This window comes from Vigna angularis, chromosome 3, assembly GCF_016808095.1.
Source record: "Vigna angularis cultivar LongXiaoDou No.4 chromosome 3, ASM1680809v1, whole genome shotgun sequence".
NCBI lineage: Eukaryota > Viridiplantae > Streptophyta > Magnoliopsida > Fabales > Fabaceae > Vigna > Vigna angularis.
This window is the reverse complement of record NC_068972.1, coordinates 11,894,975-11,967,063: the sequence shown is the minus strand read 5'-3', so window position 1 is coordinate 11,967,063 and position 72,089 is coordinate 11,894,975. Positions and strand designations below refer to the sequence as shown.

Genomic DNA, 72,089 nt, shown 5'->3' with positions numbered 1-72,089 from the left:
AAACCTATATAACTGATGTAATAAAAGGCATGGAGTAGTGAAGGACACACTAACTAGAGGATTTTTCTGTATTGTTTCAGATGAGGCAGAGTATCATCGCAAGCTTAAAAGGCTTTTCCAAAGTCCCACTGAAATAATTGAAGTGTTAAAGGTTCTGATTTTCAACAAGGATGCTCCTCAGCCTCTGTTTCATGGCGCTACCAAGACCACGGTTCGTTATTTCTTGTTTAGGTTATACTTGATTTAAAATAAACGTACGTCAAGGCACATTTTAAATTTTTAAGACATAAAATAAAGAAAAAAAGGTACTTTTTATAACTCTTCTATCTTCCATTCATTTAAAACAAGTGGAAAATTTGTCCATCAGAAAGAAAGAAAATGATTGTGACATTTTTGCTTAAGTCAATATTGTGCTCTCTAAGTTATAATAGGATCAAAGAAGGGTAATTTGGACCACCATAATCAGGCTGAAATGCATAAAATCGTACAAACTATAGAAAGGGACACAACTATCTCTTAAGATGGAGACCAAAATTATATAAATATATATATATATATAAGTATCAAAATTTATATGAAATGTTTTTTTTTCAAATGATCTAACTTATTGACAATATATTTACATGAAATATATTAAATACTTTAAAAAAACACTTAATTAATTAGAAGTCCCTAATAAATTTTGGACATTTTTAATGAAGTCTTATTTGATTTTTTATTTGCCAATTAAATATTCACATTTTTTTTCTATTTCTTAATTGAATTATTACTGTTTAATTTGTTTGTTAATTTGTTGAGGTAACTGTTATTTTGTCCTAGTCATTTTGATTTCTTAACTCCAGCTTTAAGAAAAAAAATATAAAATTATATAGTTAATATAAAATGATATTGTTAATGTAAAACTTTTAATGTTTTTTTATTGTTTTCATAATAAAATATATTACCAATAACGATCACATTAATGATGGAGACTCTTACAATCCTTTGATAACGTAGATAATGATATAGAGATTGATTATGTGGATAATGGACAGAGCATGTCTTATTATTCCATATTATAGTTCCTAATGATGATTCATTTTTTGCTTGGTAGGTGGAGATGACTGTGCTAAAAAAGAAGAACGTGTACCTGTTTATTTCTTCCCTAGACATCACGGAAGAAGAGATTTCAGTACTGCGACCTGTTTATGATTCGATTAAAACTAAGGAGAATTATAAGATTGTGTGGATTCCTATTGTGGAGGCATGGACCGAGCAGCTGCGCAAGAAATTTGAGGTTTTGAAAAGCAAGATGCCATGGTACGTGGTGCAGTACTCTGGAATCATAGCAGGATACAAGTACATTAAGGAGGAATGGCACTTCAAAAAGAATCCTATGGTTGTGGTGTTAAGCCCTCAAGGGAAGGTGCAACACTCCAACGCATTCCATTTGATTCAGTCTCATGGAACCAGGGCTTTCCCGTTTACAACTTTCAGTGAACAACAAATAAACAACGAAATCAATTGGGTTGGCTCTGTAGTAGGAAACATTCATCCCATCATAAACGGCTGGGTAAAATATATTCATTTCTCACAAAAGTACAAGATTTTATCATAATTCAACAGTATTTGTTTAAACTGTGATGTGATGTACGATACTTGTATGAACAGGTGGAAGGGCAGAAGTACATTTTGTTCTATGGAGGGAAGGACAAAGAATGGATCCAACAGTTCAGTAAGTACGCGAGTGCCCTTGCAAACGATGTGGCTGTAAAGGAGGCAAAGATTTCCATAGAGTTGTTTTGTGTGGAAAAGGAAGACAAAAGCCTGGCGAAGCGGTTTTGGAGTGGCATAGAGAGTTTGTTTGTGACTAAAGTTCAAAAGCCAGTTGATGCAGTGACCCAAGAAGTTCAAAAGATGCTTTCCTACAAGAATGAAAGCGGTTGGGCTCTCCTCAGTAAAGGGCCATCTGTGGTGACGAGTGGCCATGGAATCGTAGTCTTGAAGACAGTAGCGGAGTTTGAGAAATGGAAAGAAGGCATAAAAAAGGACTTTGGGTTATCCTTCAAAGAGTACCATGCGAAGATTGCGGCCACCACTCACCGTTGCTCACACCTTGAGATTCCTAATGTTGCAGGAAAGTTACCAGAGACCATCAAGTGGCCAGATTGTCCTAGGGTTATGGAGATTTTCATCAGCTATAAGTGCTGCCACAATGAGAATACCGCCAATGCCATAAAATAGATTCAATGGGACTGCCTTGTTTTGTCAACGTGAGAGAGAGAGTGTGTGTATGAATACCTGATCCGTCCATCCTTTAGGATCACGTCCTACTTTCTTTATTAAAATAAAGATCTCTCTCTGTATCAAGATAAAAAAAAAGTGTCTTAAAGTTATGCTTTCTATGGAGCTTAATCATATCTTGCATTCAATTAAGTCTCCTATATTGTATTGCTGTGTGTAATACAAATTTCCTGTCATTATTTTCATGATATTCTTGGAACACGTTATATTCTTTTCATACAAATAATTTTTATATGTGCAAAAGAAAAAAAAAAAAAAGAGAAAAAACAACCCAAGATAACATGAAATGAACATAAAAAATTTATATGTCAAAATATCGTTATTCATTTTCGTGTGTGATGACTTCATTTACTAAATTACTTACTTTAACACCACTTTTTACTTTTTTTTCATAAAATAATAATACTATAATACACTTTTACATTTATTTAACACATATTACAAGAGTAAAATAGTAAAAAAATATAAACTTTTGTATTGTTTAAAAAAAAGTAAATAAATATAGTGTCAAATAAAGATAAAATATTTAAGTATGTCAAAAAAAATTTAGTCTTTTTTACAAGTGTTTAGGGTTTAAGAATTTTTCTTGGGCGTATATAACTCTCATTATTATTTTATTCTTATAATACGTTGTGAAATAAATATAATAAATCTCAAAATATCATTACCCTATGTTCTACTTTTTACTTTTCTTTTATAAATATAATTTTTTATAACTATTTTACCTCTGTATTAATTGTCAGATAATTGTTAAATGGTATGAAATAATTTTTTTCTTTTCTTTTTTTTTCATTCCTGCACTTGACTATCTAGCACTTTTTCTATATTTTGTTTGAGCTTGTTTAATATTGGATCTGCTATGTTTAACGTCTTTATTTTGGGTCCAGCTATTAAGTCAACTAACTAAAGATGGTGGACTCCTTCCTTTTTCAACTGTTCACCAACACTAGAGTGTTTTACGACTAAACAAACATCATGAATAATAAATGTTTAACTTTTCTTGTTTTATTGAATTGGCAACCATGACTTGCTATTGAGCTTTAAGGTATGTATGTTATATTTAGTAAGACATCGGTCAACTTTTGTATAAGAATTGTTGATTTTAAGCTTTGTTTAGAAATATAATGGTAGTGATGTATTATTAAATAAAACGAATTCTTACTATTATCATTAATATGTTTATTTTTTAAGCAAAAGTCTTTAGTTTAAAATGAAACACCAATTTTTTTTAGCCTATCCATCGTTCAATTAATCATAACGTCTCTCTATTAGTTATTTAGCTAACACGTATGTAATTAAGATAAATTTAGGAACAAGTTTTTATCAAAATATAAACATTAATATGGGAGGATATATATATTTTTATTTAAATACTAAATATTTAAAATTTTATTGAGATTTATTTTAAAGAGTTGTTTTTTATATTAAAAATGTTATTGTGGAAAATAATGAAATTACCATATACTAAGTTGTATATTTTATTAATTAGATATCTTTTTATTATTATTATAATATCTTAATTATTTATATAAATTTTAAGAGAAAAAATATAAAATATAATTAAATAATTTATACTTCTGCATATGAAGTATATGTTTCTTCTATTTTTTATTTATACGAAGGCGCATTACTTAAATTTGGGATAAAATAAAATTTTCTTGATATGTTAAGTCAAAGAACTTATAACTCAATGTTATTTCTTCAGTAAAAAAAATTGAATTAATGTTATTGAATAAAATTTATAATGAGATATACCAGTAATTTAGTATACTCTGTAGCTTTTTTTTTCTAAAATGAATTTAAAATGAGGTAATTATCACTGTAAGAAAATAATTGAATGTAAGTAATTTTAGAAACAAAAAAAATAATTAGACACTATATTCATTAATTTAGATACTATTTTATAAATTAAATGTTATTAGTATTTAAAATGGTCTTTATAAATAAAAGATTATAATTTATTTATGAATTATAATCTAAATTGATCTCTAATATTAATTATCATAATTTTATTTAACAAAAAAATGAGTGTTAAATTAATTAGAAATCAATTTAAAATCAAGAATAATAAAGAGTTAAAATCTTTAAAATTATTAATTATTTTAATCTCTAAAATTATTTATTATTTAATGATTTTTTTTAGTTAAATTTTACATTCATAAGGTTTCACTCTCATATGAGTCTGCATGTCTTTGTGACTTTTTCTCTAAAACTTCAGTGACTCTGGAACATTGTCTTTGTACCGCTGATAATGCTCAACTTACAGGTAACTTTAGGGTTTCCATCACTCACCATCATCACTTCCATTGTCTCTTGTCAAATTGATTGTGTTAAGAATCCAAATGTGAGTTTAAGTCCCACGTTGGATAGAAATGAGAAAGTAGAGCATTATATAAAGATAAAAGACTCATTAATCTATTATATTAAGGTTTTGGACAGAGAATGATGTCAATCTCTTATATGGTTGGACTCGTATTTCATTTGGTATTGTGTCTCCTAAGTAAATCTACTCCTTGATAGACCCACCATGTCTTCACTCGTGTCCTCCTTGCCCATGTTCTTCTCCAAATTGATTTTATTCATTTTGTTATCAAAACCCTAATTTAAGTATTGGTATATATTAATGCTTAATAAGTCACAAATAGAGTGAAGTAATAGAAATATGAATTAGATTTGAGAGAGTGTCAGAAAATCAAATGTGATTTTAAGTTTCACATCACAAATACAGTGAAGTAATAGAAATATGGATTGAATTTGAGAGTATTGAAAAATCAAATGTGTTTTTAAGTTTCACGTAAAGTAACGTGAAAAAATGAATTCCATATAATATATATATATATATATATATATATATATATATATATATATATATGAAAGATTCATAAACTTGTTTGTCTTACACGTTTAAGTTGGACTAATTGTATTGTTTATTTAGTTAACTTTCTCTCTATAAAATATCAAAACTAATGGATAGTTTTAGTGAGTGACTCATACAAATATAATATAAATTTTTTATATTAAAAATATTTTTGACAAGAGACACCATAAATTTATTTTATAAAATTTTGAGTTAGAAACAGTGTAAATCCATTAAGTAGATTGGATTCAGATTTTGTGTTGATCATCCAATGAACCCCTCTCTAAAGTCACATAAGTTTGAGTATTAGGCCCAGCTTTTTGATGGAATAATTCCTAATCGCTATGTTTTGTTTGGAGCAAATAGAATAAAAAAGAAAACACTTTTGTATGAAATTGGGAAAATATTAACTTAGTTTGGTCAAAGAAAAGAAAAGTCCCCCATGTTGCATCGTATTTCTAGAGATAGAGGGATTTCATCCTAAACACGATGTTTTTTTGTAATCAATTTATCTTTAGTTGAATGATCTAAAAATGTGTAGTGGTAGTAAATGGTGTCTAGCAAGAAGCCAGTATGTAATCCCTAACAAAAATAAGAAAGCTGAGTTAGTGAAATATGGTTAATATATGTATTGATTTAAAGGATTGCTTTTACAACTATCCAACAATTAGATGTGCAGTAATGAAAAAAGCATCATGTCAGGAAGGTTTCACTCTTGATGGTTTCCCATCTGAGTTACTAGTGATTTTCTTTTGTTTGAAATATTAAACATGTAAGAACTTTGTTTTTATACTTTGTCTTTTTATAAAAACTAATAAAATAAATAAATAATTAAATAAATAATTGGGTAAGAGCTGCTGAGTGGGATGTCTGTTTAGTCACAGAGAAACACTGTTTCATCATAGACTAAACAGAGAATCTGAGAGGCACCAAATCATGAGGTGAACTACAGAGAAAAGTCAAGAAGCCACTGAAGAGGAGAAGTGGAAGATGCAGTGAAGATAAAGCTTCAAGAGGTAGCTTCTAGAGGTAGGCCACTAAGTCTAAGATTTGAGGTTGTTATTTATTGTTTGGGATGTTAATATTATGAGCGGAAAAGAGGACGTTTCTTTTAACACTTTTTCATCACATATACACTTCCCTGCATCACTACTCCATTGCTCATTTCATATCACACAGAACACTGGGATACAAATTAATTCCAGGAAAACACAGTTCAAAACACATTTCATTGATACAACTCTTAACATAATTCACTTACAGAACTTATCACACACGCTTAGTTTCAACCGTTACCTCCCACCATACACCAAACATGAAACCCACCACCGTGGACATCACCAACTCACTGTTCCGAATCGCCACAGCTGCCACCCCCTCACTGTTACCTCTCTGCCACCTCAATCATCAACCATTATTCATATCTATGCATCGCCATAACCATCCTTGCACCCACGGCTACTGCCAACAACCACTGTATCGGCCATTCATCCAAACCTGCAAATGAACAAACCAGCACAACCTTCCTCCATCACCACCTCCCTCACAAAGCAACATTGCCGTCATCAACCTCTAACCATTTCTTCTAATCATCTCAACGCCTTCATCTTCTTCCTCACCAAATATTGCTCACGCACATAGCAACCCACCGTGCAATCAATAACGGCAGAAAAAGGGACTGGGTCGTTTTCAGAGTTAGGACTCGATCGGTGAGGAGATGGGAGGGCTTGGCGCTTTGCGCATCCGCTCGCAACGCCCGTCGTCGGTGGCGACGACGCCAGTCCTCTCGTGCCAGTAGCAGCGGCGGCGAGGAGCCGGAGAAGAAGGTGGAGGAGGATCGCCGCTTTCGAAGGGAGAGAAGGTGGATCTGAAACCGTGACCAGCGGCGGTCGGGGTGGCGTTGCCGGCGAAGTTTCGGACCAGGTTGAAGGTCCTCTCGCGGTGGTCGGTCTGGCAGAAGCGGCTTGCGTAGTGGAGGAAGATCCTTGCTTTGGGTGGTCGTCTTCGAAGCGAGAAAGAAAAGGGGAGAGCTTCCCGCGCGCGAAGAGGAGAAAGGGAGCTTGGAGCGACGACCGGTGAGGGACTTGGCAGTGGCACGGCCGAACTGACGACGGACTAACGGTGACCCGCGGTGGCCGGTCTAGCAGAGGCGGCAGCGTGCGGAGATGACTCCCTCGGGTTTTTCTTGGCTGGGAGAAGATAGACGTGATTGTGTTTGTGTGAAATGGAAGAATGAAGAGAAGGGAAATGAACCCCTAATGTGCTGAAGAGATTTTGGGCCAAGAAATAAAATATTAAAACTAAAAAGAATTTTATCTGCACCTCCGATTTCATGTTTCACACCCCCTTTTTGTTTGAACTTAAGCCCACTCTGTGCAAACAGAATAAAATAAAATAATAATAATAAAAAAAAAAGGTAAGGGAAAAGAAATGGGCTTAAGCATACTATTTCTGGATGCGTCTATAATTTCATCTTTACACCCCAGCCAGTATAAAAAGGTTTTAGCCCAAACTAAGGAGCCTCAATTTTACTCTGCACCGCTAGCTGTACCTCTTCACCCATATTCATATTGAACTATTTTATTGCTTTAATTATTTATAATTAGTTTTATTTTTTTTGTTTTATTTTTATTTTTATTTGTTGATTTTGTTTATTTCCTGCATTTTAAGTAAAATAGGATAAATCACAAAAATACAAAATATTCAAAATATCAAAATATCAAATCATAAATCAATGATTTTGAGGTAGAACTACGTAAGCCTTGATTCTCTACTGGAAATAGAGATACGTAGGAGCAAGGCAGTGCCTTGTCAGGTTCTTTCCTCCCAAAAATCTAAATGTTTCATCAACACCCAAATTATGATCTCTGTAGTACACGTGATGTACTAGTGTTCGTCTATAGCCTATAACATTTCCGTATCTGATGGATCGTGTGTTTTGATTTGCTCATTATGTGTTCACTTGATGTTTTATTCATGCTAGTATACTATTTGATTGAATTATTCTATGTTGTTTTAAAGGATGTCTGTATGCATCATCATGTGAGTAATAAAGTGTGGTTCTACAAGTAAAGTTAATAGACGTAATTCCATGAATCTCTAGTGAGGTCATGGTGGTGAATGTTATTGGACGTAATTCCATGATCTTCAAGGAGAGGATACATGGTGGTGCCCTTATTGTGTATGGAATGATTGCATGGTAGCTCAGTCTTAGGGGTTATCCTGAAGCTCCAATGGTCAGTCATTCTCAAGTAGAGAGGATTGAACCATGTGGTGAGGAGTAGCAGGAGGTCCTAGTCTTGGAGGCTTCCAGTATGCTCCAAGGTGAGTGATAACGGATTAACCTCGTGAGTGTGGTAGGGCGGGGAGCCCAAGTTTCATAAGCCACCACGAGTGCATGACCCGCCATAGCTCGGCAATCATTCCAGTCCGGACGAGTCAAGTATCAAGTGTATCAAGTTAAGGGAAAAGAGTAACAAGTTATGTGTATAGTGTGATTCATCAGTATGTATTTGCATGTGGTGTGTGCTTGGGATAATATGATCTTGTATATCCAGTTACTCTTATAATATGTGTATGTGTTTTAACTGGGAATGTGTTTATTTGGCGATGATCATCCACTTGGATGTGAGCAGATGGCGAAGAGGTTCGTTTGGAGGCAGCATTGGAGAGAGTTAGCTGTGCCGCTTAGTCGTTTTAGATATTATATTGGTTATTGGTAAGTTGAAATACTCTTCTACGTTAAGTTTAAAAATTCTGTAACTAAATAAGGATGAATGTAATCCGTAATATCCTTAACTACTTTCACATATTATGCATTGATGACGTCTTATTTTATATGCATGACGTATATAATTTGGGACGTTACAAAACATAATTACATATGCTTGCTAGAAAAATAGTTTTTTGCTATTATAAGTGTCCCAGGCACCCTGATCGTCAATTTATGTTGCTTTGTGGTCCGATGTTTAGGTCAAATTTCTTCTCTTCCTTCCTTCAATTAAGAGAAAAGGTATTTTAAATAAAATAGATAATTGAAATATTGGTTACAAAATTAATGATAAATAATTAATAATTTTATTTTTAAATTAAAAAAATTCTAAAATGTATTTTAAATAATTTTTTATGATTTTAAGTTTTTCATCATTGTTAAATTATAATAAAATATGATATATTTTGTATTGTCAAAATATAAAAAAATATTGTAAAATAAGATTAAATTTTATAGCGATTTTCAACTGATATTAATTTTTTTATTTTCTACCAACAAACTTAACATTTATCACAAACTACTTTTAATATATGAAATCTTGACAATTATTTTTAATTGTTAAAATTTTTATTTGTGATAGCAATTCTAATATTTACAAATATAATAAGTTTTGTAATGATTAGAAATGAGAACGTCGGATGTTTAAAAAATATTTAAAAATATAAATAAATTAATTTTAACTTAATAAAATATAAATTATATTTTTATTTTTGTTTTTTGCTAACAGTGATTATCGCATATATATATATATATATATATATATATATATATATATATATATATATATATATATATATATATATATATATATATATATATAATATGATATATGATTATAAACAAATATTAAAATATGTATACTCGTTATACACGAATAATAAATATACGTGAAAATTAATTGAAAATTTTGGTTTTCTTTTTTTTCTCTGTTAATTAATTACTTACTAGTAAAACATAAATGAAAGAGGTGGAAGAAAATAGTGTGCATAATACAATTGGTGTACATGTATTATCGGACTACCTATGTACTAGCATAGAAAAGATATTTTTGTTTATACCAAGAAAATATTTAAATAAAAAAAAGTAAGAAGAGATTATGTAAATAGTATATGAATGCTAAAAGTGTACGTTTTTTAAATGATTTCAACCTAAGAAGTTAAGTGTATAATTATCTATTATTAAAATTTAAATGAATTCAGTCCTTCTGAATTAATATGTATAAATATAATCAATTAAACCACGATTTCTACTACTTTAAAAAAATAATATAATAAAATGACATTGACAGTGACAAGAAAAGATTATTTCTATTAGTGCGCTAATCTAATAATTTTGCGTGTACACTAATTATATGATGAGTAACCCACGTACTATTATACAAAAGAAGTGTTCCTATCTAAACTTGATAATTTTTTTTATTAAGTTGAAATAGTGTCATCCTAGATATTGTATGCAGCTCGAAGGTTTACTTTTAAATATTTAGTACAATGGTATATCTAAATTCAGATTTAAATTTATTATTAAGTTAAAGTACTCTATTGCTGTATAATTTCAGTAATTTAAGAAAAAAAAATGTAAATTTAGTTAAGTTATGCTTGATACAATTTTATTTTCTTGAGATATATTCGGTTAAAACAGAAAGAAAGAAAAAATTATATTATTTTCTATTTTCAAGCTTTTTAAAGTTAACATATATTAAATAAAAAAAATTCAATTTTACTTAAATTTAATGTAATCAACATAAATTTATTTTTATTGATAAATTTATTTTTATTGATAAAAAATACGAAAGTTTGCGACTTATACATATTAATCTTATAATTTGATAATGTTTTTATTTTATTTTCAGAAGTTATTTTAAGTATCATGGTGTTGCAAGACAATTACAAAACCATGATCCTTGAAATAGAAAAGTTAGTGAGATACTCGGCTTAAGAAGTTAGTAAGAGTTTACAATAATATTTTAGATTATGTTGTTCAAAGAGAAAGTTTGGTGAATAAATTTGTATAAAATTAAAAAAAATAGCTGAATTTATAACTTCCTTTCTCAGCAAAACGAAAATTCCTTTCCTGTTTTATCACTTTTAAAGACTTTTTTTATTAAAATAGAACTAGCTTAGCTGCTCTTTTTTAAGATGTGAATAAATTATAAGAGTTGAGCAAACCCAAACCTAGTAACTTGAAAATAACTTTTTCTATTGAGGCTCAGAGCTGCCTGCATGGGGTCACTGTCACCCACCCACATGCACGAGAAAATCCCAAAAATTTGAACAACTCATGAACTTTGAAAAACAGCGCAATAAAATAAAATGTCATTGCAAAGTTTAGGTGTTGTTCTATTTAACAACGACAATCCATAATTATAAATTATTATAAATTGAAAATAATGTGAATATTTTTATGCGAACGTCTCCTCCCTTTAGTACCGAATATATTAAATAAACTCTGTAATATTAAAACAAAACTAGTTTAACAAAAGTGGTTAAACAATGGTTACAAATACCTCAGTTTTTTATGTGTCGAAGCTACTAAAAAATTATTAGAAATGGAAAACTAATGTAAGGGAAGCAAAAATCTATACCTACCACCTTTATGCACATCATGTGCTGATAAAGTTTAGACGTTCATGTGTAAGAGCACAATGAAGTTGACACATGCACATCCCCTTTTGATCGATTTTGCAACACAAAAAAACAATTCTCTCACCCACAGATAGAAACAGTGATGAACCGAACACGATGATTCAACGTAACAAGACATCATAACCAAACATCCAAACTATGAAGACGTTGTGTTGAATGATCGATGTATACGACAGCTAAACATGGCCTAAAAATGATTAAAAAAATATTGAACGAAAGAAAAGGTGAAATTCTGCCACACCGCATACAGTTAGCTACCCAATAATACAATATTTCTACATATATATTCCTTTTCTTTTCTTTTCTTTTCTTTTCTTTCATCAACTTCTATGAAGCATGCACGATTGTTTACCTATTTTTAAACATGGGATAAAGCTTAACTAACAAAAATACAGAATATGCATGATCAACAGGTACACAACTAATTTTACAATAATAGGAGACAGAAAAAAACAATATAAGGTGAATTAGAGCTAAATATTCCATGAAGACCCGTAGGCAGAGATTGAACCATCCCTCAACAAACATTCAGCACAACCATTCCGTTACCTTAACATATACTGATTCTGATAAGTGACATTAACATAAATTTACATTCCTTGCAACAAACATTTTAGTCTTTTAACAAAATAGGGACACAAATGAAACACCTTTTAAGGAAAAACAACGAATGGTGGATATTAGTGAGTAAACCTTAAATGTTATCATGAGTAAAAGTGCAATGTTCAATGTTTAACAATTTTTTTTTTTAAATAATTGCTATACGAATAGTACCATATAGTTCTTAGACAAACATAAGTAAATGTTATTTAAAAACATTAACAAAAGAAATTATAAAGGCGATTTTTTTAAAAAATATTAGTATATATGGTGAATTGTAACACCTATAAAATCAAGTTAAAAATTTTATTTTAATGATCTCAATATATTTAAGTAGTATTGTGTAAAATACCTGAATATATGTTACATTGCAAAACCTTAAACCTTATAATCGACAAATTTTAGATAAATAATTTATTTAAACAATAATATATTGTGTGTGCTCCATGCTAATAAAATGGCATGGGTCCATAATCTAGTTCGAAGGGGAAAAAATTCAAGGTCATTGAATAGGTTATATTTCTGATATTTTTCTTACACAATTATTATGGAATGCATCCATATAAAGGTACGTGTATTATCCACTAAATCTTCAAATTAGTCATTAAGATTGAATAAACTATCAATTTTTCTATAGAATAAAGTATCACTTTAATTATTAAAATTATAAGGTAACCCATAAAACTTTAAAAATATTATATAAATTTGGACAATTAAAAGTACTCACATTTAGTATTGACATATATTAGTCACTAACCTTATAGTCGCTAAATTTAATACGTTAAAATTGTGGTAGTCTTCAACAAAAGTAATAACAAGGACTAACGTGACTAACAAATCTTAATTTTAAAAAAATATATATATGACATTTCTCTAATTCTATGGACCACTGTATTAGTGTCTCATTATTTCTTGAACTAAAATATTAAATATAAGCTTTATTTTATTTTTATTAATAGTGTATAAAAACCTTTTTAAAATAAAAAATATTGTGTTAATATTTTATTTTACGAAAAAAAAATGTTATTTAGTTTACTTTTTCTACTTTATTCTGTAAAGTTAATTCACATGAAAATAAAATTAAGTGAGTGATGCTTTACAAAAGAAAAAATGTGAACACTTTTCATAGAAAAACACTCGAACTTCTAATTAATTACTGTTAAATCATATTTTTAAAATATCAATATTTGTTTTAAAAATTGCAAATGGTTCATGTTGGCATTTGCATCATGAAAATTTGTTTCGTTACAGTGCTTGGTATAAAATTATGAGTTTTAGAGAATAATTTTGAAATCTTAGGAACTGAATACCGTATAATTCACATCATGATGATGAAATTAGTAGTCTCTAATCTAATTGAAAAAGACTAGCCACCAAAATTGATCATGTCTTCACTTTATAAATAGAGAAGGAGTCTGGTTAATCATCACCACAACTCTCCTTCTTTTAATCTTCCCATCTCTCAGACTTTGTCATAATTCCTGAAAGAGAGCTGTGACCATAATGGCCACCAAGCATTCACTCAAGTCTCTCTTTCACCGAAGTTCAGAGAGTGATCACAACCCGTTAAACATGTCCGATGAGCAGATACTGGAGCAAATTTACTCAACCCATGTCCACAGTCACACCAAGTTCGATGTCGACTCTCTTTTCGTTCTTGTCGAGAACACCCTTAGGCGTTCAACTCTCATTGTTGACAACGTTGTTCAGGTTTACATACATATTTCTACTTCTGGTGCCCTATTTCCCTCCGTCTTTCTTTTTCTCGATTTCCTTCATAACTTTTATGTCATTGTGATGACTTTTACAGGGATCCAAATCAAGCCTGGAGCAGCTAGAAGACAAGATCCCCCAAGCCAACTTCAATTCACCACTCTGCACCCTCAAGCAAATTTCTTCCGAGGTCATTCATTAACTTAATTTTGTCACGTAAAGATTAATCAGGATTATGAACACGTGACATGGTTGGATCTGTCTGATAATTTTTGTGTCTAATATAGTCCAGCAAAGTAACATGTTGAATGATGACAGATGTCATGCAAGCCTGCCGGAGAGGAAATTGCTCACAAAACTACAATGGCGATACTTGTGAAGCTTGCAAACTATGAGTGGGATGCAAAAGCGGTGCTCACACTGGCAGCTTTTGCAATGGAATATGGCGAGTTCTGGTTGCTAGCTCAGCATCAACCAACAGACCCTATTGCAAAATCTGTGGCTTTTCTCAGGAGAGTCCCGGAGCTCACAAGACCTGCAGCACTGCAAAAGCATCGCCAAGCCATTATAGAGCTCAACAATCTGGTGAAGACAACGCTGCTAGTGATTGAGCTAATCTTTGAGTTGGAGAAACTTACAACGTTCGACACAAAGGATGTGCCTGCTTTGTTGCCCGCAATAGAACAAATTCCTGTTGATGTCTACTGGGCCATCATCACCATCGTGGCTATTGAGACTCAGATTGATTACCTCACTACCGAAACGTAAGTAACTTCAGTTGTTATCTTTGTGCTTTACGTAAATATATATCAAAATTTCCTATGTGTTTGTTGTTTTATGAGTATAAGTTATTATTAAACACATTTTAAAACCTGATTGATATTCCATTAATTGCTTGATTTTAGAGGGAACAAGCAGGATCTCTCCCACTATGGTCAAAAGATCAACATCATACTCAGCAAACTTAGGAAGCAAATCATGCTTTGCAGACAACAGATTGGTCGGTAACTTAACTGGATATAACCTTTTATCTTTTATAGCAAGCAAAAACTTGACAAATTGAATTTTTGCATTTAAAACTAAAAGTGTTATCTTTTATATAACATTTTTTGTTTTTTCTATTTCAGAGGAGGCAGAGTATCATCACAGGCTCAGGAAATTTTTTCAGACGCCTACTGAAATAATGGAGGTGTTTAAGTTTCTGGTTTTTTCGAAGGATGCCCCACACCAACTGTTTGATGGTGCCACAAAGACCACGGTTTGTCACTCTTTGAAACAAATTTCTAGATAGTTTGGGCAATCATTTACCACTCAATAATAACTGCAAAAGTTATGATTTTTAAACATCGTACCGATTTAATTTTTTTAACTTTTAATCCACAATTGGCAGTTTCACTTTCATAATTGTGACTCGGATCTCTCTCTCTCTTCTCATCAATAGCTTATACTCCATTTGGCTTAAATATAAAATACACTTGTTTTTTTTTTCCATAGAATATATAGAAAATTTGTTGAATATTATATTTTTGTGTTATATTACCTGATGTTGGACAGGGTAAGTTATAATTCAAGCGTTAGCATAAAACTTTGGTAAAGACAAATATATTTAAACTAATATTTTATTGAGTAAAAAGAATAAATGATTGCTTTTATAATAACTATTTTAAATATATAAACTATATTATAATTAAAATCTATAGTAAAGAATTTAAAGTACATAAAAAAGTTTCAACTTATAGTATTTTTTAAAATATTGAGATGTAGTTTTAGAGATTAACATGAAAGGTAATAGATTGAAATGATGGCCACAAAATCAAATGGTAATAATAATAGACAAAGGGGATTGCCTTTATCAGCCTATGGTCCTTATAGGAAAATTAAATCACTCCTGTACAAAATATATTACAAAAAAAAAAATCATCTGATGACACTAAATCTAAAATAAATTTAATGGTGTGCAAAATCATTTTTGCACATGATGTCCGTTTTTATTGATTCATCGTTATTGATTTTGATTATTGTTTGTTTGGGCAGGTTGAAATAACTGAGCTGAAGAAGAAGAATGTGTACTTGTTGATCTCCACTCTAGAGATCACGGATGAAGAGATTTCAGTACTACGACCAGTGTATGAATATATTAAAACAAATGATCAATATAAGATTGTGTGGATTCCCATCGTAGAGGAATGGACCGAAAAGTTACACAAGAGATTTGAGGTTTTGAAAAGCAAGATGCCGTGGTACGTGGTGCAGCACTTCGGAGTAATAGCAGGGTACAAGTACATTAAGGAGGAATGGCACTTCAAAAAGAAACCTATGGTTGTGGTGTTGAATCCTCAGGGAAAAGTGCAACATGCAAACGCTTTCCATCTCATTCATGTTTATGGAATGAAGGCCTTTCCCTTTACTATTGCTGATCAAGAGAGAATTGATAGAGAAATTCACTGGATTGGTTCGGTGGTAGGGGATACTCACCCTCACGTAAGCACCTGGGTAAGCAAATTTCGCAAATGGATATGCAAATGCTCCTCTTGTTAGTTTTTTGAGCAATCAATCAGGTTTTTGAATATTTTTCCCTTTATTGATATCTCAAGCATTGGTATTGTTTAAGAGCTTAATTGGAAGGTTGTGGTGTGACTTCTTTCTAAGATGCAGATCAGAGAGCAGAAGTACATTCTCATATACGGAGGAAGCGACAAAGAATGGATCCAACAGTTCACAAAATACGCAACTAACTTTGCAAATGACGGCGCTCTAAAGGAGGCAAATATTCAAATAGAGTTGTTCTGTGTGGAAAAGGAAGATAAAAACTTTCTGAGGAGGTTTTGGAGTGGCATAGAGAGCTTGTTTGTGACGAAGGCTCACAACACAGTCGATGCAGTGACTCAAGAAGTGCAAAGGATGCTTTCTTACAAGAATGAAACTGGGTGGGCTGTCCTCTGCAAAGGGTCATCTGTGCTGATGAGTGGTCATGGAAGCACAGTGTTGAAGACAGTGTCTGAGTTTGACAAATGGAAAGAGGCTATGCTGAAAAAAGGGTTTGAGCCTTCCTTCAAAGAGCACCATGAAAGGATTGTGCGCACCACACATCGCTGCGTGCACCTTGAAATTCCTAATATTGCAGGAAAGATGCCAGAGACCATAAAATGTCCCGAGTGTGGCAGGACAATGGAGATTTTCATCAGCTATAAATGCTGCCACACTGATTCTACTTCAATTGCCATACACTAGAATTCAACGCCAACTGCTTCTTTTATGTTATGAATGAGACAGTGTAGTCTTCGGTTATGGGACTAAGTTTTTCTGCTCAAATAAATTTTTCTTTCAATAGAAGGACTTCTGTGTGACCTTAAAAATAAGGTGTGTAATTCGGTACTCTTAATCTTCAATAGTTTTACAATGACAGGGTGATTCCTTTGCATTGCACGATCTGTTGCCAGTGTACTATTTATCTTTACAAATATATAATCAATTGTTTTTTTTCTTCTAAGTCTTTTTTATTGATTTTGATTCTTTTAATTTTCAAAATTGTTTAAAATGACTTTTGGTTCTGTTTAACAATGGATTGAGACGAATTCTGTCGTCTCATGTGAAGTTATGCAATTAATCATTCTAAAGTGCCAGCTTAGATAAAAAAATTATTCACTAAAATTGTGGATTTACCCAATTTCCTAAGGATCAACTAAGGTCCGCAGTACTCCAGCATAAGGTTTCTAAAATATGGGAACAAAGAATCATACTTAAGTGGAAACACATTTACAATCTATAATGAAATTGTGAAATGAATCACACTTTTGAAATAAATTTACCATGACAACTCATTAAAATAAAACAATATTACCTGAAAAAAAAAATCATGTCTCAGGATTCTTACATTATTGGTACTGCTATAAATATAAATTAATATTTTAATAAGTAAACATGTATTAGATGCCCACATTTTGGTAAAATCACTATTAATTTAAATTTTGAGTTAACTTTTCCAAGTACTTTTATTGTATTTCTCAAAATGAAGCTTATATAAAGTAATACAAAATTTAATCTAAGCCACAAAGCAACAAAAACAATTAGAAGGTTTTTTTTCACTTTGAATAAATTTATAACAATAAAAAATAAGAGAAATTCAATTTAATCATATATATTAAAAACACATAGCCCAATTCGTGACTCGTTTTTTTTATTGGTCCTCAAACACTTCTCATATCAGTAATTATTAACTCGACTCATAAACGAACAATAATAAGAGTAAAAAGGTTGTATTTCGATCCAAACAACACGTATTTTTCCTATTTTTTCTCCTACATATGAGTTTAAAATCTTTATTAGGTAGGAGGTAATATGAATACTCCCAGGTCAATCATGAACGAGCACAACCATAAAGAAGTCTTCTAATATTAAGTTATGATCGTTTAATGACATGTAATAACTAACTTTTAAATGATTTTTAAACTTCATACGAATCCAAAACAAGAATTTTTAGTATTTTTTTTCTTGAAATAAAGTTTCCAAAGAGTGGGTAAAGAAAATTTCAATAGAAATAATAACTATAGTTGTCAAAACCAAAAATCACAAGTAAATAATCAATATACATTACTCACTAGAACATCATTTCTTATTATTATTGTAACATCACTACTAACATGTATATATAGTAAAGATTGAGATAATGACAACTCTTTCTTTATTCTATGAGTGATAATGCATACAAATCTATGTTAGTCACATTCTCATAGTTTTTTATGTTTTCATTTATGTTTGATTTAATTATAGTTTTGATTAGTTCAAACAAATTTGAAAATGAGTTCTCAATATATGAAATGTCAAAATTGGACTAGAATTACTCATTTTGTGTTTTTCAGATTTGGTAAAACTATTAAAAAAAGACGTTTGAAAGTGCATTTTTAGATGTCATTTGACTCATTTAATGTCGAAATTTACCATTTCCAACATCAATTGATCGGAATTTACCATTTTTGACATTTGAAAATGTCAATTTTTGACTATATCATTTTTTCCTTTCAACATTGTTCAGCATCAATTTTTAGTATTTTGATAGTATAATTTCATCAATTTAAGTAATTATTTAACAAATATTTACCTTTAAATCAAACTAAAAATTGATTATATTTATAACAAGTTATATATATAAAATAACAAACTTAGTTTATTGTTATTTTATATATATATATATATATATATATATATATATATATATATATATATATATATATATATATATTAAGTTGAAAATAAATATATTAAATTATTAAATATGTTACATAGATTTATTTTTAGTTTATCTATTATTATTATTATTTATATATATTTTAGACTTAATTTATATTTCTTTTATTATAAATACAATATTATATATATTTATTATTAAAAAAAAATAAAAATTTAATTTATATTTTATTAAGTTAAATTTGATTAAAATTAAAATTAATTTATATTTTATTAATATAAATTTAATTTAATTAAATTTTAATTTATATTTAATTTAATTTATGTTCTATTTATAATTTTATTTAGATTTTGTTTTAAAAATTTATAAAATATTTTCTTTTAAATATCTATCATATTTACAAGTTTAAAGATATTCACATATATTTTTTAAACAAATATTTGTGATGTGTTTTTTAAAATATATTTTAAAACAAATATGAGTAAATTTACATATATTTTTAAATAAATATCTGTAACTTTTAAAATACTAATTTATATTTTGTAATCAGATATTTGTCATGACAACTAATATAGATAAATAATTTTTGTGAGAGCTCTAAACACTGTCCGTATTTTACAGAATCCATAATAAAATATCCCACTCAATCAATCAACCTTATAAAAGCCCCCTCTCCTCATCAATTTTTTCTTTGCTTCTCTCGAGCAAAGTAAAATAGCTAACAGTATGAGTGAACGACTACAGCAAGACTACCTCGTTTCGGAGGAGATCGGCCGGGGAAGATTCGGTACCGTTTACCGATGCTCGTCGGCGGACTCCGGCAAGTCCTACGCCGTTAAATCCATCGACAAGGTAGCCATAAGTGCCGGCGGAGACTCCCTGGACTCCCGATGCCTCTTTACCGAGGCCAAGATCGTTCAGCTGCTCTCCCCTCACCCTCACATCGTCACTCTTCACAGCCTCTACGAAGACGAAACGCACCTCCACATGGTTCTCGACCTCTGTTACGAACCCACGTTTCATCACCAGGTCATGCCGGAACGCGAAGCTGCTTCAGTGATGTGGCAGCTCATGAAAGGCGTGGCCCACTGCCACCGTCTCGGCGTGACCCACCGAGACATAAAGCCCGACAACATTCTTTTCGACGAGGAGAATCGGCTGAAGCTAGCCGATTTCGGCTCGGCCGAGACTTTCAAAGAGGGCGAGTCCATGAGCGGGGTGGTGGGGACACCGCATTACGTGGCGCCGGAGGTCCTCGCCGGAAGGGATTATAACGAGAAAGTTGACGTGTGGAGTTGTGGCGTGGTTTTGTATCAAATGTTGGCGGGGTTTTTGCCTTTTGGAGGTGATTCCCCTGTGGAGATTTTTGAGGCTGTTCTGCGCTCCAGTTTGAGATTCCCAACCCGGGTTTTCTCTTCTGTTTCACCTGCCGCCAAAGATCTCCTTCGTAGAATGTTGTGCAGAGAAGTTTCTAGAAGGTTCTCTGCTGAACAAGTTCTGAGTAAGATATGGCTTTCAAAGAATATGGTTTATTACAGAAATTACAGTTTAAAGGATTGCTAATTTAGGATTTAATTTTTAATTGTTGTTTTTGAAATTTTGCATGAACAGGACACGGGTGGTTTAGCATTATTGAACAGAGTAACTGATCTTTGGCTCTGTACATGTGTGGACTGTGTCTCATGACTTTTAGAAGAGCTGAGATAGATTTTTTGTATTCTCTCTTTGCTCCATTTTCCTTTTAATGTATGTTATGAAACAAGTTGCCTAATTTGGCCAAGTGAAAAGACATTGATATGTACCTATATAACTTGTATATTTCCCTTTCATCAATCAAAAGAGTGTATCATTCAATATTTCATATTGTTGAATATGTAAGGTTTAATGATTCTCATAATTTTTATTTATATTAGATTTTTTTAAACATGTCTCTTTTCTATTCTTTTTCTTGACTGGATTTTTAAAAGTGATTCATAGACATATTTCAATAACTCACACTACAACCTTTGAAAAACAAAACAAACAATAAGATCAGAAAAATCTCGCTAAAATCCTCTCTAATTTCGAACACTCTGAATGTTAAATTCGTTGCGAACCTTCTCTAACCTGGTTCTCAATCTCGTTTCGATAAACTCTAATTCCTTGATCCTTTAAATTCAATTCTTAAAAATTCTTTTTTCTTTATGTTTTTAATTAAACATATTTCACGTAACATCAATTAATGATTTCACCCTACAGTGACAGTTCAATTTAATTTTAACCAATTAATCCAGTTTAACAACAAGGATCAGTTACACTAATTTTATGCTTTCAGGAACCTAATTAAAAAAAATACTTACTTTAGAAAACAAACTATCAATTAAACCAATGTGTAAATATAACTCCCATAGTTGGAATTCTGTTGCCAGTTGTTTGTTTTCTTCTTTGTAAAGCTTGATGATATTTTGATATCTAACAAAATGATACAACTGGTTAATATTTATTATTATTATTTTTAATTATAAAAGTTTACTTCTTTTAATAATCTTTTTAAAAACAAGAAAATGATTGTTTAAATCTCAAAAGGCTTGTGGTCAACTGTTTGTGTAAATGTCATTTTGGTTTTCCAAGTAGAGTATAGTAATTAATTTTTTACATTACCCATGACTGCAACTAATTCTACTTGAATCTATTGTCAATTTTTTTGTATGATTGGTTAAGATAATCGTATCAGTTAAAGATTCCATTTAAAAAATAAATAAAACATTACACAGATAGGTTATAATAATACATAAGTTACAATAAATATAAAAATTTTAATTGAGTTTTTAATATTTATCAAAAACAGAATAAATTTATATTTTATTTTATTTTAACTAAAGGATATATATGACTCTTAAGTGCTTTTGTGAGGACCTGAAAATAGGTGGCAAGAGCTGATAGGTACTCTGGATTAATGAAGCCAGGCTCTTAAAACCCATTAAGCTTAAAAAGCAAATTTTCCAGCAGCTGGTTCATTAGCTCAGCCCTTATCTCTCTCTAGACCACTTGTTCTTCATTTTCTCCTCCTTCTCTCTACTACTCCTTCTCATTCAGCCGTTGCATGTCCGATTAGGTGGTGCCTAGATACTCCTGACGCCGAGAGCTTCAAGTATCACCGATTACTTTCTCGTTTCAGTTGGTGAGTGTTCTTCTCTTTCCCTCTGGTTTCTAGGGCTGTGAACATGCAAGTATTCTACTTTGCATGTGATTAGTGGTTCTTCCTTCACTTTCTATCTCAAATTAGGTTTTGAGAACCGTTCTTGATCACTGAATGGTGAATCGTAGGGTCCTGTTGAGTCATTTTCACAGTGCAAGGTACTGTAGAGACGCGTGTGTGAGCTGTGCTGTTCAACTTTAAGGTAAGGGGAGCTGGACATTCTTTGATTTTATTGTATGGTGTGCATGTGTGATGAAATCTGTAATATTCTGCTGTTTGGATTATATGTTAAGTTTTGAGGGTATGAAATGGTACGTATTGTTCATATGTTATGAAACTGTGTTGTGATGTTTGGAATTGATTTGGATGGGTTTGGAATGGTTATAATTGATCAATTGGAAGTGAGTGAAGTGTGAAGTCTGTATAACCTTGGTTGGATAGGAAATTTGGAGCTTATATAGTTCTTAGGTCACTTTGAGAAGAAGTGGGATAGTGAATTTGAGAGTTAAGGGTCTAGGGCTCTTGTAGTCTGTTGGGACAATATAGGGAGGTTATTTGTGACTTGTTAGAATCATCAAACTGATCAAAACAGGTGCAAAATGGTTGAATCGAATTTGGATCCCTAAGTGGTGGAAATTGGCGTTTTAGAGTTGAATTTGAGTTGTAATTACTTTAGAATGGTAGTAGGAAGGTTTTAGATCATCTAGACAAGTTTAATTAAGTATAAAATATAAATTAGAGGTGTTAGAAGTTGGGAAAAATGATTAGAAATGGTAAGGGCTGTGTGAGTTGCATAATTTACCAAAACTTACGTTCTGCAGATTATGCAGACTCGCTAAGCGAATGTTTTCGCATAGCGAGTCCTCGTATAGAGAGGTGCTCTCTGTTTGATCATTCGCACAGCGAGTTGGTGCGTTGTGCGAATGGCTAGAAAGGGTTGCTCTCTGTTTGGTGATTCGCATAGCGAATCCGGGCGCCGTGCGACTGGGGTTGCCTGAGAAAAGGCTAAATTAATTCGAATAACGAATTTGGGGCGCTATGCGAGGGTTTAGGGTGTGATAATATGTATTAAAATTTTTAGTTTAGCATAGCGCACAAACTTGGTGCGCTATGCGAATTTTAGATGTCCCTTTGTCAGGAAAATTCGCCCAGCGCATCAAGGGTGGTGCGCTATGCGAATTTTAGCTGAAAAACACTTCCCCGTCAGGGAAATTCGCTCAGCGCACCAGGGGTGATGCGCTGTGCGAATTATGTGTGGCAGATTGAGTGTTTTCGGTGTTTTTGATGTTTTGGGAGTTTCGGATGTCCGTTTTGGACGTTCTTTAGTTCGTTCTGGGGGTTTTTGACCCTTCCGGAGCCATTGGAGAGGGCCTCCAAGCTGTTTGAATCACTTAAGTATTGATAATTAAAAGTCCTAAAGAAATTTGTGTTAATAAGTGATGGTTTTGTGAAAGTATGTAATGTATGAGTTGTTTTTATGACATGGTTGATGTTGTATGATGGTGTATGGGTTTGGTATGAGACAATATAGTAAGAATGCACGTGAATGACTATGAAATTTTATGTTTGATGAATCAAAGTGGTTTATGAGGTACATTATTGATCTAAGAGGAATATCATGTGATTTAAAGTGGTCGGATTGAATATGAAATTAAGATCTCTCGGTGGGAACAGTTAGTGTATTGAATGAATGTGAGAGGCTTCCATATGGGGGGTTATCCCTAACACTCCAACGGTCTTTCATTCTCACTTAGAGAGGATTGACGCGTGTGGTGGGAGTAGTGGGAGGTCCTAGGGTAGGCGCTATCACTGAAGGTCTATTCCGCGGTAACGGACTAGCCTTGTGTATGGTCGGGTGGAACCCCTCGGCAATGGCTTTGCAAAGCAGTAGGGGCCATCACAAGTGCACAACCCGCCCCAGCTCTACATACATTTTATGTCCGGACGTGTCTAGGAGTCTTAACATGATAGGATGCTGTCTTGATGAGTTTTATGAAATAAATGCTTATGTTTATGATGACTAAGGTGTTTATGTGTGTATGGATATTCTGGGAAATGCTAGATTGATTGAAAATGAATTGTATGATTGTTTGAGACCTAGCTCACCCTTGCATTTGTATGTGTTGCATGTGTTTGCTTTCCCCCTTGCGATGATCATCCAATCCTTTGGATGTGAGCAGTAGGTGATGATGTACCTTTGGAGCAAGCTTTGGAAGTTGAGGAAGACCCAACCCCTAGTGCTTAGGATTTCTACTAGCTCTTAATTTAAATAGCTATTGAAAGACTTCTAGCCTTCATTTTATCATGATTTGTATTTTGGAGAATTATGAACTTGTACTTAAGTTTTAAAACTTCCCAACCAGACTTGGATAACTGTACTCCTTAATCCTATCTATTGTGTACTCTTAACTGCTTTCTATTATTATAATCGATGCATTCTACATATATACATTGCTATATATTTTGGATGTCACATTTATGGTATCAGAGCAGTTTGTCCTTAGGATGACCTGTGAGTTGAGGGCTTGTCTTGCCTTCTCTGTGAAGAATTGAATCTAAATGGTATGATTTACCATTTTCTCCAAGTCTATATAGTAGAGTGTGTATCTAACTAGAAGTTTTGAGAACAAAAAACGTCTTGATAAGAGTAATGAGGGTGCACACTCATGACTTTTACCAGAGATGATTTTCCTTTCTTAATTCTGAAAGTTTAAAATAAATAAATAAATAAATAATAAATAAAAAAATTAAAAAAAAATAAAATATAAGGGTGGCGATTCTAGTATCGTTGTCAATAGTAATCCTTGTCTTGTTATTGCCTTTATGATAGTGTATTGTGCTCTATAGTGATAGAGGAATGCAGATTCAAGGACAACTTGAGTTGTATACCTTTATTAGAATTGGTTTAAGCCTTTGAGACAAATTCTTACCTTGAAGATAAGGAGTTAGAAGACCAGAATCTTGGTTTCACAAGACAAGTGAAGATATTGGAATTTTGAAGTAATGTTCTTGGGTGAAGAAAAAGTTCTCAAGGATAGAGTCAAAAGATCAACTATTGTACGTTTCACAAGAAGAGTTGAGTTCAAAGGCTAGAATAAGAGGAACATTGGGTAAGCATAGGTGTAGTAAGTTTAAGAAATCAATTTGGTTCAGTACATCAGTAAGGTCAGAGGACAAAAGAAAGGAAAGTATTGGTGATCAATGGAGTAGCATTGAGTGAAATCGGTATCATGGGTCGGTGTATCATCGATGGTTGAGATCTGAATAAGAAAAGGGGTGGATGGTTTGAAGTTTAAGTTAAGAAAGGAATAGGAATTCTAAAGTGGACCAAGGGGAATAAATATCAAGAAGAGAAGTAGAAGAAGAAGAGTTTGAGAAACAGTCGTTAAGGCATAGAGTAGAGTTACGAAAGAAATAGTTGAAGGCAGAATTGCCAAGTTGAGAGAGAGCATGAGGTCTTTGAAGAAGAATGAAGTATTGTAGGATCTTAAGTTAAGTGAATAATTGGAAGGAGGTAGTAAAGTTTTCTCAGCAAGTGGACAATTTAGAGTCAAGTTTAGAATGATGTTTCAAGATCAGTGGTTCGTATAGAAGAAAGGTTTGATCATTAGCTGAGATGAGAGATTTCAAGTGTTGAAGGAAGGAGTACATCAGAATGTCAGTTCGGTAGGAAAGTATAAGGTTAGAGAATTAAGAGCATAGTGGATGAGAAAATGAGAAGAAAAGGTATTATGACATATGGCAAAGGGTGGTCACAATATAAGTTGTGAAAGAGGGTATCGCGAATGATCAGAGTTATGAAGTTGCATGTTGTAATAAAGTCAGTTTTCATCGAATGTGGTTTTATGGTGATGTTCAGTGACCGGTTGAGTTCGATCGAGATAGAAGTAGATGTTGAATAATGGGTTGCAAAAGGCAGTGAGTTGGTAAGTTCAGATAAGGTCAGAGGATTGGTGTTGTTGGTTAAGGGTATCTTGAGATTTAGAGGATTCAAGATAGGGTCTGTATTTCTGAAGATTCTGAGTGAAGAGGGAAATTCTTGAAGAAGAAGGTTTTAAGTTAATTTGGTCGAAATGAGTGCATGAAGAATTCTAAGTGATGTGGCATTTGTGGAGTTAACCTAAGTGCTTGGGTTTGAAGTCTATATGGAGTGGTTTCTTGGCAAGGACGGAAAGCGAAGGTGGTGCATTAAGTATAGTTGAACGAAAGATGGAAGCAAGTGTTATGTGAATCCAAGATGTTTGATAATTGTAAGGGAAGAAGAGATGGTGTTGTTCTTTCATAAAATTGAGGTGTGATCATAAGGGGGGTTTGATTGTTCCAATTCGATTTTGGGTGGTTATGGTCTTCAAAAGAAGCATGGTTTTGAGAAAGAGAACAAATGAGTATGTATTAGACGTGGTTCAAGTTATATATGAGAAGAGGAAGGGTTGTAGAAGTCAGATGATTCTAGTAAGGATAAGTGGAGAAGAGAAGATAGATCTTTTGGGTGTAAGGGTTTCGGTTGGTGTTCTATGACAAGTATGGGATTTTTATATCTTGGAGAAGTGGAATTCATTTTGGAGTGGGGTCTTAGGCAGCACCGGTGTCAGTAATCTCTTTATGGATAGTTCTTGTTGAAGTTGAGTAGTATAAGAGGAATGTGGAGTTTTGGTTAGAGCAGCAGTGTTTGGACTCAGTGTAATCATAGGGAGGACTACAAGGTTGAAGAATCTCAAAAGAGAAATAGAGGACAAGTTGGAACAATCTAGTATAAGTCATAACAATCAGGAGTGATTTCGGGCATGTTTGTTCTGTGGAGTAGAAGACAGTGTTGAGAAAAGGGAATGACAAGGATATCATGGAAGTTTTGAAGAAGGTTTTTCAAGGGCGATCATTTTTGGGTTACGGTTGACATAAGGAAGTGTTCTTTGAGTCAACTAGTGAACAAGGGAGTGTGAGGAATCAGAGTAGGGCAGCGGATGATGGTGAGCATGTTGTTGTCAATAATAGGTATGCATGAAGAGCTTTCATAATTTGTGGATTGGTGGTTTGTGAGGGATGAGTTCTTTGAAACAGTATTTGTGTTGTTATATGAGAATGAGTGGGAGTGTTTGGTAAACTTCAAGAGTCAGAAGTGAGTTTAGGTAAGGAAGAAATAGGTATCAAGTAGAGAAGATAAGTGAGTGACGATTTCAAGCTGCAACGTCAACCTTAAAGTGAGAATGTATCAATGGACGATGAATAGAGTAAGTGGGTCAGGGGATCAAGGAGATTATTTGAGTTATGGTTTTGAGTTATAGTGGCAATCTACAAGTAAGGAAATGTCAATTGTTAGTTTGAACAGAGGAAAGATTCAAGTTCTTGGTGTGATAAGGATTAAGTAAGAGTGGGTTGAAGAATATGAAGATTAGGGGTCTATAGTGAAGTTGTAAAGCAATTTCATTAGTATAGTTGAAATACTATAACTAGTGAGTTTCTCAAAATGGTTGAGAAAGCGCAGTTTGGACAATCCTAGTTTGAGATGTATCCTAAGTTGGCTTGATACTGATCAAGCTAGTGATCACAAGTCGAAGAGGTTACAGCTCTAAGTATGACTTCAGGCTAGTGGACCAAGAATTAAATAGAGTTCAGGTCAGTAAGATAACGTAGTGGAAATGGAGTGCTTAAATTGGTTTTGTCGTTCCAAGGAGAAGAGTTTTACTGTGGTAATGGGACAATATAGTTGGAAACTATACTACTTAAGAGTGTAAATCAGTAAAGTAATGTGATGTCTTCAGAATGGGTATGATTGAAGACGATCAAAAGCATAACAGTTGGTGGATTAATCAGAAGTGGTAGTGATAAAGTCAGTGGTATGATGGTTCTTAAAAGAAGCAAGAGGAGGTAAACGAGTACAGTCACGGGTTGATTTGAAGTCAGGACTAATAGATGTTTTAGAAGAGAATTACAAGAAGTGGCGAAGGATAGAGGAGAGGTTGGCAGTGTGGCAGATACAATGCGATTGGTTAGGTGAAAGAAAGATTCTCCACAACTGAAGTTTAAGAGTTCAGATTTGTTTTGAGGATAATGGCTAAATCAATCTACACTATTGAACACTAGAGCATTTTAACACCGAGGCATGTGATGAGAGCAGGTTGTTCCTCTATTTGTTGAGCGAATTTTCGAGGCCGAAAATTTTTTTATGTGTGGGAGAATGTGAGGACCTGAAAATAGGTGGCAAGAGCTGATAGGTACTCTGGATTAATGAAGCCAGGCTCTTAAAACCCATTAAGCTTAAAAAGCAAATTTTCCAGCAGCTGGTTCATTAGCTCAGCCCTTATCTCTCTCTAGACCACTTGTTCTTCATTTTCTCCTCCTTCTCTCTACTACTCCTTCTCATTCAGCCGTTGCATGTCCGATTAGGTGGTGCCTAGATACTCCTGACGCCGAGAGCTTCAAGTATCACCGATTACTTTCTCGTTTCAGTTGGTGAGTGTTCTTCTCTTTCCCTCTGGTTTCTAGGGCTGTGAACATGCAAGTATTCTACTTTGCATGTGATTAGTGGTTCTTCCTTCACTTTCTATCTCAAATTAGGTTTTGAGAACCGTTCTTGATCACTGAATGGTGAATCGTAGGGTCCTGTTGAGTCATTTTCACAGTGCAAGGTACTGTAGAGACGCGTGTGTGAGCTGTGTTGTTCAACTTTAAGGTAAGGGGAGCTGGACATTCTTTGATTTTATTGTATGGTGTGCATGTGTGATGAAATCTGTAATATTCTGCTGTTTGGATTATATGTTAAGTTTTGAGGGTATGAAATGGTACGTATTGTTCATATGTTATGAAACTGTGTTGTGATGTTTGGAATTGATTTGGATGGGTTTGGAATGGTTATAATTTATCAATTGGAAGTGAGTGAAGTGTGAAGTCTGTATAACCTTGGTTGGATAGGAAATTTGGAGCTTATATAGTTCTTAGGTCACTTTGAGAAGAAGTGGGATAGTGAATTTGAGAGTTAAGGGTCTAGGGCTCTTGTAGTCTGTTGGGACAATATAGGGAGGTTATTTGTGACTTGTTAGAATCATCAAACTGATCAAAACAGGTGCAAAATGGTTGAATCGAATTTGGATCCCTAAGTGGTGGAAATTGGCGTTTTAGAGTTGAATTTGAGTTGTAATTACTTTAGAATGGTAGTAGGAAGGTTTTAGATCATCTAGACAAGTTTAATTAAGTATAAAATATAAATTAGAGGTGTTAGAAGTTGGGAAAAATGATTAGAAATGGTAAGGGCTGTGTGAGTTGCATAATTTACCAAAACTTACGTTCTGCAGATTATGCAGACTCGCTAAGCGAATGTTTTCGCATAGCGAGTCCTCGTATAGAGAGGTGCTCTCTGTTTGATCATTCGCACAGCGAGTTGGTGCGTTGTGCGAATGGCTAGAAAGGGTTGCTCTCTGTTTGGTGATTCGCATAGCGAATCCGGGCGCCGTGCGACTGGGGTTGCCTGAGAAAAGGCTAAATTAATTCGAATAACGAATTTGGGGCGCTATGCGAGGGTTTAGGGTGTGATAATATGTATTAAAAATTTTAGTTTAGCATAGCGCACAAACTTGGTGCGCTATGCGAATTTTAGATGTCCCTTTGTCAGGAAAATTCGCCCAGCGCATCAAGGGTGGTGCGCTATGCGAATTTTAGCTGAAAAACACTTCCCCGTCAGGGAAATTCGCTCAGCGCACCAGGGGTGATGCGCTGTGCGAATTATGTGTGGCAGATTGAGTGTTTTCGGTGTTTTTGATGTTTTGGGAGTTTCGGATGTCCGTTTTGGACGTTCTTTAGTTCGTTCTGGGGGTTTTTGACCCTTCCGGAGCCATTGGAGAGGGCCTCCAAGCTGTTTGAATCACTTAAGTATTGATAATTAAAAGTCCTAAAGAAATTTGTGTTAATAAGTGATGGTTTTGTGAAAGTATGTAATGTATGAGTTGTTTTTATGACATGGTTGATGTTGTATGATGGTGTATGGGTTTGGTATGAGACAATATAGTAAGAATGCACGTGAATGACTATGAAATTTTATGTTTGATGAATCAAAGTGGTTTATGAGGTACATTATTGATCTAAGAGGAATATCATGTGATTTAAAGTGGTCGGATTGAATATGAAATTAAGATCTCTCGGTGGGATCAGTTAGTGTATTGAATGAATGTGAGAGGCTTCCATATGGGGGGTTATCCCTAACACTCCAACGGTCTTTCATTCTCACTTAGAGAGGATTGACGCGTGTGGTGGGAGTAGTGGGAGGTCCTAGGGTAGGCGCTATCACTGAAGGTCTATTCCGCGGTAACGGACTAGCCTTGTGTATGGTCGGGTGGAACCCCTCGGCAATGGCTTTGCAAAGCAGTAGGGGCCATCACAAGTGCACAACCCGCCCCAGCTCTACATACATTTTATGTCCGGACGTGTCTAGGAGTCTTAACATGATAGGATGCTGTCTTGATGAGTTTTATGAAATAAATGCTTATGTTTATGATGACTAAGGTGTTTATGTGTGTATGGATATTCTGGGAAATGCTAGATTGATTGAAAATGAATTGTATGATTGTTTGAGACCTAGCTCACCCTTGCATTTGTATGTGTTGCATGTGTTTGCTTTCCCCCTTGCGATGATCATCCAATCCTTTGGATGTGAGCAGTAGGTGATGATGTACCTTTGGAGCAAGCTTTGGAAGTTGAGGAAGACCCAACCCCTAGTGCTTAGGATTTCTACTAGCTCTTAATTTAAATAGCTATTGAAAGACTTCTAGCCTTCATTTTATCATGATTTGTATTTTGGAGAATTATGAACTTGTACTTAAGTTTTAAAACTTCCCAACCAGACTTGGATAACTGTACTCCTTAATCCTATCTATTGTGTACTCTTAACTGCTTTCTATTATTATAATCGATGCATTCTACATATATACATTGCTATATATTTTGGATGTCACAGCTTTGGTATGATTGTTATCTTATGATATTTAATTTATTTATAATTTTATAACTTTTTATTTTATAATTTTATAATATTATAATCTTATAATCTTATAACATCTAATCTTATAATTTTGTAATATTGTAATATTGTAATAATATCTTATTGTAGTTTAATAATTTTGTAATCTTATAATATTATCATTTTATAATATTGTAATCATGCAATCTTGTAAACTTATTATTTTATAATTTTACAATATTGTTATTCTATAATTTTACAATATTGTTATTCTATAATTTTTAATTGATGTAGTTTTAATTTTATGATTTTATAATATTACGATCTTATAAATTTATAGTCTTATAATCTTATAAATTTATAATTTTATAATATAATAATTTTATAATATAATAATTTTATGGTGTTATAATTTTATAATCTTTTAGTTTTATATATTTATAGTCATATAAATTTTTATTTTGAATTTTTTAAAAGTGAATTTGTTGAAAACTATTTTCTTTTTTCTTTTAAATTTATCGATAGAAATTCATTGGTCAATCTCATTGATAAACCTACATATTTTATTATTAATTAATTTTTTCATCAATAAATTATATAAATTTTTTATTAAATATGATGAAACATATTTATATATTACTTATATATATAAAAAAAAAGAAAGAGAAAGAGAAAAACGAAAAAAGAAACGTCAAATGCAATTCAACTATGAGCGAGACAACAATGCAATAATAAAATAAAAGATAATGATATCTTTGACAACATTTTTTTGACAACATTTTAACATCATTTACGTGTCATTCTGTGATTGGTCCATGTTGGTGTTTATGATTATTATTATTGATTGTGGAGTAATTTTGGATCAATCACAGAATGACAATGTTAAAATATTAAAAAAATGTTGTCAAATATCATTATTCTAAAATAAAGGTAGCGTGTGGGAAGAGAAAAAGAACAAAAGAAGACCAGGACCACGGTGAGTAAAAAAGAAAAAAAAATAAAAGGAATACTTGAAAAAAAAAGAAAACAATGTGATATTTATTTATAAATTTTATAGACCAATTTGTTTTATCAACATTGTTGATTTTGATTTATTAAAAAATTATAATTAGTCCTATTCAAATTTATGAACGAATATTTTACTGAATTTTTTTTGTCAATAAGAGATTGTTAACAATATTAATTTATCAACAAATTTTAGATACTAATGTATTTTTATCATTGAAAATATTAATTTTTCTTATAATATTATATTATATTTATATAATAAAACATGATATATTGTCAATTTATTTTTGATTTGGTTCGATTTTCAATCTCAAACCACTATTCCAAACACATTGTATGGTTCTGTGAAGAAAAGAGAGGGATGTTTATGTCATTTGTAAGCAAAATTATTTGTACAAATTAAAATTGCATGTAGCCTAACTGGTGAATTTGTGTTTCATTATTAAAATTGTTTTAATAACTTAAAAACGTTATTTAGTTTATATAAAAATAGTTTAGCCTTATCTTCCTTTAATTATTAAAAGATATATATATATATATATATATATATATATATATATATATATATATATATATATATATATATATATATATATATATATATATATATATGAGAAAGAATAACAGTGATAGCTTTATAAGATATATAATGGGATAATAACAGAAAAAGAAAGAAAACAAATTAAAAGTGCAATAAATGTACATAAAATAAAAAATATATGCATGTCGATATATCTGGGGTGATATCACTATTTTTATTAAGAATAATTAAATGTTATATATATTATATTTCTTCACATTTTTGTAAATAATTAAATGTTTATATGTGGTTTTGAGAAGTTGGAAAATGCACATAGATATATAAATAAAAGAATTTTAGAAATTAAACATGTAAAATATATTAAAATTTAAAAAGTATTTTAAATTATACATTAATTTATTCGTTAAAATACTTTTTTTGTTGTTGTTAAAATGATTAAATTAGGTCTTTTATGTTAAATTTTATAAATGACAATAACATCATATTTTTATTGTTAGTTTATAGTATTTTAATTTTTTCTTTTTTAATTATTTTGTTTCTTTAAATTTATCTCGTATTATATTACAATATCAATATCATGTATTAGTGTTGACATTATGTTTAGTGTTAATACCACGTACATGTATTAATGTCAAATTTCACTGTCTTTTATTTTAGCCTCTAAATTGAGCAATTTGTTCATCTTTAAAAGATAGTTCAATTCACTTTACTTATTAATAAAAATAAAAAATTACATAAATTTAGTCAAAATTGATTTAGGTAAATAAATTAAGTTAAAAGATGTAAAATATATTAATAATTTGTTTTAAATTGTATGTGAAAATTAGCTTTTCTTTTATTAGTCAATAGTAAACCATTGTCAGATCAAACAAGAAGGACATAAATAAAAGCCATAATATGGGACAGATTTGTTTCTCGTAAAACGTGTCTCATTCAGTCATTCTTAGTTCTGTGTTTTTTGTTTCTCTTTCGCGTTCTTCTTTCTCATTTGTCATTTTTTATCGTCTCGTAGCAACACACTCACATAGAGGTATCAACAATTTTATGTATGACTATTAAGTTTGTTGATAGTGTAATAAAATAAAGTTTCAATCATTTCATTTTGTTAAATCTATTGAACAAAGTATGAAATTTGTGGAAACTATTCAACTACTAGATTGAGGTGAAAAGAAGAAATTTTGTAAAATATAAAATTTCTCATTAGTTAAAAAAATAAAATAAAATTCAAGTCAATGATATCTTTGAACTAATTCCAATATGGAATGGGCAGCTTGGCTTAGATAGTCAACAAAGTGTGAGACGGATCTAAATGGATCGGGTTAACTCACATTGTCATCCCTACACATCAAATATATTGATCAAAATTTAGAAAGAAAACTTTAAATTAAGTTTTTCTTAATTTAAATTAGAAACATAAAATTAATTTCATATTTAGGTAAAATAATTTGATGTATAAATTCTAATAAAAAATATTTTAATATACATATATAAAGTTATAAGTAGACTTAATTTATAATTTAATTTCATTTTGAGAAGGATCAACACTGTTTAATTTAAAAATATAAACTCAATTAAATCAAAAAATAATTATATTCGTAACATGACATATACTTAACACTTAAAATAAATTAAAAAAATAGAAAAAAAATACCGCAAACTAACTTATGACACGTATAAAATCAACGTTAATGCTGTCTATACAAATCTAACGTGAATAACATAATTGGATTGTTTAAAAAAAATTCAGAATCTAATTAGAAAAAACGAAATCCAATTAAATATTTGCAACAATGGAAAAAAATATATTTTAACCTTAATTTATATATATAAAAGAAAATTGGGTACAAGCCCCTTTCAACTAGAGCTGTCATAATGGATCACAATTCATAGGCCAACCTGGCCCACCATGGGTTCAAATCGGATTGAGTTTGAAAAAATTGTATTTTCTTTTATGTGGATTAGATTTCAACCCGGCTCATTTAAACCCGATTCATGCGAGTTGAATCTGTGGTGAGTCGGGTTGGCCCACAAACCCACATACCTAATTTTATTTTATTAAAATTTAATTTTAATTTTATAAAAAAATATTTATTATTTTCTTTTGCTTGAAATTATTTTTTAAATTCCTTATTTTCATAATTAATTAAACACCTATGTTGGGAGTGAAATTTGGTAGTGAAATTTGTTTAGATTTGAATTATAGAAAGTTTGTAAATTTTTTTATTTAAAAAAAATTGTAATTAAGTGAGTCAGTGAACCAACCCGTTTACCTACCAACCCGTGGTGGGTCGGACCGGGTTCGAATTTTTTACACTCACTAATAAATGGGTCGGATTGGATTGACTCACTAAGTAACGAATCCGTGATAGACCAGACTGAATCAGACCGAGTGATCTGTCTTGACAACTCTATTTTCAACCTTCATCAACATTATATGTTATTTATATGCCCAAGAAGCATGGTCAATGCATAACTATAATTTTCATGCTAAATTAAACCCTCTTGTTTCATAACTACAGGAGGCACTAATGTTTAGCTTGTTTTACAATTAATCCATTACATAAAAAGAAGGTGGAAATATAAGTGTTTGTATTTCTTCATTTATAATAAAAACTACATATTGATTTTGAGGATAAATATTTTTCACAAAGTACGCATAGTTAGAAAAAACAGTAAAGTAAGCTTAATCACAATATAATATAATTAACTATATTATAAATGTATAAATATAATAGTACCACTAATAATAATAAAAATATAAAATATAAATAATAAAAATACTAAAACTTTTAAATTATGTATTGAAATCTTCTTATAAATGGAATATAAATCTCACTCTACAAACTAGTTTTGTGTGAATAAGTTAGGTTTAAAATTACTTTCTAATATTGTGAAATAATAAATAATAATAACAATGATAAAATAATAATATTAATATCACTATTAATGAAAGAGAAATAATTTAAAACTTAATTAAATTAAATTTATAAAATTTAAGCATTTCATAATATATCACTTTAAAACTTATTTTGAAAATTATTGACATAAACATTTCTATTAAAAATATTATTTTTATTTTTATTTTTTAATTTAAACAAATATAAATATATTTTTTTATTTCTGTCACTCCTTTTTTATTCCGAATCACACAAGCAAACAAACATGGCCGGTTACTTTTTGTTGGTGAGTATCGGAAAGGGACACTCACATCCGTACATATCCATATTACAAATTTATAATCTTTTTAATTATTTATATATCATTTTCAACATATTTGAATTGTCGTACTGCAACAAATCTGTTGCAAGTACGAAGTACGTCCTTCTGCAGAGAGTTGAATTAAATATCTAGTTAATTTATAATGTGATCAAGATTTTTACAGATGAAGAGTATTTATTATTAGTACTTTTATGATTAACAAATGGAGGCAACATAACTGAGATTAATAATTTTAGCCTCAGAATATATAAATTAATTATATATTGTATTACTGAATTTTTACATTTCACAAACTTTATTACTAAATTTTTAATTAATGAAACTTTCAATTTAAATTTAAAATTATATGAATTTTATATTTTTTATCAATTTACTAATGGTGTTGTATTGAGTGAAATATAAGGTGGCTTCCAGTAAATATGTTTTTTTGTTATTAAAGTGTTTCTGTATATAATTGAGTCTGTTTCAAACCCTTCCAGTTTAAACCGAAGGGTTAGTACAACACTTTGACGTTGAAGTTAGATTTTTATTGATAAATTTAATGAACAATTAAGTATCAAAACTAAATTCAATTTGTTTACCTCTCCACCCTACTTCCTTGTTTATATGTATTTTATTAAATTAACATTGGCCCCATAACGATATATCTATATCAAAATGAACTTACCCTTAAATTATCAACAAACCACTTCCGTTAACTGCTAATATGCAATTATTGTGTTAATTAATCTGTTAATGAATTATTAAATGCTTAGTTGTCCAATTTACTAGCCTAATAACATCACTGGTGGCGCTAGCCCAATAACAGTTCAACCCTCAAAACTCATTTCACCTAACTGCCTATTGACATAGGAAATAGACCAAACGATAATGAATGTAACTTGTTCAGTCACGAATATAATTCTTTCTACCGTTTGAATCACATCTTCTATACCATACATAAAGCATAATAAAAATTAAATTAAAAATACTTAATTTCATATTTTATTACTAAATTTTCATCTCCACATTTGAATTTGAAAATAATATTTTATGTTAATTTTTCGTTTGGATATTAATTTAAGAAAGTGACAATCATATGATTAGAAATTTAAGTGGAAACATTTAATTATTTTTTTTTATGAAATAAGAAAGATGTTGTCGGCTATAAAAAAATGAAGACGTTTTCTGTTCTCAAAACTTCTAGTTAGATACACACACCACAATCTAGACTTGAAAGAAATGGTACATCATACCATCTACACCCAAGTCTTCACAGAGAAGACACGGCAAACCTACAACACAAAGGTCATCCTAAGGACGAACTGCTCTGATACCATTAATGTCACATCCCGATTATATAATAACCAATATTATATAATAAAGACGTTAACATCCAAATATAGGGAACAGTCGGAGTATGAAGTGTAATTAAATATGAAATTACAGTCATTCACCAATAACAGACACTGAAAATTTAAACTTGAACATTTGAAAGGATTAAACACTACAAGTGTTCAATCAGGAAACTCTAAGAAGACTATTCTGCAACATCAACAACCTCCAGCTCTTGCTTCAAGGGAAACCTCTTCAACAACGTCTGCTCCCATCCAAATGGATGATCATCGCCAAAGAAACATACCCAAACAGCACATGATAAAAACAATGCAAGGGTGAGCTAGATATAAAAGCATGTTATACATATAGCATAGGTAATTCATATAATCATTCTTAGATTCGTATAAAAGAACAATTAGAGCCTATTCATTAAATCATAATTCCACCCACTCATACAACATGCCAAAGTCATCCAAAAATGGTAAACCAACATTACAATACTTGTTACTTTATACCCCGACTTATTACTTTATAGACCGACTCGTTACTTCATAGACAGACTCGTCCGGACTAGAATGAATTCTGTGTAGCTTCGATGTTCATGCACTCGGGTGATGTAGTAACTGGAACTCTCATCAGCTGCCACCCGAGGTTAGTCCTATCTGTCCAGATACCCTAGGACTAGGACCTCCTGCCGTTCCCACACATGATGTACCCCCTCTACGTGAGGACGAGTACTCACGGAACATCAGGATGAACAACCGGCTAAGCTTCCCACATTCATACTTTACAATTCTCAATAATAAAATTCTGAGTCTCTGTGTAGCTTCGGTGTTCGTGCACCCGGGTGATGTAGTAACTGGAACTGTCATCAGCTGCCACCCGAGGTTAGTCCTATCTGTCCAGATACCCTAGGACTAGGACCTCCTGCCGTTCCCACACATGACGTACCCCCTCTACGTGAGGACGAGTACTCACGGAACATCAGGATGAACAACCGGCTAAGCTTCCCACATTATACTTTACAAATCTCAATAGTCAAATTCTGAGTCATTCCTCCTTGGAACGCTCATTTAATCATTCATACTTTCATTTCATCTCATATATAGTTCATCATTCACTTTTGATCATATATTCATAAATTGTAACCGAAATATTTAAATAACATAACTTACTGTTACATTGAACCTTAACCCCAATTATGAATAATCAGATACTACCATATTATCCCAACAATTCCAACATATTTCATACATTCACATAATTCATGTCATAGATAATATTCCAAACATTGGTACACATAATTCAATCTAAAAGCAAAGGAACTTAAAATTCAACATATTTGTAAAATACTATTTGGACGAGTACTATTCACTGGACACTATTGGACGAACGCTCACTCAATTTAAGGACGAACGCTCACTCAATGTGTTAAGGACGAACGCTACGAACGCTTCACTATTTGGACGAACGCTCCACATTTTGGACGAACGCTCAACAATTTGGACGAACGCTCCACTATTGGACGAACGCCAACTATTTGGACGAACGCTCATATATTCGGACGAACGCTCACTCACTGTTTGGACGAACGCTCAATGCTGATCATTTTGGACGAACGCTCAGTTTGGACAAATGGACGAACGCTCACAGATGAAACAATGGACGAACGCTAAGAATTGAACTAAGGACGAACGCTCACTCACACTCGCTCAAAGGCCGAACGCTCAACACTGAATTTAAGGCCGAACGCTTGGTCGAGCCATTTGGACGAACGCTCACAAGTTGAAGTCTTGGACGAACGTTTGATCGAGCAATTTGGACGAACGTCCAATGTGGCTCTAAACGAACGAACGTCCAATTTGGATCAAATTGGATGAACGGTTCTGCAGAATTTCTGCAGAATTGCATATTTCCAGAAACATCAAATTCAACCCTTTCTTCCCAGATTTTACCCAGATTTGCATCATACAAAGCATATACAATCACTCAAACAAAAGATCTAGCTCCCCTTACCTCTTGAAGACCTCCTTGAATCATTTCTAGAGAGTTTGATCTTCTTCCAATCTTTAAGAGTTCTTCACTTCTTCTTCTCCCAGCAAACATTGCAACAACTCAACCCAGATCCATCTCAGTCTTCCTGAAGTTGGTAAAGCTCCCAGGTGATCTTCGAACGGCTGGAAACGGAAGGAAGGAAGGCTCCCTTCCTCCTGCTGCTCCCTCTCCCTCACGGCTCTCTCTCTCTCTCACGGCTCTCTCTCTCTCACGGCTCTCTCTCTCTCACTCTTCAAGCCAAAAACAAACGAAACACACTGTCCCCCATAAACTTCCTACGCTTTCTGATTCCCTTCTCTCAAAAGACACCCCCAAAATAAAAAAACTGAAAAACACACCCTCTTCCCCCAGCCGCCCCCTTTTCTTCTTTCCTTGTATCAATAATGCATCCCTCCTCCAAACAAGCACCCGTGTTTTAGGGAAATGGTGGGTGACCACCTTGTCCCACCTTCCTAATTCACGGGTCTTACATTCTCCCCAACAACAAAAATTTTCGTCCTCGAAAATTAAGCTTACCGGAACAATCCTAGGTAGGTTCTCCCATATTATCCTTACTTGTTGCACTTGAACGCCGTTTTCTGCACATCATCCGCTTTCACTAAGATTTGATGATAGCCAAACTTCAGATCAATCTTAGAGAATACTGTAGCTCCTTGTAGTGGATCCATCAAATCATTTATTCTCAGCAACGTATACTTATTCATGATCGTCTGCTAACATAACCTTACCTCTAGATTGCCACTATAACTCAAGACCACAACTCAAATAGTCTCCTTCGCCCATTGACCCACTCTTCTCATTCCAAAGCCATTAACACTTTCTCACTTTAAAGTTGACCCTGTAGCTTGCAACCAAAAGCTCACTTATCTTCCCTGCCTGACACATGATTCTTTCACACCTAAACTCACTTTTGACTCTTGAAGATTACCAAACACCCCCGACTCATGCTCATATATTAACACCAATACTGTTTCAAAGAACTCGTCCCTCACAACCACAAATCCACAATTTTGAAAGTTCTTCATGCATACCTGTTACTGACAATCACATGCTCACCATCATCCGCTGCGCTACTCTGATCTTTATACTTCCTTACTCACCAATTTACTTAAAAGAACACTTCCTTCATGACAACTGTAACCAGCAAAAGATCACCCTCGAAGAACCTGTTTCAGGACTTCTATATATCCTTACAAAACCTTGAAAACTCTTCCCTTGCATAATAGCTTTGTCATTCCATTTCCTCAACACTGTTTTCTTCTCCACAAAGCGACCATGCCCAAAATCACTCCTGATTGATAAGACTTATACTAGACTATGCCAACATGCCCTCTATTTCTCTTCTGCGATTCTTTAACCTTGTAGTTCTCCCTATGATTAAACTGAGTCCAAAATATTATTGCTCTAACTCAACCTTCATCTTCCTCTTGCACTGCACGACTTAAACAGGAACCACTCAAAAATTTCGAACACTGGTGTTGCCTAAGACTCCCCTCCAAAGTGAATTCCACTTTTCCAAGTTATAAAATCCCATACTTGTTGCAGAAAACCAATCAAAACCCTTACCTCATAACGATTTATCTTCTCTTTTTCACATATTCATTACACCCCTTTTTCTTCACTTTCTAATTTGATCCGCAATTGATATATAACTGGTGACTTTTCTTCTTGAAACACGAAGCTTCTATGGAAGACTATAAAGCACTAGAGAACTATCTTGGAATAACAAACCTCCCTTGAATCACATCTCAATCTTACGAAAGAACAACATCATCTCTTCTTCATTTGCAATTTACAGACATCTTGAATTCTCATAACACTTGCTTCCATCTTCCGCTCAACTATACTTGATGCACCACCTTCGTTCTCCTTCCCTGACAAGAAACCACTCCAAATAAACTTCAAACTTGAGCCCTTAGATTAACTCCACAAACGCCACATCACTCATAATTCTTCTTGCACTCATCCCGTCCAGATTAACTTAAAACCTGCTTCTTCAAGAATTGCCCTCTTCAACTCGGAATCGTCAAAATACAAACCCTATCTTTAATCCTCCAAACCTCAAGATACTCTTAACCAACACCACTAATCTTCTGACCTTATCTGAACTTACCAACTCACTGCCTTCTGCAATCCATCATTCAACATCCATTTCTCTCTTGATCAAACTCAGCCGAACACTGAACATCACCATAAAACCATACCCAAAGAAAATTAACTTTATCACAACATGCAACTTTATAACTCTAAACATCTCAACCAACCCAAACTTCTCTGATCATTCTCGATACCCTCTTTAGCAACTTATACTACAGCCACCCTTTATCATCTATTCTAAAATCTTTCTCCATCCACTGTGCTCTTAATTCTCTGACCTTATACTTTCTTACCAAACTGGCATTCTGGTGTAGTCCTTCCTTCAACATTTGAAATTTCTCATCTCAGCCAATGATCAAACCTTTATTCTATACGAACCACTAATCTTGAAACATTCTTCTGAACTTGACTATGCATTCTCCAATAGAAATTAATGCTTAACCACTCCATTTGGTTATTCAACTCACAGTCCTATAATACTCCAATTCTCCTTACACACTTTATGTTCCCTCAACTTGGAGATCCGGCTTCTATTACACCCTCCTTAAATCCGTTCTATGCTTTACACATTGTTCCTCAAACCCTTCTTCTTCTATTTCCTATCAAAATAACGATTTCTCGTGGTCCACTTATTTCTTTCTTAACTTAAGCTTCAAACCATCTATCACTTCTCTTATTCAGATTCCAACCATCACTGATATATTGGTCCATGTTACAAATCTCATCCAATGCTACTCCGTCGCTCACCAATACTTCCCTTTCTTCTAACCTCTGACGTTACTGATACACTGGACTAAACTGATCTCTCAAACTTTGTCACACCCATGCTTACCCAAAGCTCATCTTATTCTAACCTTCAAACCCAACTCTTCTTGTGGAATACACGGTATCTGACCATCTGACTTTGTTTTCTTGAAATTTTCTTCATCCATAACATTACTTCTAAACTCCAATATCTTACCTCGACCTCCGAAGCTTAACTTTTAGTCTTCAATCTCCTATCTTCAAGGCAAGAATTTGTCTCAAAGGCTTAACCCAATTCCAATAAAGGTATACAACTCAAGTTATCCTCGAATATGCATTCCAATACTACTATAGAGCATATTATACTACCACAAAAGCAACAGCAAGACAGGAATTTCTAAGGGAAACAACACTGAAACTCTAACTCTTTCTTACCTCAAACCTTCAGAATTAAGAAAGGAAAATCATCTACGGTAAAAGTCATGAGTGTGCACCCTCATCACTCCTATCAAGACGTTTTCTGTTATCAAAACTTCTAGTTAGATACACACACCACAATCTAGACTTGAAAGAAATGGTACATCATACCATCTACACCCAAGTCTTCACAGAGAAGACACGGCAAACCTACAACACAAAGGTCATCCTAAGGACGAACTGCTCTGATACCATTAATGTCACATCCCGATTATATAATAACCAATATTATATAATAAAGACGTTAACATCCAAATATAGGGAACAGTCGGAGTATGAAGTGTAATTAAATATGAAATTACAGTCATTCACCAATAACAGACACTGAAAATTTAAACTTGAACATTTGAAAGGATTAAACACTACAAGTGTTCAATCAGGAAACTCTAAGAAGACTATTCTGCAACATCAGCAACCTCCAGCTCTTGCTTCAAGGGAAACCTCTTCAACAACGTCTGCTCCCATCCAAATGGATGATCATCGCCAAAGAAACATACCCAAACAGCACATGATAAAAACAATGCAAGGGTGAGCTAGATATAAAAGCATGTTATACATATAGCATAGGTAATTCATATAATCATTCTTAGATTCGTATAAAAGAACAATTAGAGCCTATTCATTAAATCATAATTCCACCCACTCATACAACATGCCAAAGTCATCCAAAAATGGTAAACCAACATTACAATACTTGTTACTTTATACCCCGACTTATTACTTTATAGACCGACTCGTTACTTCATAGACAGACTCGTCCGGACTAGAATGAATTCTGTGTAGCTTCGATGTTCATGCACTCGGGTGATGTAGTAACTGGAACTCTCATCAGCTGCCACCCGAGGTTAGTCCTATCTGTCCAGATACCCTAGGACTAGGACCTCCTGCCGTTCCCACACATGATGTACCCCCTCTACGTGAGGACGAGTACTCACGGAACATCAGGATGAACAACCGGCTAAGCTTCCCACATTCATACTTTACAATTCTCAATAATAAAATTCTGAGTCTCTGTGTAGCTTCGGTGTTCGTGCACCCGGGTGATGTAGTAACTGGAACTGTCATCAGCTGCCACCCGAGGTTAGTCCTATCTGTCCAGATACCCTAGGACTAGGACCTCCTGCCGTTCCCACACATGACGTACCCCCTCTACGTGAGGACGAGTACTCACGGAACATCAGGATGAACAACCGGCTAAGCTTCCCACATTATACTTTACAAATCTCAATAGTCAAATTCTGAGTCATTCCTCCTTGGAACGCTCATTTAATCATTCATACTTTCATTTCATCTCATATATAGTTCATCATTCACTTTTGATCATATATTCATAAATTGTAACCGAAATATTTAAATAACATAACTTACTGTTACATTGAACCTTAACCCCAATTATGAATAATCAGATACTACCATATTATCCCAACAATTCCAACATATTTCATACATTCACATAATTCATGTCATAGATAATATTCCAAACATTGGTACACATAATTCAATCTAAAAGCAAAGGAACTTAAAATTCAACATATTTGTAAAATACTATTTGGACGAGTACTATTCACTGGACATTATTGGACGAACGCTCACTCAATTTAAGGACGAACGCTCACTCAATGTGTTAAGGACGAACGCTACGAACGCTTCACTATTTGGACGAACGCTCCACTATTGGACGAACGCCAACTATTTGGACGAACGCTCATATATTCGGACGAACGCTCACTCACTGTTTGGACGAACGCTCAATGCTGATCATTTTGGACGAACGCTCAGTTTGGACAAATGGACGAACGCTCACAGATGAAACAATGGACGAACGCTAAGAATTGAACTAAGGACGAACGCTCACTCACACTCGCTCAAAGGCCGAACGCTCAACACTGAATTTAAGGCCGAACGCTTGGTCGAGCCATTTGGACGAACGCTCACAAGTTGAAGTCTTGGACGAACGTTTGATCGAGCAATTTGGACGAACGTCCAATGTGGCTCTAAACGAACGAACGTCCAATTTGGATCAAATTGGATGAACGGTTCTGCAGAATTTCTGCAGAATTGCATATTTCCAGAAACATCAAATTCAACCCTTTCTTCCCAGATTTTACCCAGATTTGCATCATACAAAGCATATACAATCACTCAAACAAAAGATCTAGCTCCCCTTACCTCTTGAAGACCTCCTTGAATCATTTCTAGAGAGTTTGATCTTCTTCCAATCTTTAAGAGTTCTTCACTTCTTCTTCTCCCAGCAAACATTGCAACAACTCAACCCAGATCCATCTCAGTCTTCCTGAAGTTGGTAAAGCTCCCAGGTGATCTTCGAACGGCTGGAAACGGAAGGAAGGAAGGCTCCCTTCCTCCTGCTGCTCCCTCTCCCTCACGGCTCTCTCTCTCTCTCACGGCTCTCTCTCTCTCACGGCTCTCTCTCTCTCACTCTTCAAGCCAAAAACAAACGAAACACACTGTCCCCCATAAACTTCCTACGCTTTCTGATTCCCTTCTCTCAAAAGACACCCCCAAAATAAAAAAACTGAAAAACACACCCTCTTCCCCCAGCCGCCCCCTTTTCTTCTTTCCTTGTATCAATAATGCATCCCTCCTCCAAACAAGCACCCGTGTTTTAGGGAAATGGTGGGTGACCACCTTGTCCCACCTTCCTAATTCACGGGTCTTACAGAAGATACCTTGTCGTAGATTATCTTGTCATCATCTATAGTTAGAAAATAAAAATGTTGGCATAATAGATGGATGCGATGAATGGAAAGAGTTTAGAGAATAACCTGGTAATAATAAAAAAAGACAGAATGGAGATGGTAAAGAAGAGTCCAGAAATTAGGTTTGGCAAATGCAATATGCTGACTAATGAAGGCCAAGTGACAACATTATGGCAGTTGGCTATTCGTGGATTGAAAGGTCGGTTAGGGATTAATAAGTGTTTTTCATTGTCATCAAATTAACTTTTTGTGTCATAATAAATTTAATTTAAAACACTGTTCTATGCTTTTCCAGTATATATATATATATATATATATATATATATATATATATATATATATATATATATATATATATATATATACATTTATGTATTTAACTAGACATTGTTAAAATAATTTTCTATAATATTGTGGTGTAATTAATGTAATGTAGTTAGCACATATACAATTAATTAATTCTGAAATATTATTAGAAAGACTATAAGAGAAAGAAATTACAGATAATTAGGTAGTGGAGATGGGATGGGAAAATGGAAGGTGAGTGAGTGTGCACTAGTGACATGGTCTGCTGTGGTCCACTAACATCTGGAATAATAACAGTTTACACGTGTCTTCCATGCACAGGATAGAAGGAGGAAAATCTCCTCAACCTCACAAATCACAATCAATAATATATGTACACAACTAAACAATTAAGCTTAATTATAAAAAATTGTTCATCCCAGCAATTAAAATAAAAAAAAATAATTTAATATTTTGAACCCTTGAGTTGTTTCTATTTATGTGGGATTTTCCCATTTTGATCTCCTTTTTATTAAAATTCTCAATTGAATCTCAAAGTATTAATTTGAATCAATTGAATCTCTGCCGTTAAATTTACTTAACGGGGTTAAGTTTGTGCACAAGTGGAAGGTTGATGTGTCTATTTTTTAAGACTGATGAGAGTTGAAACGTGGTATGGTGAGACCTGAAATTTGGTAAAATGTAATAATTTAATATTTATGTGGGTAAATGAAGAAAAATTATCTTCCCCAACAGCAGAAACCATTTTCAATGGAGAAAATTCCAGCAGGAGAGCTCTTTTGCCTGAAGAGATTTGAGCAATTTTTGGCACCCATTTTAGATTGAAGAGGATTCTCAGAGGCCATGGAGTTCACACATCAAAAGAGCCACCAAAAGCATTGTCATAAGCATTGGAAGAACCATTTAACATTCAGATCAAACTGATCCGCCCATAAATTCTCTATCCTAAACAAACCCAACAACCCCATTTAACATTCAAATCAAAGCCCACAAAATTGTTCTTCTTCAAGACATTCTCAACAAAAACAATTAACTTTTTTCTTCTAATATGTATTTTAATCCACTCACATTGGTTCCAAATCTCCTATACCATACCTATTATCCTTCTTTGTTTTAATTTTCTCTAACTAATGCTAATTTTAAAAAAAGATACCCTCTTTAACGTGAATCGATTGAAAAATTGGAACCAAAGGTGAACAAAAAATGATACCTTGGAGTTGAAGAGCATTAAGGTAGAAGGTAAAGATGTCAATTTCAGTGTTGCAGTGACTGAGAAATGATAAAAATGTATATTGATTTTGTTGTTGGATTGTTGATGATGAGAACCACCATAAGAATATTCATTTTGTTGTTGTGGTGGTGGTCCTTGTGGTAGTTTTTGGGACTAGAAAGACCAGAAAATCTTGAAAAGCAATAAAGGGCATACATCAGATTTTGCAGATCAAATCTAAAGTTGAGGTCTTTGAACTCCTTGAGTCTGGCTCTAAACTGAAAAGTACAGACACGAACAGAGATGAGAAGAGGAAGAAAGTAAAGAGGTGTGAGGGTAGAAAACGAAGATTATTATTTTGTCTTTGGATCTAACTTTGCCTTTGTCTTTGAATCTAACTCTTTCTGTTGACCACTAAACTTGTTCAACATTGAGGCGCGACGAGATGGTGGATGCGTGAAGAAGGTGGCGGTGCAGCGAAGGCGCTACTGGCGTTCTCACGATGACTTCACGATTGCGACGTAGCAAGATGGTGACGGCGAGACTGAAGGCTTCGCAGCGGCGACGCTAGGGAAATTAGGTTTGTGCTATTGGAAAAGATGACTCTAACGTAGTGATGTGGCAAAAACTGACCACATCAACATTCTAACATGTGCACAAACTTAATCCCGTTAAATAGGGGCTCCATTGATTCAAATTAGTATTTTTAAGGACTCAATTTGAGATTCTAATAAGAATGAGATCAAAATAGGAAAAATGCACGTAAATAGGAACAACTAAAGGGTTTAAACCAACTTAATATAACTGAGTTATTTCTTATAAATTAACTCAGATTTATTTCTTGATAATGTATAGTCCCGTACCTTTTACTTCTTAAATTAATAAATTTTTATGTACATTAAATTCTATACCTTTCAAGCTTTTTGATGTCCCAATCTATTAAGTTATGTAGATAAATGAATGAAATTAACTATTTTATTAAAATAGCAAATTTAGGGATATATTGATGCCATAAATAAAGGAAATCTTGTTAGAGTATTTTATTGAATCCTACAAGTCACAGATTTAAAACACATATAAAGTTTATAAAATTTAATAAATGTATTATTTTAGTAATTTTAGATATCATATAAGTAAAAAATTCGCCATGCAATTATATTAAAAATAGATTTATTATGTACATTATGCACTCAATTAAAAGATAAATTGTCGTGTATATATATATATATATATATATATATATATATATATATATATATATATATATATATATATATATATATATTAAAGTCGGTTTAAAGAAAATTTCAGACATTAGAGTATGCCCTGCGAATATTTGACTACAAATTTAAGAAGTACAGATATATTTAAACTTTTTTTATTGAGACGATTTGATGGAATAACTTATATGCAGTGTGTACGTATAAATGAACATGAGTATGAGTGGGATAGTTTGACTTCAACCATGGTGTCGTCCACGGTATTTTGTCTTCAAACTCTAAATAGAAATCTTAGACGAATAAAAATCAAGCAATGGGGCCATTTCCTTTAGGAAAATGATACTTGAACAACCATTTTTGACAACATTTAGACACGCGCACACGTGTCAAAATCTGAGTGGTCCATTTTCATTTAATTTTTCCAACTAGACCACTCAGATTTTGACACGTGTGCGCGTGTCTAAATGTTGTAAAAAATGGTTGTTCAAGAAACATTTTTCTTTCCTTTATTCAATATAATGCAAATGAGACATAGTATGCATCAGCGGATATGCACTGCGGCCAAAAAAGATTCAAAAAAGGGTATTCACACCTACTCTTCTTTTTTCTGATACACATGAATCCACTTTTAATGATGAGGTATTAAATTAACATATTTAATTAAAATATAAAGTTAATTATTCAATATAAAACTAACAAAAACAGGTATAAGATTGTTATATAAAGAAGCGAGTTAGTTAAATTATTTCCACTTGAATCGTGAATAGATGAAAAATGAATGAATATTTTTTTTTCTTTCTTTAATAATTATTCACAGCTTAAAGAGAGCCAAGAGAAAAATTATGAAAGATAACAGCATGAATTTGATTATATATAAGAAATATTCGCAGCGCTTAAACACGAAAGAACACGTATCCGACTATTTCAAACCATAATATAAGGAAGGTCAAGATTGAAGCATGGTATAAAGATGTAGTCAAACACTAGAAACTGTTGTTCATAACCACACCAGATAGTGTGAACATATTTTGCTACAGTTAAATGAAAAAGGAAAACACAAAGGGGTTGAGAGGATAAATAAACATTTTAAAACTGTATGTATGTATATATACGAAACTGATTGTATTTCAAAAGAAAGCAGAACAAAGAAACATAATACACGTAATTCCAAGGACTTTCTAAGCTGAAAGAAACAGAAATCAAGTCTAATGACTAAATGGTATTGACCAGTAAGTGCACACTATATACTAGGAGCCTACGAATAGACATATGAAAAGAAACTAAAAATGAAGTTAGACAGATGTTCTAACTTCAAGACCGGCTTCCATTGCTGATTCTCTTGTAGGAGTATTGTTTTGTTCAGCTTCACCAGACATCTCCTCCAGCGATTTTCCTTTAGATTCAGGAATCAGAAACGTAAAGATAAACCCCAAGAGGTTAATGCCAGACAAAATAAGAAGTGTATTTCTTAGTCCAATGCCGTTTTGAGCATAGAGGAAGCCAAAAGCCCCTACCATTGCCCCAGCTTTCCCAGCTGCAGCCGATATGCCATGACATGTTGACCTTAGTCTTGCAGGGAAAATCTCTGCTGGCACCACGAATGTTGTGGCATTTGGACCAAAATTGGCAAAGAAGAAGGTCAATGAATATAGGACAACAAACCCAATTTGGTTGCCGCTCACGGTCCAGTGGTGGTATGGAATGGCTAAGGCAAGCATGAAGACAGTCATAAAGAAAAACCCCATCAACTGAATTGTAAACCTGCCCATCTTATCAATGAGTGCCACTGTGAACCAGTAACCAGGGACAGTACTGCAAAGGGCTATGAGGGTCTGTGCTCTAGCAATTTTGGAAACCTCTTGAATGGCATTCATGGTTTTTGCTGCAGGAATCCAACCAATAGCACTGAAAACGTCTTTCTGAAAAAGATTCTGACTGTAATAGGCAATGTCCAACAGGAACCAAGTACTGGCTGTTCCAACAAGGTGAAGTCCATGGCGTAGTAGGAACTCTTTAGTGAACAGGCCAAACTCATTCCCCCTTCCTCTTCTTCCGTTCAATTCCTCAACTTTCTCTTGTTCGGTTTCTATCTCAACTTTCTCTGGTTCAGCTTCTATCTCAACTTGCAACACCTTTGACATATCTGCAGCAGCTTGCCTCGTATTCTTGGCAACCAAGGCAGTGTATCTCGCAGTCTCCGGCATTTTCATGCGCCAATAGTATGTGATCACAGCAGGGATTGCACCAAACATCAAGATTATCCTCCAAACGTAATCAGCTTGTGGCACTGTGGACAGAAGTGGGTTGACCTGGAATGTTGGAGCAGGGTAGAGAGCACCGAAAGCAGCTGACACTGCTATTGCAACCAGGCCACCAGCCAAAATTCCAAAACCTTGCATGGCAAAAACAGCAGCTATGAACGCTCCACGAGTCTTCTTGTTGGCATACTCAGCCATGATGGTGGCGGAAAGAGGGTAGTCTCCACCAATGCCAAATCCAAGCCAGAAGCGGAAGAAGCAAAGGGTAGCCATGACAGCTTTTTGGTCTTTGCCAAAGGAAAGACCAGAAGCAATTGAACTTACGACCATGAGCATAAGGGTCATCCCGTAGACACGCTTCCTTCCCATTTTGTCACCAAGCCACCCAAAGAAAAGTTGGCCTGCAAGGGATCCACAGAATGCGACACCATTGATGGCAGCTGAAACATTTGCTGGCAGAGAACCCGGCTTATCATGGCCTTCAGTATAGTATATGCGGCCAAGTAATTTGGTGACAAGGGATATGCAGAACAGGTCATAAGAATCAGTGAAGAAACCCATTCCAGCAATCACAATTGCAGTGAAATGATACCATTGTGTCTTAGCAACATCCAGTGCATTAAGCACATGCAGAGATTGCCCACCCATGCTTTTCTTCCTTCAATCTTTCAGGACCTTATCTTCAGAAAAACACAAAATAGCTAACATCAGAAAATAATATATATAGATAAACATCAAGAGTGATACCTATAATGATGGAGAGAGAGTTTTAGTGGTTACCAACGGCCCGAAAATAGATAAGATTTAAAATTTTAAATGACAAAATTATGTATTTCATTTTTTAATACTAACACCCACTTTTTATGAAAAACCTCTCAAACACTAATCACATGACACTTTTCTTTTAAAATATAAAATAAAATTATCAAAGATATTAGGTGAGTATCAAGAGAATGATGCAGGCAAAAGTTGAATCTAATACCAAAATAGACAAGAGAAGAAGAAAAAATACCACTAACAACTAAAACAGTAATTTAAAAAACAAGGAGATAATTAACCTAAAGAGAGCAGAACTTTATCCTGCATTCTAACGTGTGCATTGAAACCCTCAAGTGAATAAGATCACGTAGATATGTAGATGTTTAGAGTGAAAAACCCAGAAAGCAACAGAGAAGGACTGATATATTAAATGCAGAAGAATTTATTTATTTCTTAAAAGATCAAACTATATTAAAATCATAACTATATAAACTATAAACATTCTCGTATTACATACACCAGCAGAAAGCAGATCACAGAGACTTAACGTGAGAAGATATTACACACCTCAGTAGCACACCGCAAATCACCAACGTAAGGTAGTAAGCTTTGATCAAAGGAATTTGATGTAAAAGGAGGGATGGTTCCCTATTTAAAAGAAACCATTCTATCTTATCTTAGTAAAAGATATAACTAACCAAAATATTCTTTATCTATTTCCTTTTAATCTTTTTATTTATTTGTTAGAGATTAAAGATAATGATAATTACAAAGGATAAGCAGTAGATATATAATATTAGGAAGCAATATGATTAGATTAAATTTCATCCTTAAAAATATCTTTAGATCTCTATTTTTTAAATATAAAATTAATACAGAAATTTCAAATTTTGAATTCTGTTGATATTTTTAACTTTTTTCAGTTTTTATTTTTATTATTGGTAATTATATTTTATGACATTTTTCTTCTTTATTCATTGTTATGACTCTAAAAAAAAAAGAAAGTAAATTCAAATTCAAAATTTGAAAATTCTAAAGAAATATAAGTCCTGACACAGTTAATTAACTACTTTACCATTTTGTTTCAAGGTTAATTTTCTTTTTCTATCCGTAGATGAAAATGAAAAATTACGTTGATAGACTAGTTTTTAAATAAGATCTTTTTAAATAAAATAAGCTTTTTACAAATTAAAATTAATTTATGAGTAAGCTAAAATTAATTTTTATATAAATTAAAAATAAAAATTTAGATAAATCAAATAAAATAATTTCTATAAATTAACTTATGCATAAATTAATTTTAACTCATAAAACTTATTTAAATTTTTTCAAATACGTATAAAAAATATCATATAAACATATTTAAACAATATATCAAAATATCTTTTTCCCGTTAGATATCCTAAATACATCTTTGGGTACTTTAAAAACTTATAAAATATTAAATAGACGGCAAGTTTTATATGAAAATCAAATAACAAAACAAAACAGAAAAAAACCTAAATTTAGGTTAATAGAAATAAAAATTTTGCTTAATTTTTTAGTATATTCATTATTTTTTTATTAATTGTATTAAAAATAGTAAATATCAATTAGTTTTTACACATACCAAATTTTATTTGCTAGTATATCTCGTCTGAGTTGCAGTATTATCATTAGTCCCCATACAAATTAAAAAGATATGATGAGATAGAAGATAATAAATAAGAAAAAAGATACTATGGAATTATCATATTCTATAAAAAAAATATTTTATCATAATTTAGTCGTTAGCCAATTATTAATTATTATCGATTTTTTTAATTGATGTTGTTATTTTTCACTAAGGAATACACTTTAAAAAAAGAGTATGGAGGCTGAGAACTACATAAATTTACCAAAATATTTCGGAAAAGACCATCCTATTCCATTTATAATTTTTAATATCAATACATTATATATATAAGAGTCTACAGAATAAGATATTAATAGTATATTCTGAATAATAAAGCTCATTTATTTTAATATTAAAAATTCAAACATATAAAATATAATTTTAATGAATAAGTTTTATTATCTAAAATAATATTATTTTTATATCTTTTTTTTAAAAATCTTTTATTCTCTCTTTAAGTTTTTTAACTCGTAATTCATATCTTAAAATATGTACCTAAGTGATTACTGTATAAAGTCTTCAAGCATGCTCAACCATATTTTAAAAAAGAGTAAGTTAGTTTTTTCATCTTTTTTCTAATTTGTACATTTTTCCATGCATGTAGTAGTTGATGAGTGCATGTGTTATTTGAGTCTTTTATAGAACACTCTCTCCTGATTAGTGATACTAACAATATGCTCTTATCATGATTCTGTGATTTGTAGGAGTAAATAGAATTTCTTGAATTGAGAGAGTCGTTCTAGGTCCCTTAGAACAAATTTGAGCTTCTAATAGGTAAGATAAGCTAACTATCACATTTAAAGTCTTTAATAAGTCTTTAGCCTATTATGCATGTTGAATTTGGTATGAATGTGTAGTTTGATATGGAAATTCTATTTAGATGGCTTGTTGAGTGAAATTGGTTTTTGGTTGCTTGGAATTAATGGAATATTTGTCTAGAATTGCTTAAAATGTATGTTGAAATCTATTGGTTCAAAATGATTGTATGTTTTTTGAATTGATTGGTTTGGTGTTGACTTGATAAAATGAGTCTATAGTCATTTGGGCAAATTGGTATTCAATCTGACAATGAAACATGTTTTTTGGAAATGAGTCAAGAATACCAATTTGGTTATTTGAATAAGCCTTTAGTTCATCATATCAAAGTTAGATTGTTGCAAGTTTTTCGATATGGCATTGAGTGTCAGTTTCACTACTGAGTGAACCAAATGCGAATAGTCTGGTGTTGAGCGTCAGACCTGATGTTAAGCGCTACCTATTTCGAAGCTAGTGCATGTTTTTTGTGATTTTCTTATTCTTGCTTGTTTTGAAGTGGTTTGTATGGATTCAATGCATACTTATTTGGAATTGTTAATGCTTCATGGATGGTAAACATGGTTGTGAGTATGTATGGTATGTGATGTGAGAAGAATTTCAAGGAGAAATTCTTATAATATTTTTATTTAGTGTATGTATTGATGTAAGGATTTTGTATTGGAGATTATCCTAATACTCTAATAATAACATTTAATCTCAAGTCGAGAAAAGTAAGATATGTCGTGAAGAGTAGTACAAAAAGTCCTAATCTAGAAGTTTTTCCTTGGTCATAGATGATTAACAGACTAAGCTTGTATGTGGTAGCTTAGGTGGGTAAGTTGTTTCACCACCACAATTGCAGAATCCCTAAAGTTTGACATTAATATATGTATCCAAATAGTCAAGTCTAGAATAAATAATTGTATAACTCAGGATTGATTAATATAAATTATGTGTTAATATCTTTATTTCAATTGTATGATCAATCTTTTTGGTATCCTGCTGTCTTTGTTTGTTTATGTTTTTGTCTTTTCTTTTCCAATGATCATTTTAATGGTGTGAGCAGAAGAAGGTATCTTTGTTGATTAGGTGCTGAATGGCGAGGGTGCAAAAGCATATATGCTTAGTTTTATGTATATATTAGATTTTTGTAAAAAATCTAATATATTGTTTGCTTTAGTGCAATATAACTCTTAGTATAAGAATACTATAGTGTGTATATTTTGGTGTTACAATTATACCAGGATAATTATAATAGTATCATGTATATTTTGATGTTACATTTTTTTGCATCAGAGCAATTATTCCTTAATAAATTTGTAGGTTTGAGTGTGCTAAGTTTCTATTGTGAAAATGGTTGTTAAATTGCTCATTGGAACGAAAAACAAAGACAACTTGTGACTAAGTAAAAATGCGAACCAAGAGAAAATGCGAGAGAGTGTAATAATAAAGAAATACGAGAATTTGAAACTAAAGGTTGCAAATTCTTATTCACTAATTTAAAATATAATTTTATGCAATAAAATTGATAAGTATTAATATTAGTTAGCTACTTATTATTTTTGAAATTGAAAATACTAATTCTACTTATTATTTTTCTTTTCCAAATATTATTCCCCTCTAAAATATAGACTCACAAATTTATTTTTAGGGTTAAATATGTTTTTGGTCCCTGCGAAAATTGGAATTAGTCCCTCTTCAAAACTTTGGACTAATTTAGTCCCCAAACTTTAGAAATATGTGAATTTAGTTCTTTTAACCAAATTTTGTTAACACTATTTGATGTTTAAAACGCATTTCTCAGTAAACATTGAAGCAAAAATGTATCAAACGATGTAAACAACTCAAATGTTATCATGAAATGCACTTGAAACATCAAATAAACCTAACAAAATTTAGTTAAAAGGACTAAATTCACACATATCTAAAGTTTGAGGACTAAATTAAGTCAAAGTTTTGAAGATGGACTAATTCCAATTTTCGCCCAATTTTCGCTGAAAGTTAAGGGACCAAAAACATATTTAACCCTTATTTTTATTTTAACTTGCTTTTTTAAAATATTCTTTATCAAATATTAAATGAGAATGGAGTAAAAGCTAGTATAAAACTAATTATTTATAATTACAAATATATATATATATATATATATATATATATATATATATATATATATATAACATTTTATATTTATATCAAATTCAAATCAGATAGAGTTTAATATGTTAATGTATGTTTTATAATAAAACCTCTTAAAATAATTTACAAGAAAATATTACCTAACTAATTTTTTTTTCTAATTATTACAATATTATTATCTACAATTTTTTCTATAAGAAAATTTTCGATAAATTATTCAGAACTTCTTAATAATGTTGCTGCAAAATTTGATTCGTATAAAAGAATTATACCATTGATGCACACGTAAGTAAATTGGCAAGTACCACTTCACCACCCACGACACTCTTTTCTTCCAGTATCCATTCTCTTCTATAATGGATTGGAAAGATGGGAAGTATAAGGTGCAGTAGGATGTAGCATTATAACTTCACACATACATATGTTTTTTATATATTTTTTTTCGTGTTTAAAGGAGTTTAATATTCAATATTTTCTTGAATTTAAAGGAGGATTGTAAATATAATATATAATATTTTTAATTAGTATTATGATCGTGCTAATTTGGAGTACTACACATACTCTTCTTCTTCTTTTTCAAAAAACAATAGAAAAACAAAAACAAATATCCTCTCAAAATTCGGGTGAGCTGAATTCTGAATCTACTACAGCAGACAGGTTTAGGAAATAATGTTTCAAAAAGTTTATTGGTATACTTTTTAAAAAAAGTCTTATTAAAAATAAAATCTTATGTAGGTTGATTTAATCAATAAATATCTCGTGTTTTCTTTTCCCTTTTGTATTTAATTTCCTTATGCGGAATAATGCTTCGGATTGATTGCTGCATTTACTGAGTGAACTTTTCAGCACTTTATAACCCAATTTTCTTTGCCCTTTTTACCAATAAGTAACTCTGTTAATAGATGCAGTATTACACAATGTTTTATTTTAGGCTTAATTACCTACTTAGTCCCATGTTAAGAGGTGAATTGCTGTTTAGTACCCGGTTTTAAAAGTGTAGACATTAGGTCCCAAAGTTGTGAAAATTGTATCAATTGAGTCCCTTCCGTTAAGTGGATAATAACGGAGTTAACTTTCGTCTCACGTGGCAAAGGAATCTGCTTTTTTTATTCTCTCTCTTCTGCCTTTTCCTGAAATCTCTCCAACTTTTTTTCTCTTTTCCTTTACCTTTGACTCCAATGCGTTTTTTATTCTCTCTCTTTTTAACTAACGTTCTGATATTTCACAGCCTTCGTTGTGGATCTGGATGAAATCCCAGCCTAGCAGCAAGCTCTTGGTCCCACAAGCAAGGTGGTGGTGGTAGGAGAGGAGGCACTGTTGGTGGTGGCGGCGCTGCCACCGGAAATTCTCTGACAGGAAGGGCATATTGTAAGGGTTGGCACTGGAAGCTGCATAAAAAGGGGTCCCTGCAATGCTGTTTTCATCGATTTAAGCTCTTCCAACTCTTTTTGCAGCATCTTGTTCTCTTCTGTTAGACTTTCACAGCATTTTTTCAGTATCTCACAGTTCACTTTCGTTTGCTTCAGTATCTCACAGTTCACTTCCGTTCACTTCCGTTTGCTTCTCTACCTCTAACTCAATTTCTTCTCCGGCCAACTCATCTCGCTCTCTCTTGATGATGCTTGATGAGTTGAGAAACGAAGACACTGCACTCGGAGGAGAAGCACGACGGTGAAAATCAAAACATTCATCGGAATCCTTCCTTTTCTGGCTTTGTCTTTGTCTTTGCCTTCGTTCATGGCTCTTCATGCATGTTTCTTGTGACTGATCTTGGAGGCCTTCGTTCATGGCTACTTGATATTAAAATTTCCATTGAATTTGTATCTTCTATAAAATAATATTCCTTACAAAAAAATATTTTATTATTTTTAATTATAAATATGAAAGTAATAATTTACTGTAAAAACATAATTAACTACAGATAAAAAAATTATATAAATATAATTTTATAATTTTTTTAATTTTTTATCATTTAAATAAATTGACACATTAATTATTAAAATACAGCGTGTCGTTAAAAGGAAACGTTTAAATTATTATTATTATTATTTTTGAAAACGTAAAGTATTTATAGTAAATATTAAAAAAACTCCACGATTTAATCTAATCTAAGTATATTGAATTGAGTTTTATGGATTGAATAACAAGTTTATTAAATCTATTAAACGATATTCATTAATAATGAGAATATAATTATTAGGCAATTTATTTTAAGTCTCTGGTAAGCGGACAAATCCTACAAAAGATATGCGGCTGTGTCAAAGGTAAAGGAAAAGAGAGAGAAAGTTGGAGAGATTTCAGGAAAAGGCAGAAGAGAGAGAATAAAAAACGCAGATTCCTTTGTCACGTGAGACGAAAGTTAACTCCGTTATTATCCACTTAACGGAAGGGACTCAATTGATACAATTTTCACAACTTTGGGACCTAATGTCTACACTTTTAAAACCGGGTACTAAACAGCAATTCACCTCTTAACATGGGGACTAAGTAGGTAATTAAGCCTTTATTTTAATAAACCCATCACATACAATATTTTTCCTTCAGAACAAAGAACACATTATGAACTTTTTTATTGTGTTGGTTTAATCGATACCGCTCTTGTAAGTATGATAAGAGTTGAAGGATTCTATGAAAGAATATGAAACTTGGGAGTGCTTATTTAGAAAGACACAAAGTTTAAGGCAAACTTTGATTTTTCTCTTCTATTTACCATAAGCCTGTACAAGATATATCAATTATCTTAAAAAAAATTGTCTCTGCCATACAAAATGGAGGAAAGAAAATTAAAAAATAAAACCTTTTATTATTGAATTAATATTGTAGAATCTGTTCCACAGTAAAAGTATGCATATACATATATATGATATCATAGTGAGAACTCAAAACAAAACTTTTCTTCAATACCTTCAGCTACAGATATGAAATACACGTATGATTTAAGCGCCTCTTTAAATTAAAGACAGGAATGAAATGCACACCGTTGGTTATTGATTTAAAATTACAACATCGAGAAACATATATCTACATCATATAGTGCATTTGGCTGTAGAAACCTGAACTAAAACTGTCATACAATAGTGGCATTACTTGAATTTTGGACTACTTTGTTGATTAAACTGGAACCGTCCTAGTAGACCCTGCCATCTCTACAGCCTCAGGACCTTCTTCATTCTCCCCACTCAACTCTTCCAGTGATTTTCCCTTTGATTCTGGCACTAAGAAGGTGAATAACATTCCTAAGAAGTTGACCACACCAAGCACAATGAGAGAGTTCTTAACCCCAATACCAGTTGGGTAACCGTGATCAACCTTTTTGGGGTCCGTACTCTGTGCAGCATACAAGAACCCAAATGCACCCACAATTGCTCCTGCCTTTCCTGCTGCAGCTGAGATTCCATGACAGGTGGATCTTAACCTTGCTGGGAAAATCTCCGCTGGTACAACAAACGTGGTGGCATTTGGACCAAAATTGGAGAAAAAAAAGGTGAGAGAGTACATCACAACAAACCCAATTCTGTTTTCTCTCTTGGTCCAGTGATTGTAAGGTATGGCAAGAGCAAACATGAAGACAGTCATGAAGAAGAAACCCATCAATTGGATGGCGAAACGTCCCATGTAATCAATAAAGGCCACGGTAAACCAGTACCCCGGCACGGTGCTGCAAAGTGCTATGAGTGTTTGTGCTCTTGCAATCCTATAAACTTCATGGATTGCATTCATTTCTTGTGAAGGAGGGAGCCATCCAATGGCACTGAAAATGTCCTTTTGGAAAAGGTTCTGGCTGTAGAAGGCAATGTCCAACAAAAACCATGTTACTGTGGTTCCAAGCAAGTGCAACCCATGGCGTTTGGCAAATTCCTTGCTGAACAAGCTATACCTTTGGTTTTCACTCTCAACAATGTGGTTCAACTTATCCTCTTCAGCTTCAATCTCAACTTGCAGCACCTTGGACATGTCTGAAGCAGCTTGTTTTGCATTCCTGGCTACAAGGGCCGTGTAACGAGCTGTCTCTGGCATTTTCATACGCCAGTAGTAGGTAACCGCAGCTGGAACTGCACCAAACATCAAAATGATACGCCAAACATAATCAAAGGAATGAACTATTGATCCTTCTGGGTTTTCTTTGTAACTGGGAAGATCGTATTTGTGGTCATATGCAGATGACACAATCAAGGCAACTATTCCACCAGCCAAGATTCCAAATCCCTGCATGGCAAACACTGCAGCAATGAATGCCCCTCGAGTCTTTTTGTTGGCATATTCAGACATGATTGTAGCCGATAGAGGGTAGTCACCACCAATCCCAAAGCCAAGCCAGAACCTGAAGAAACAAAGTGTGGCCATGACACCCTTTGGGGTATCTCCAAAAGAGAGCCCCGAGGCAAGGGAACACACTACCATCAGCATAAGAGTTAAGCCATAAACCTTTTTCCTTCCCAACTTGTCACCAAGCCATCCAAAGAAAAGCTGGCCAGCCAAAGTACCGCACAGTGCTACACCAGTCACTGCAGCTTGCACATTAGGAGGAAGGACACCAGGCTTTGGTTTGGATATGTCTGTGTAATATATCCTCCCCAGCAACTTGGTGACAAGAGAAATACAGAAGAGATCATAGGCATCGGTAAAGAATCCCATTCCAGCAATCACAATAGCTGTGAAGTGGTACCATTGCGTCTTCGCCACATCGAGTGCATTAAGCACTCCCAATTCTCTTCCAGACATCACTCACTAACTCTTTTACCTGATGTGCCCCAAGCAGCGATTAGAAATTTTCAGCACAACATAAAAAGATAACGGTTTCTATATGTGTGACTAACACAACTCCATATTCTTCTTCCCTTTGTTATTGTTTTTCATAACAAAACAATGAATGGAAAAAACTGTTATTTGCAATAATAGCCAAGGAGTAGTATGAACGTGTTCCTCACTTTCTACTAATTATCACAAAAAATTGAATTATTGACAAAATAAGTGGAGTAGACTTTTTTTAAGAAATTAATAATTTCAACGATTTGAAAAAAAGAAATACAGCTGATGTTCGTCTTTCTCAGGCTGATGCAATGGATTGATGATAAAAAAAAAACACATACTACGGTTTTTTTCTACTATATCCATAGTCAACAGCCACCAAAGTTGAATAATCCCAAATTAAATCTAGAAAATGTTTGAAAGGAATTTGACGGTAAACTAACAAAGACTCCAATTCCAGCTCTGAAAGCTTCTCACTTCATATATACGTTAACAAAACCTTATCATATAAAATCAAGTTTACCATTAAATTGATAAGATCTTTTGTATGAAAAGAAAGATTAACACAATAACAAAGTCATGTGAAAATTGTGTATAAGAAGATTTATTATCGCTTCAGGTAAGGCTTTAACTGCCTCCCTAAATTGCTTAGATGTGGAACAACCGCATGAACTATTGAACCGGCGAGTCAACTTCAGTATATACCAAGACAAAGAAAATTTGGTTCAGAAATTGGAAATTCAGAGGTAATTTTGCACTATTTTTTTTCTCGTGTCCCTACCAAACCTAATGAGCGAAAACATGGAGAAAAAAGGGGTGCGAATAGATTGCAAACAGGAAATATGGTGTTGAAGCCAGTCACTAGCAGACCACGAGTAGCACGAGGAAACCAGAAAAATCTCATAATTGGTAAAGACAAAAGAAGCATAGACGCTGGAAAAGACTTATCCAAAACTGTTGAAGTTAAATAAATGGAAAAACAGAAGGCAGAGGAGGAGGGTTAGTTAAATTTGTTTTCCGAACAATAAATTTCAGTGCGAATTTTCGGTTTTGTTTGAGGGGACGAGGTTGGTGTTGTTGCACGGAAAATCAGCAGAAACTCCATAAAAAAAGGAATTAAGAGAAGGGATAAGGCAGAAAGTAGTTTTCTTTTGAGTTTGATTTGTTGGGTGAGAATAACAGGAGGAGAAGCAGCACTTTGCAAAATGGGTGGGTCAGTGGTGATGATAGAAGAGAAGAATCATGAAATCGATATCCTGAATGATAGGGTTAAAAAGAGATTCCAGATTTTTAGTGGGGGAAGGGTAATGATTAATTAATTATATAAAATGGAGAAAGTGAAGTTGTGTTGTGTGCTTAGAAAAGTGGGCCTCCCACTATGAGGAACTCTGGAACAGACTACAACTACAGTGAGTTACTTCCACTAACAAGTTCCATGCATCAGCAAAAAATGGAAAGAAGAGAACTTTCCATGAATTGAAATAGGGTCTCACCTGCTACCGACAGCAGACACTGGTTGTTACCACGGTTAGGTTGAAGGAGGAGGATGACGTGGTGGTTTGGAACGAAGAGATAAAGAGAGAGGGGAGAAGGAGTTGTTATATATAGTGCGTAGGATATTTCAAAAGTCCAGAACCAGAGAGTATATATCTCGCATATACCCCATTCCTATACTTTGTAGAATTCACACTTTCAGGTCAACGCCTTCACAGTTTGCTTGCTTCATCTCTTTCTTTTCATTCTCTTTTTATCATTTTCTTTTGCTTCTAAAATATTGTAAGTTAAAACAATCACAATGTCTTATTATTCCTTGTAGTTCGGTTATCTTACCAATGTTTATATATTGCTTAAGATATAACTAGTTTCCTTTCTACTCCAATTTTAAGCCATTATATTAAAAATAACGCTTAGAAAACTGAAAAGTTTAATTTTAAAAATAAATAGTTATTCTTTTTCTCTTATCTTTGATATAAGATACTATATAAGAAATACTATTGTTACTTTTGTTTTGTTTCTTTTTATAAGATAATAATTTATGGTTTATAGGAACTGTGGGATAATTTACGACTTTTAGAAACTATTTGTATTTTTTTTCTCACGTATCGTTATGAGCAGCTTGATTACGATGACAGATTTAATGCGTTCACATTATTAATAATAAGTTAATGAGATTTAATAATCAATAAGAATAAAGTCTGTATATTAATATAATATTTTTTAAAGAAACCCAATAAAATAAACTAGTTTACTAATTCTTTAGTATATGCAAGTCTTTTGTATAGGTACACATGGGAACCTCCTCTTCGGTTTTCCCCGTTTGACATGCAAAAAGCTGGCCGGATTTAAATCGGTCTAACTAACATTTTTATCCTTTTTGTATAATGTTTAATTCACATATCTGTGGACTCGTATACCAATAAGGAGCATTGGTATCTTGAAGCTACTGTGAAGTTTTGATTATGATAAAAACTGAAGAATTGAAGACTCTAAATGCATATTTGTTAAACACATTTTGTAGAAACAAATGTATAGGATAAAATGTAATGATGTAAAAACTCTAAGAAGTTTTCGTATTTAGTGAGTCATTGCACAAATAATTGATTATCAAGAGGAATAATCGATTATCACGAGCTAGTTTAGAAGAGAGTTGTTTGCGCAAATAATCGATTATTACACAGAATAATCGATTATCACTGTTTCATTTAATTATGTCCAAATCTCTGGAATAATCGATTATTGTTCAGGATAATCGATTATCACTTTTTTGAAAACCCCATAACGGACACAAATAATCGATTATCACTTATGGTAATCGATTATCAGTGGCAGTTGGGAAATGTCTTTTCAGTTTTTGACCCTACACGAAACTAGGCTTATAAATAGAGGTCTTCACAGCTCTTAGAAAAAACTTTTCAATTGAGAGTATTAGAGCTTTGTGCCTAAGGGAAGCTCTCTGTGAGTGAAAAGGATCTATGCCATTTTGAGAATACAGTTTGTCTGAGGAAGTTCTCAAAGTGATAGAGTGCTCTTGTCTGGTCTTGTGAATAGGAGAAGCTCGCGCTTTGTATGTCAAAGGTCGGAGTAGTTCTCTTCAAGTTGGTAGAGCTGTTGCTTCCGGTTCGTGCGTCGAAGGAAGCTCTTCCGGTTTGTTTGTCGAAGGAAGTTACTTGTTGCACTCTTCTGGTTCGTTTGTCGAAGGAAGGTGTTTTCTATTCTTTGCTCATTTCATTATCTTGTAATCTGTACAACTATATTTTTAGTGAAAAATGTTAATCACTATTTATAGTGATTAACGACTGGACGTAGAATCTTTTGATTCGAACCAGGATAAAAATTCTGTGTTGATTTTCTTGATCCCTAAACTCTTAGTACATCAACTGTTCGATAAAAATTCGCTAAGAAAATCAATTTTTGAAACCGACTATTTTAACTTGTGTTGTGATCGTTACACGCTTTCCTCTATCTTACTTTATTCCGCTGCGCGACTCTATAACGGTACCGATTGTTCCAACCGTATAGGTACACAAGGTAATGGGAACCTCCTCTTCGGTTTTCCCCGTTTGACATGCAAAAAGCTGGCCGGATTCAGATCGGTCTAACTAACATTTTTATCCTTTTCGCATAATGTTTAATTCACATATCTCTGGACTCGTACGTAGTTTAAAAATAAATTATTTATTTTGTAATGTTTTCTTCAAAATTATTAAAGTGCAAGATTTTAATAACTTTATTTTTATTTAATTAAATTAATACAAATAATTATTTCTGTAAGTTTATTTCTTAAAATAAATAATAACATCTTTTATATTAATACTTTCAATGCTCAACATCATAAATCAATTAAGTGAAATTATCATCTTAAATAAACTACCTTTCAATAGTGAAATCGTTTATCATGACTTTTGTATAGTCATTTCGTGTTTTGTTTTTTATATTTTCATTTTAATTAAATTTCATGTCGATGTTTGGTGAATTTTAAAACATTAAAATGTCAAAGTTCATAATACTATGTAACCTGAATTTATTTGAAACTAACTTATATATATTCAAACTTAAAGTACGTCATAAGTGTGTATGAAAGCCATTAACAATAAATGAAAAAGCTTAAAAGTCCACGAAAAAAGTAAAATTATATATACAAATATAGAAGAATATCATTTAACTTGGAGCATATTCTTTTTAAAGAAAAGATAATGAATTATGACTCTCCCTTTCTTAGTTATCAATCTTCTTAATTGTTTATGCGACTATTGAATTTTATACTTTCACGAGAAAGACTTATCTTTAACTCAAATTGATTGAATTCTCTCTACAACACTTGAATTTCAATAAAAAAAAAATATATAATCTCTCTATCTTCTTTAACTATTGTTTTATTATTTAAATTTTGGATATCACACTAGTACAACGCGTATAATGTCGAATGTTTTGGGTTTTTAATCGTTTATTCACGAACGACGTGATATTAGGAGACATTAAATTGATGTTGAATTTTTTTAATTTGATGTTAAATTAACGTCGAATTTTGTAAATATACAACGTTAACTTAACGTCGAATTTTATTAATATACAACGTTAACTTAACACGAATTTTAATCAATTTTTTTTTTGTTTTTTTTAATTAATTGTGATATTTTTTATAATTCTACGAGACCTGCCTGAAAAGCAGAAAAACAACATATTTCAATTTTTGGTATTTTATAAAGCAAAAACTATGAATGTATTATCAACAACAAACAACAATAACCAACCACAAACAAATTCAACAAATAAGTTATTCAAAACGAAAACGAAAGCTAACCTTCAAAAGGTAGGTTTGTCGAAATAAAGTGTCGTCACCGGTGACAGAGAAAGCAAAATGTGCCTAAGAAAAACAAAAGCACCAAAATAATTGGTCAAAACAAATGAAAATCATAAATAAAATGCATTTGTATCAAATGAAAGAAAGATTACAAGATAAAGTGAATGAATTTTCAATCTCCCGCTCAAATTTTTATTGAATTCAGTAATCTTTTGACGTCTAACGCGGATATATTTTATATCTTTTTTACGTCGAATTACAATTCTAAACGACGTTTAATAATTACATTTATTTACAAAAATATCACTGGTCATTTCTAACGTTAGCTATTCAGTGGTTAAATGTTAAACGCGTAACGTTACACGTTCTTTTTTACTGGTGTCATCTCTTAAATTATCATTTGTAGTATACTTTAAAGTTACTCTTAAACTGTAAAATTTGAGTCAATCAATTAAAACTTAAAATTTATCACATTCAAACATTTCCAGATTAGTCTTACTTGTCTAATTGAATCCAATTGGTTAAAAATTATTGGATTTTTGTTAACTTTTTTTTAGTTTAGACAGTGAAGTAATTTCTTTTACTACTTATTTTGCTTTGTTTTAAAAATATTCCTAAGATGAAGTTTTAGGTTATTTTTCCTCTACATTCTAAAAGTTCATCATAAAAATAATTACTTCATTAATCATATTTTTGTTTCTGTACTAATTATAAAAAGAAAGATAAATATATAAAATATTAAAATAAGAAACAAGAGGCTTAAAATATTTTAAAAAATAAAAAAGATTTTGTAATAAATAAATATAATAATTTTAAAATTTTCATACTAAAACTTTAAATTAAAAGAACAAAAATAAAAGAAAGAAATTATATCAATTTTTAAAAAAATTTGTAACTAAACCAAAGCACTCCAAAATATTTATGATTACATGGCAGGAAAGGAACCACCCACGTAAGTGATGGGTCTACTTCTACTTTTATTGTTCCGACCGTTTTAGTTGTACGCCTTTATTGCACTACCAACTAGGAAATAGGGAATACAAGCCATTAATGGGACTTTTCTCCACTCTACTTCCATGATTATTCTTCTCACTACTTAAAATCACCAAATTGCTTCTCTCACTCACACCAAAAACCCCTTTATAAGGTAATACTCTTTCTATTTCTTTCGGATAAAATATGAACTTTTTGTAATGGCAATATATGGATGAGATTTTTTGATAATTAATTCATATTTACTAGTGTAGAATTGATCTTTAACATCACTTAATAGATATCGGTCCACGAAAAATTCAACATAAATTATTGACTGGTGGCATTTTTGTAAATAAGTGGGAATATAGACGTCTGGTACTGAGGGGCCCCAACGTCTATAATATTATAGACGTCCGGGCCCTTCCAACAAACGCCGAAGTGCTGACAGGGTAGGTGAGGAATTATTTTTTTCAGCCCTTTAGGGGTCCGTTAGGGGGGGGGGGGGGGCTGACGTCTATAATATTATAGCCCCCCCTAACGGACGCCTAATTGGCTGACAGAGTAGGTGAGGAGTTATTTTTTTCAGTGTCCGTTGTGGAGGGACCCCGACGTCTATAATATTATAAACGTCGGGGCCCCTCTAACGGACGTTTAAGTGGCTGAAAAAGTTAACTCTTCAACTACCCTGTCAGCCACTAAAACGTCCGTTGGAGGGGCCCCGACGTTTATAACATTATAGACGTCCGGGCCCCTCCACAACGGAAGTTTAAGTGGCTGACAGGGTAGTTGAAGAGTTAACTTTTTCAGCCACTGAAACGTCCGTTGGAGGGGCCCCCGACGTCTATAATATTATAAACGTTGGGGCCACGATAACGGACGTCTAAATCCCCCCGCGAATATGAATATTTAAATCCAAAAGACGTCATATTAGTTATGGTCCCGACGTCTATAATATTATAAACGTCGGGGCCCCCCATACCCGACGTCTAGTGTCATTTATACTAAAATGGCGAACCCGCAAGGAGTTACGCTCACTGTTCATCGTCTTCCCCGCGATTTCTCTCTGCGGCATTGCATTTCCAGGTGCGTTTTCTCTCTTTTGGACCATTTAAATTTACTTTTAATCCGATTAAATTGCTTTGTGATGAAATATCTTTGATTTGAACCGATTAAAAATCATTTTCGATGCATTTTGGTGTAGTTTCTTGCATGTTCTTGGGCGGCGTTTTTGACTCTTTTTGGCCTACGTTTTAGGTCGTGCACTCCTCGATTTCCCTCCATTTCATTTGGAATCTGCTAAAAAGGTTAGCTTCTTCGTTGATAATTTTTTTGTATGCATGTTATTGAGTTTTGTGTATGCATGTTTTTGACTTTAAGATCTGCATGTGTTATTGGCTTTTGAATATGCATGTATTAGTTGTGTTATTATAATTGACATGTTAGATTATAAGTATCAAATCATTGAGTGAAACTTAGTTCCCGTTTGAAATTTAACACAAACGATTAATCTTTTAATCGTTTGTATTAAATTTTGAATTGTCCGATTGGACAGTTTGAGAAAATTAATTTTCATAATTTGCAATAAATGTAAGTTGGAGTTTATGGATACCTTGAATGCTTGGAGTAAGGTAATGATGCATACCTTGAATACATTACAAATCAAATTCATCTTTAAACATATATGAAACCATAATGAATCTTTCTTCAATTTTGCAGTGCTTCAAGAGTACATCTCCTATACCAGAGGACACAATTAGGCAGATAAGGTAGGAGTGGACAACTTATCTTCTGCAAAGATGGAGTTAGGAACAGTTTTATTTGTTGTTGAACATTGCTTAGTTTTAGTTTTAGTTTATATCTTGATAGTTTTGGTATTGGATTATTTTGTACATTAAGTAGAACTTTCTTTATATGAAAATCATATATACTATACTATATTGTTCTGGGACAATTTTCTGCTTTTCAGGTGTGGTTTTAATGCAAAAATAAATTAATTTTAAAAAAAAACACCCAATAGACGTCGGTTAGTGCACTGACGGACGTCTATAGACGTCTGGTAGTGGACAAACCGACGTCCAATCCCCTAATCCCTAAACAACCTGCATATGGACGTTGGGGGTATCTTCTTCCGATGTCTATAACGTCACCCACAAAGACGTCGGGTATAGGTCGGACGTCAAAAAGCCAAAAGAATAGACATCTAAAGCACTTTCTGCACTAGTGATGTAGTAAAAAGGTTTGTTCAATTTTGGACTGTCAACCATATTACAAATATGACAATGCATTACTTTTAAAGTTAAACAATTACAATCAATAGGTTGAACGGTAATTAGGTAAAAATTAGTTTTAATACAGATCAATTTATGATATAGTATAATTATTACTAATTGAATTGTTATTATATCATCGTTAATTTAAAATTTATTTTAAATTTAATAAATATAGATTTGAGATAAAAAGATTGATGATATTTAATATATATTAATAGCTTAAACAGTTAAATTTATAGTGATTTTGACGTCCAAATATTTTCTAGAGATAACTTTCAACCATAACAAAGTAACAATAATTTAATCTGTTAATTACTCGCACACAATAAATTTGTGATCTTAACTTCACATCCAAAATCATCTATAATACTAAATTTACACCTACATCCTTTAAAGATAAATCAAAATCATTTTAAATTTGCATTTGTCCTTTTTTTCAAACCATTGATTATCGATAAAGCATTTCTTCATTAATATTTGAACAATTATGATAGTTGAAAGAAAACTGAATTAATCACCTATCGTGTTCATATCACTTAAGTAATATATGTAAATATCATTAACTTACGAATACGTTGACTTTGAAAACTAAGCAATTTCGGTTCAAACATATATTTATCATTTCATTTTCAAAATCAAACCGTTTTAATTGAATTACTGTATTTTTTTTCTTTAAACGTAGACATAATAGTTTAAACCAATGTTTATTCGGTAAGTATTAAATTTCAACAATAATCTCGACATCTACAGATCCATTATTTTACAATCAGTTAGGTCATAATATGATATAGCATTTTAAATTTAAAAAACAACATTTTAATTATATGATTAAGATAATATCAAAAATTCAAACAAGAAGTCAACAACAATGACAAAATCAACCATTTTATTTTAAAATGTATAATTTTATTCTAATTCAGTATAGTTTTTTTTTACTTGTAAACATTATCTTCAAATGAACTCTACTTTTATAATAGGACATAAGTTGATGATACCAAAAGATCCTCTAGAATATTACTCTCTGAAAATTCAATCTATCAAAGAACACACACACCATCACAGACTTAGATTAAAAATAATCCAAAAGGAAAAAATAAAACTCATAAAATAAATAAAATAAATAAATAAAACAGAAAATTTATTCTACTCAAATTTGTGTTTAAGTTAAGATTATATATATATATATATATATATATATATATATATATATATATATATATATAAAATTTCTTGTATACATATTTTCTCTAAATTTATAATACACTTATGTTTATAAAAATGTTATTATGTAATTTAAGAGAAATATTAATACATAAACCATATACCATGTTATTGTTATGCTTAATATCAAATTTGAAACACTTGACATTAGTATAATAATTTTACTAATTTGAGGTGTTATACATTAATTAGCCCACTTATAATTAATTAAAAGCATACAACGTAATTGATTAACTAATGCATAAATTGTAATAATTTTGTATATTTGAACTAACTTTTATAAATAAACATTCATTATTTTTCTTTTAAACGTAAATATGACCAACGCCAAAAATATAAGCTTATCACAGTTAATTTTTAGTTCTTAATTTTTTCAAAACAATGATTCACACTAATTTAATATTTATAATATGAAATATTGTCTAAACATAATTTTCATAGAGCATTCCGAAATATTCCTTTTTTAGTATCATAGGATATTTATTAATAGCCATAAGTCGTATATAATATGACATTTATTAATAGCCGTATTAAGAAATTTTCAATTAAAAAATTATTAACAAATCTTTAAAAATTTATCAAGTATATCTAAATATTTTATATTTGTAATATGTATAAAAAATAAAAATGCGATTTGGATATTATATAGAAATTCGGTAGGTTGAGTTGGTTAATTGGATGATTCCTTTGTGGCTAATATTCCCGTTGGGTTCATAAAAACCACATTGTTAGTGTCATTAATTTTATAGAAACAAAAACTTGTTAATTGATACTTTACACCGATGGCAAAGTACAAAATATTTAACGGATGGAAGTTGCTTAGAAGTTCACACGCGCCAACATTTTATGCCTTTCAGGACAGATCAAGTAGGTGTTGTGTGTAAGGCAACACTCAATCTAATTTTTTTATTATTTTCAATTAAATTTAATTGGATATCGTTAAGTTTATATTTTATTCCTTAACTTCTACATAAATTAATTTTATTTTTTTATAAAATACCTTAGTTATATAAATCTATGTTGATTATCTGATTTTGAATAGTAAATTTTCAATTAAAATGCTGGAGTTAGGTTTTTAGGATGTTCTATGCATATAAATATTTATAAAGTACCGTAATATATTTCATTGAATTTTACTTTAACATTAGTAAAAAAATATATTCTATCGTCTGATTTATTATTTTAATAATAAAAGTACACGGCATCGAATACGGAACGTGTGTTATACTTCAACATTTTTTCAGTATAATAGATATAAGTTTTATATATAAAAAATATAATAATAAAATTCAACAGTTCCATAAGACTGCTGTGCCTAATCTATAACAGTTCATAGCTTTTGATAATATATAAAAATTAACGACGTGTACGTCAATTTGATGAATCATTTTGTCACAATCATGCTCAACAAGAAGATAAAAAATTCTATCATGATATGATATGTGGTGTATATAAAAGTCTTCCCCTTTACATCTTTATTTTCTAAAATTAAAAAGAAATATTATTATTACTATAAGCATCAAGTTTTAACAGAAACCACAAGTATCTTCCCTAAACAATTTTATATGAATTAATTAATTTGTTTTGAATGATTTTTTTAATTATTCGAAAGAATAAAAGACTGAAAAGTCGAATGAAAATTATTTAATTAAGTTGAATAAAGAAAAAGGTTTGTGTTTGTGAAGCTAGTAGGATAAATGAGAAATTAGAAAAGAGAAGATATTTTGGTATGAATGATTGAATTAGAAAATTGGTATTACCTTTGTCCATGGGCGAATGGTGAGATGGATAGGAAGTTGCTTGGAAAAGAAAATAAAGAGAAGGGGCAAATGCCAACTGTCAAAGTCAACTGACCCCTAATGGAAACCAATCGAATGGACAGAATTTATTGTGATTCCTACATGCGCGTTCTATGAATTTAATGTTGTCATGTAATGGAGCAGAGAGAGATTCCGAACGCGGTTTCGCTTTGGACGTTGCCAATGGGCACCTATCATCATCATCCCTCTCAACACTCTTCCATGTTAGGCCCACGTGTCCATCAAATGCATATAAATTTAAAGACATCGTGACAAGGTTTCTGTGCCCTTCTCTTTGTCCTCACTTTCTCAGTATTAATCTCTCCCGTATTAGGGTGTAACCGCGTTCTTACTTCTTATATTCACATACACTTTCTTCATTACTCTTTCATAATATCATATCTATATCTATTCATTCAACACTCATATTTTCTTAGCATTTATATCTACGTCAAATAATAATAATAATAATTATTATTATTATATAGCGTGTAGTTTTACAATGTATAAAGATAATATTTATTTTATTATGTTTGTACTGATTCAGTTGGATACAAGCGATACTTTATAATTTACATTTATGA

General features: G+C 32.4%; 5 protein-coding genes and 2 long non-coding RNA genes across 9 annotated transcripts in view; 3 read left to right on the top strand and 4 right to left on the bottom strand.

The window, feature by feature from the left end:
• LOC108320964 (protein SIEVE ELEMENT OCCLUSION B) overlaps positions 1–2,223 on the top strand; it is a 3,474-nt gene extending 1,251 nt beyond the window's left edge. Inside the window, exons 5-7 of the mRNA XM_017552572.2 lie at positions 81–211; positions 1,094–1,552; positions 1,651–2,223. Of these exons, the coding sequence (XP_017408061.1) occupies positions 81–211; positions 1,094–1,552; positions 1,651–2,223 (1,163 nt within the window). The remainder of the gene's footprint in view (positions 1–80; positions 212–1,093; positions 1,553–1,650) is intronic.
• Positions 2,224–13,570: 11,347 nt separating this feature from the next.
• LOC108320962 (protein SIEVE ELEMENT OCCLUSION B) lies at positions 13,571–17,290 on the top strand. Its single transcript, XM_017552568.2, has 7 exons — positions 13,571–13,864; positions 13,965–14,057; positions 14,186–14,631; positions 14,773–14,867; positions 14,995–15,125; positions 15,902–16,360; positions 16,523–17,290. The coding sequence occupies exons 1-7, from the start codon at positions 13,658–13,660 to the stop codon at positions 17,096–17,098; spliced, it is 2,007 nt and encodes a 668-aa protein (XP_017408057.2). The 5' UTR covers positions 13,571–13,657; the 3' UTR covers positions 17,099–17,290.
• Positions 17,291–19,656: 2,366 nt separating this feature from the next.
• LOC108320967 (phosphoenolpyruvate carboxylase kinase 2-like) lies at positions 19,657–20,923 on the top strand. The gene is made up of 2 exons (XM_052875079.1): positions 19,657–20,553; positions 20,664–20,923. Exons 1-2 carry the CDS (start codon positions 19,779–19,781, stop codon positions 20,699–20,701), a joined length of 813 nt encoding a protein of 270 aa, XP_052731039.1. The 5' UTR covers positions 19,657–19,778; the 3' UTR covers positions 20,702–20,923.
• A 16,297-nt stretch (positions 20,924–37,220) lies between these two features.
• On the bottom strand, positions 37,221–40,997 carry LOC128195943 (uncharacterized). Its single transcript, XR_008247899.1, has 2 exons — positions 39,279–40,997; positions 37,221–37,524 (listed from the first exon to the last, which is right to left on the bottom strand). It is a non-coding gene; the product is annotated as an uncharacterized LOC128195943 (long non-coding RNA).
• Positions 40,998–42,786: 1,789 nt separating this feature from the next.
• On the bottom strand, positions 42,787–45,501 carry LOC128195942 (uncharacterized). Of its 2 annotated transcripts, XR_008247898.1 has the most exons (3): positions 45,419–45,501; positions 44,805–45,348; positions 42,787–43,090 (listed from the first exon to the last, which is right to left on the bottom strand). It is a non-coding gene; the product is annotated as an uncharacterized LOC128195942 (long non-coding RNA). The 2 variants fall into 2 exon arrangements; XR_008247897.1 differs by lacking the exon at positions 45,419–45,501 and having other exon boundaries at positions 44,805–45,411.
• Positions 45,502–49,238: 3,737 nt separating this feature from the next.
• LOC108342358 (low affinity inorganic phosphate transporter 1) lies at positions 49,239–51,740 on the bottom strand. 2 transcript variants are annotated; one of them, XM_052875078.1, is made up of 2 exons: positions 51,673–51,740; positions 49,239–51,026 (listed from the first exon to the last, which is right to left on the bottom strand). In XM_052875078.1, exon 2 carries the CDS (start codon positions 50,992–50,994, stop codon positions 49,381–49,383), a length of 1,614 nt encoding a protein of 537 aa, XP_052731038.1. In that variant the 5' UTR covers positions 50,995–51,026; positions 51,673–51,740; the 3' UTR covers positions 49,239–49,380. The 2 variants fall into 2 exon arrangements, with proteins under 2 accessions (XP_052731038.1, XP_017435609.1); XM_017580120.2 differs by having other exon boundaries at positions 49,239–51,021; positions 51,673–51,717.
• A 6,882-nt stretch (positions 51,741–58,622) lies between these two features.
• LOC108343099 (low affinity inorganic phosphate transporter 1) lies at positions 58,623–62,153 on the bottom strand. The gene is made up of 2 exons (XM_017581164.2): positions 61,933–62,153; positions 58,623–60,431 (listed from the first exon to the last, which is right to left on the bottom strand). The coding sequence occupies exon 2, from the start codon at positions 60,410–60,412 to the stop codon at positions 58,802–58,804; it is 1,611 nt and encodes a 536-aa protein (XP_017436653.1). The 5' UTR covers positions 60,413–60,431; positions 61,933–62,153; the 3' UTR covers positions 58,623–58,801.
• Positions 62,154–72,089: the final 9,936 nt, after the last annotated feature.

What these genes read in the sequence shown, in the direction of transcription:
- LOC108320962 (XM_017552568.2), top strand. Translation starts at nt 13,658, where the DNA reads ATGGCCACCAAGCATTCACTCAAGTCTCTCTTTCACCGAAGTTCAGAG. An exon ending in ATGGTGCCACAAAGACCACG is followed by an intron (nt 15,126 to 15,901) that starts GTTTGTCACTCT and finishes TTGTTTGGGCAG; the next exon opens with GTTGAAATAACTGAGCTGAA. An exon ending in ACCCTCACGTAAGCACCTGG is followed by an intron (nt 16,361 to 16,522) that starts GTAAGCAAATTT and finishes TCTAAGATGCAG; the next exon opens with ATCAGAGAGCAGAAGTACAT.
- LOC108320967 (XM_052875079.1), top strand. Translation starts at nt 19,779, where the DNA reads ATGAGTGAACGACTACAGCAAGACTACCTCGTTTCGGAGGAGATCGGC. An exon ending in CTCTGCTGAACAAGTTCTGA is followed by an intron (nt 20,554 to 20,663) that starts GTAAGATATGGC and finishes TTGCATGAACAG; the next exon opens with GACACGGGTGGTTTAGCATT.
- LOC108342358 (XM_052875078.1), bottom strand. Translation starts at nt 50,994, where the DNA reads ATGGGTGGGCAATCTCTGCATGTGCTTAATGCACTGGATGTTGCTAAG.
- LOC108343099 (XM_017581164.2), bottom strand. Translation starts at nt 60,412, where the DNA reads ATGTCTGGAAGAGAATTGGGAGTGCTTAATGCACTCGATGTGGCGAAG.